Genomic DNA, 72,089 nt, shown 5'->3' on the forward strand with positions numbered 1-72,089 from the left:
GAGGGACAGAGTTCCAAACGAAGTGCTACAAAAGATGGCAGCAATTAAAGATCCAGCACTGCAAGCCACCAACACCAAATGGAAGTGGGGAGGCCATGTTGCACGACTTAGAGACGGAAGATGGACGCAGAAAGTCACACTATGGGATCCCTGCATTGGCAAGAGATCACCCGGAAGACCAAGACGAAGATGGGCCGACCTCTTCAGTGAACGAGTAGGAAGCCATTGGTCAAGCAGAGCAAGACATAGGGAAGACTGGAAAAACATAAGAAGACAAGTGAACAGCGACTAAAACCAGTGCGACAGAAACAAGCGAACAATACCAAACTGTGCAGAATGTGAAGCAAGTGAACAATTCCACTCTTACGCGGAGTAGCTCACCGCGTGAGACAAATAGAGTTCTCCCTCTATAGGAGGAGCCCTTTGCCCTTAACGGGACATTTTTAGGCTAATCATCATCATCAATCACCGAAATAGAAACCAGGTCAGTTTCCAGGAGAAACTACAGACATTACAAAGTCTGTTATATAGTTACCTGTAAATAGATAATAATCATTAAGATTTAGATATTAGACAAGGACCTTAGATTATTGTAACTTTAGTATGTATACATTCTATGCCGTTGGAACTCTTCAAGAGATTTGGCCGCGATGTAAGCAATGGGTAAGACTCTGGGCAGTGTGGAAGCCACGGTTGTGGCTTACTCTTTTAATTCATTTAGTAAAGTGAGTACAAATCAAGTTTATAAAACAAAAATGTTCTAGCCACTACTGTAAACATACAGTGTACGGTGTGGTCTTAGCCAATAATATAACATAAAATTTACAAAGACAGTTTACTAAATACAGTAAGTAACTTAATTCAAACCGATAAATAACACACAAGAGCAAAAAAAAGGGGGGGAGGAAAAACACATTTAATACATATTGATATCAAACAGAAGTCAGTGGTATTCAATAAAAACATGAATATAGTAGACAGAAATAAAAATGTAAAACATACACACATTTGTAAATATTATGTATCATAAATAATTTTATGAATTTCTTTTTTAAAAGGTTCAATTTCAAAATATTTCAAATTTGAAAAATTGTTTGTAATTTTATTATAAAGTCTTGGGCCGAAACTAGCACCATGTTTAATTGCTGCACTTGTATGACATTTAGGCTCAATTAATGGGAAATTAGACTTTTGTCTTCGAATATGATATTCATGTCGATTAGATTTATGTTTTATTTGATTTCTGTTGTAATTTTTTAGTAGGTTATTTTACGACGCTTTATCAACATCTTAGGTTATTTAGCGTCTGAATGAGATGAAGGCGATAATGCCGGTGAAATGGATCCGGGGTCCAGCACCGAAAGTTACTCAGCATTTGCTCATATTGGGTTGAGGGAAAACCCCGGAAGAAACCTCAACCAGGTAACTTGCCCCGACCGGGAATCGAACCCGGGTCACCTGGTTTCGCGACCAGACGCGCTAACCGTAACTCCACAGGTGTGGACCTCTGTTGTAGTAAGTTAGTAAACTATATTTATAAATTTCTTCAATAGTTAATACTTTAAATCTGTATAAAGTAAATTTGTTGGGTAATTCATTTTTCTTTTTTTGGTTAGACAAATTTTTATTAAATCTTCTGTGTAATAAAATTAATGGATTAAGTACAGATGATGCTACTCCACCCCAATTTATTATACCATACTGTCTTAATGACTTTAATAAAGCTAAAAATACTATTCCCAATGCCTCCTTAGTGATAAAATTTCTAAATATTATGAATTTATAATTGTCTTTCTTATACTTGTACACATAAAATCAATTTGTTTATCCCAACGTAAATGCTGATCTATAATATTTCCTAAATAAAAATTGAATATAGGTAGTTTTATTAGTATTTAAGGAAAGGAGATTAGAGCCAAGCCAATTTTTCACTACGTTAAATCCAGTACTAGCATTAAAATAAGTTTTATCCCAATTTTCCCCATTAAATATTAGTACAGTATCATCTCAAAAAGAAAATATATTACCACCATATTTCTTTAGATCAATTTTCAACAAAATATTAATATATATTATAAATAAGATTGGTCCTAATACTGTACCTTGTGGAATTCCAATATCGATCAATTTATAATTGCTATTATAATTGTCAATTTTGACTTTTTGATACCTATTTTCTAAATATGAACGAAAAAGTTTCAGCACAACTCCTCTAATACCAATGTTTTCTAATTTTGAAAGAAGGATATCATGATTAACTGTATCTAATGATTTTTTTCAGATCAAGAAATATTCCTAAACATTTATTTCCCATATCTAATTTTCTCATAATATTCCATGTTACAGCCAGAATAGCATAATTTGCCATTTAGATGTACTGAATCCAAATTGAAATTCGCTCAAAATGTTGTTTTTTTCTAGATAGTTTACTAACGTTTTTTTAAGATACATCTTTCTATTAGTTTAGCAAGAGATGGCAACAGGGACATAGGTCTATAATTGTTTAAATCAATCCGATCTCCTGACTTATATAAGGGAATTGCAATAGCAGTTTTCAGTTTTGTAGGAGAAACACCCTGAATGAAACACAAATTAATGATACATAAAAGTGGTTTTAATATATAAACTTTTAATCATATGTACCTAGGACATACAGTAGATATAATACGGTCACTGTCAAATTGGTATCCTTCGTCGTCTTAGCTGTTGATCTTACGTCATCTTACGAAACAGGTATTTTATGGCTAAACATATAACGAGATTAATGAAGTAACATAAACAGAACCACAACTCTGGAATGGTGTAGGCGACACGTTAACTCAGTTATTAAAAGAGTTAAAATAGTCATATATTTCATTACGCGGTAATTCAGGAGTAAAGGGCTAAACATACGTCTTATTCTCAGGGTTTCCGAGAAACCAGTATTTGAAAGTAACAAGCATGAGTCTCCCTTTTTTCCTCCGCATAATTGCTCATATTAATGCAGACACACATTCCAGCCCGCCAATGATCCAATACCCCAATAAAACATGTCCTTGGCGTTGGATAGGTTGTAGTGGCCACTTCTTGGCCACCGAAGTCACCCGACTATACACCATTAGATTGTTTGTGAGGTTGGCTTAAGAGCTTGTAATTTTTTTTCCTCTCCTCTTTGCAATTTAGCATTTTTTAATGTATTTTTACTTGTAATTTTATTTTCTTGCCTTATTCACTCCTATCTACATTTGTCTTTCTGTATATGTCTATTTTTATTCTGGTGGTGTGCTGGGAAGTCCTGATGGCCTTAATTCCACCAGGTTAAATGAATAGATGGACGGTCGGACGGACGGACGGATGGATGGAAGCGCAAAGTGGAAACGAAAGACCAATTGCTCTCCTGCATTTTGAATGCTTGTGTTCACATTAAGAAATGTCCAAACAAGTTCAAATTAGCAACACGGGATCTGATTAATCGAGCTGCAAAGTACATAGAGATTGACTGTGGCATTATTTAATATGTTATTTATATAAAAACGAACAATTAAACGAAACATACAAGTAAAAACTTCCTAATTTACTATTACCTGCACTTTTCTCGTTCCTCATGCTTTCGATTAGTCTTCTCCAAACCGTTGAGAATATGGCATATATTTTCGGTATATCTATAATGTATTCAATTTACGAGTAGAATCGTCTATATTGCCTACTATCTCCCTTTAGCGCATGACCCTTTCCTTATGAATAATTCTGTGTATGTTGAATACACACTTACAGTATTCATTTTGAGGAAGAATGGACCTTTCTCATAAACTTTGTTTCTCCTTTGTAATTTGTAATTTTTGAAATTAGAGAAATCGCAAGGTAGAGAATAAATAATGGCAGTACACATTGGTTTTGTTACATCAGAATGAGAAACTGGGTTGAGCGAATATACATTACTGCTATGTATGTTTATTTGTTTGCTTTCCTCCTATGTTCTACACAGCTATTCTACAGTGAAGTTCAAAGGTAATGGCTATTCTGTCCCTCTCTTGTTGTTTTAACCGCAATAAAACAACTCAGTCAATATGTATGAACTTTGCCGTACCTTTCATTCCCTCACATTTCAATTAACCTACATAGATTTTTGGTCATCCTGAAATCAATTAAAATACAACACAGTACTCTTCTCTTAATGGAATAATAAGCGTGATTGGTTTTAGAAGGGTATAAGCTTACATTAGATCTTTCAATTGCTTTTAACGAATAAGGAATTCAACGTTTAAAAGATTAGCTCTATCCCCGTCTTCAGGTAAAAAATGGGTGAGAAGGAATTTGATTTAGGGTCATTACAAACGAGTAAGTGTAAATTCCTCTAAATTTCCATAAAGAGAAGTAAATTCCCCTACAAGTCCACCGTTGTGGCTGAGGGGTTAGCGAATCTAACTCCGAACCTAGCGGGCACGGGTTCAATTCCCGGTCGGGACGAGCTGCCTGGGTGAGTTTTTTTTCGGTGTTTTTCCCCTCACTCCTATGAATGAATATCAGGTAACTTTATCAGGCTGTTGGAACCCCATTCATCTTCACCACTTCCTTTCCTCCCCTATCATCCTTTCGTTCATCGTCCCGTTACTTCTGGTTTTCAGATCGCTCTACAGATGGTCCTCCGAAGCTGCTGGTTCCATCAACCGGCCTCCGTGGATTTTATTCATGCGATGATAGATAGCTTCTGCAACGGAACCCGGGGCAGACTTTCTCGGGGGAGGACTTCTGCCTCGGACCGTTAAGGGAGCATTGGGGGGGTTGCCGAAACAGGAGAGGTACATGGACTCTGTTGTCTGTAGGGCCCGGTCGTTAAGGGGGTCAAGTGGTTAGGTCGGTGCGCGTAGAGGATCGGTGGGCACGCAACTCATCCCATATCGGGGGTGTACAATAGACCTCAGGTCGTAGTGCGTGGGATGTTCTCTCCCTCCTAACAATAAAAAAATTCCCATTCAACAACTCTAAACTCTCTACTTCTAATGGTAAATTCCCCTAATCGGGGTAAGGCTTTGACATAACGTTTATCAAAGTGGTACAGTTCAACCACGGGAACATGTTACTATATTTTGCTCAGCAACAATAACATCGCCAGGAATCATTCTACTTCAAAAAGGAAACGATCAAAAAAGACTGTAATAATGTTGGTAACGCTGCTAATCAATTCAGATGTACCGATACTGAAAGAGAAATAAAATTTTATGAAGAGAACAATTTCCTAGAAATTCCAATTTATACTTCGAACAGTCTTTAATGAGTGGTAAAGAAAATTAACGGAGTACCAAGAAAAAATTGTCCTGCATTTTTTAAAGTTTCAGGTCTTGAAAAGAATTTTATTTCGCGTAATGAGGGCCATAATCATGAACCATACAGCGTCGAGGAGAAGGGAAAACGAAAAGCAAATGACAATCGTCAAGAGAAGTAAAGCACAATACCACATGAAAGCCTTAAGGTGAATAGACTTCTAAATTGATAGTTACAGGCAATCTGTCCTCTTGGTAACGCTAAATGATTCTGGATTTAATGGGAATTTACATATCCCAAACATTTTACCTATATAGTCTTTAGGGGAATTTATCTTGACGAAATTTTAAACCTTTTTGAATTAGTGGAACTTACAAACAAATTATTCACTGGGATGAGAAAGGTATTCTATTCTTTGAGGTCGTTACGGACAACTAGTTAAGCAGAGTTAGCTGTTTGTAACAACCCTAAATAAAATCTCTTCTCACCCACATTTTTTCTTACCTGAAGACGAAGATAGAGCTAATCTTTTAAACGTTTGAATTACTTAGTCGATAAAAGCAATGGAAAAATCTAATTAAGCTTATACCCTTCTAAAATCAATCGCACTTAGTATTCCATTAAGAGAATAGTAGTGTGTTGCATTTTATACGTTATAAAATCGTTATTCGTTACCAGCAATAGAAAAACTCTAATCTATAGCCTATTTATTCTAAACAGTGCTTTATGCTTCCTCCCTCTTTCATGGTCATAGCTTACACCACGGCCCAGGTAATTAAAGTTCTTCAGCTCTTCCACTGATAGGTCATATCTGTCGTCGATTTGCAAAAGGGCTCATGTCCAAAACAACGAAGTGTTGGAAAATCGCAAGAACTATAACGAAGTTAACAAATTTAAATGTTCATATATTTTTTTTTCTAATTAGATCGTTAGGGATACATACATTCAGGATCCACGAACATTTTAACTTTTTAAGTCTGTTATGATTTTTTGCGATTTCCCTCTTTTGCAAATCGACGAAAGATATATATAGAAATTTTATATATATCACGGGAAACTCTCCACAGAAGTCCATAAGTTTACTTTCTTTAGTTGATATTCCTAGATTATATTCACTTAAGACTTGGCTCAGGTCATGAGCATTTTTTGTAGCTCATCTTCTGATCTTGCTATTAAAACCCGATCATCTGCATTTAATAGCTTAATAGAATATTTAAATATATGCCATGTTCCATTTTTATTCCTTCTGAGCTTCGAATCTTCCATTTACGAAGAGCATCGTCCAAATATATATTAAATAGTTTTGGGGACAAACTGCACCCCTGTCGTGAACCTTGATTTGTCATAATATTTCTGCCCATTCTCTCACCATTGTTTATAACTATTTTTGTACCATTATAAAAAGCTTTGATATTTTATATAATTTGTTTCGGATATCCTTGGATTTCCAATATTTGCCACATCTTTCTGTGTCGTATTTGGTCTGTGTGTTTATGAGGGTTTTCAAATTGTATTTTCTCCTTTTTTCAGTGGCTTTTTTCAGTATTAAAATTTCATCAGAGCATGAGCGGCCTTGTCTAAAGCCTTGTTGTTCATTTAATACCATATTTTAATAGCAGAGTTTCATTAATGGCTTTCAGTCTTTCAGTTCTCAATCTGACATATACTTTATAGTTCGTATTGAGGATATTAATTCCGCAATGTTACATGTAAAAATATAAAAATCCTGACAACAAAGGTAGTCCACATAAAGCATAATTAGAAATACACACAAAAAAAACAAAGCATTCTTTCGGATGTTCCACTACTATTGTCTTCTATGTATTTTTGATTCGCCATTTAACAATGCCGTATTATTCATGATAGCTAGTTCGTATTTCGGAAAGATGAATTCGACATAGAATTAACTGATACTCATCAACCATGTAATCTGCCGTAATACGATTCGAACTCACTTCTGAGCGTAGTTCTGGAACACGAGTCCATTTTGCAATCCTTAAACAACGTCGATGGTGTATTTACATCATAACTTTGCCTATAGTCCATCTCAAGTACCACATGTTTTCGATGGGATTTAAAACACGTGTCTTTTTCCGAGTTGGAATATTTATTACTACAGCAACTTACTGTCTATGCGGCTAACTTTAAGACCTTACTATGTGTTGATATTGGTATCATATTCCCATGGATCAAATATCAACTTACACATGATTTTCCACATATTGAATGACGTGTAATCTCCATACCCTTTTCCTTATTTCAAGAACACGCTCTCTTATTTTAGAATGCGTAAAAATAGTTGAATAGTCATTGCACATAGGGCGCAGAGTGGGTCAATGTGAGTCGAAGCCAGTTGTCGGCAAAGATTGCACCTTATAAAATACGGCACACAATACACAACGAAGAGAAAGGTAGGACAGGGGAGGAAACTCAAACTTGCTAACTTTGAGTGAACAAGTAATGTCTAAGGGAAAGGAGGTCATGTTTTGGAATGAAATGGAATTTACGGGAGGAGAGCACTATGGCCCAGCACTACGACCTGTTACGATCTATTGTGCTAACCATCAAGCTAGGCGCATTCCCAAACCCACACGGCTGACTCCACTAAGATTCGCTGCGTATCCAGGTTTCGAATAGGCAATCCCCTCGTCCATAAGCCAGCCCCCTTCGTGCATCGCCAGCCAGCGATCGAGGAATGCTATAGAATGATGATGTAGATGCCTAATATGGGGAAAAACGAGACAACCCCTAGAAAAACCCCAACTACGACCTTGTCTGCCACAAGTGTTACTGTGGATTTTTCAATGAAAAAGTCCAGATCTGATCGGGACTCGAACGCGGGCCGCCTGCGTGACAGGCTGAAGGGCTGACCACTCACCTTCCGTAAGGGTCAGATCATGCCTTACCTTTGCACCGTGCTTGTGTATTAAGCAATTGACTCACGAGTCAAGAAATGCCAACCACTAGTCAAAGTCTGTGGATTCATTCTGGGTCCGACCATCGAAATGTCAGCGAGCCAGCTTGCCCCAACAATAAAGAATGTGCCCTTAAGTACATCATTATACTGTCTTCGTCGTTAAATCATTGTTTTGCTTATTATTATTATTATCATCATCATCATTATTATTATTATTATTATTATTATTATTATTATTATTATTATTATTAGTGAAGCAGAAGTAACGTAATTACCCAATAAAAACCTGCACACTACTTAACGAGATTAGAACCTGAGTATCCGGCATGAAAATCTAAAATTCTAGCCGTTACCGAATGGAGTGTCCTGATAGTTTTGTTCACTGAGTATAATATTTTTCAGTTCATGAAAAAGTGAACAGATTTTCAATATTGTACTTATCAACTACATAAAGATCCATTTAAAATTTCAGAGCGCAAGAGTCCGATATTTGCAGCGGTACTCACGAATGTACAGGGACATCATTTTATTTTTACTTCAGTTTTTATTGTATCTGAGCTTTTTTATTGTACTTCATTCCCACCCCTTCTACTAATGCTGTTCAACTGCATATGCAGTCAAAGTCGCCTTACGGTCATAGTATAGCCTACAGTACTGATTTAGTGAGTATAGTACGTTTCAGAAATATGGTCGCATTTCCCAGTGAAGAAAGAGCTTGCAATATTGAATCATATTTTCGCACAGATACTGTGCGTCCCTTTGCTTACGTCACATTCCGGTTTCCTCCACCCGCTTCTGCTCGCCTCTCTGTAAAGGGTAATGTATGGGGTGTTTTAGCTCTTTTCTGAAAACATTATTTTCTGATAGGAATTGAACGTCTTCGTAATATTATACAACTGTTCAAAATAACTTAAATAAAAGGGCCTCGTTAAGTAATTAAATGTCACGTGATTTTCCTCCTTTCTACGGCCCTGCGACATAACCACTTGGACGGACAGTAAATAGCATGTCTGAGTAAATTTTTTTCGGATCGGGCAGAAGTGAAGATTGAATTTACTGCACTTAAAGTACTCTTTTATAGAGTAGATACAGAATTATTTCAAGATGAGTTACTAGTACGAAGGACGAAACTAGTAATTGGAATTAGGTACAATAGTCTATAGTGCGTATGCACAGAAGAACTGAAGCCCGTATCGAAATGAACGGCCACCATTTTCAGAAATGTGTTTAAATATCCATATTTTGATCATTTTTCAATTTGAATTCACTCTCTATATTGTACGCTAATGTACTGTACACAGTATAATATACACTACATAATGAATACGTCCGCATGGATGGCTCAGTTCGTGATTAAAAACACGTATTGTTAATACAGTACTGTATTTTGATTAAAGAAAAACCTAATGAAAATTATCAAACTCAAAATCGTGATATTTCCTGGTTTACGTAAGTGGATGAACTACTTTCCTTTCCTCCTGTACCTAGTAAATTGATTTGCTTGTATTTTACGCCAGTATCATCAAACTCCGGTCGTGGGAGGGGGTAGAAAACAGTGTTTCCGGTTCTTAACCGTTAATCCAAAGGTATAGCCAGGTTAATATAAGAAATGTCAGTAAAAATAAAATGATGTCCCGGTACTTTCAAAACGTTTTACGAAACTTTTATTTTACAATATTTTTCCATTAGAAAAAAAATTTCTGCTTACTAATGTGACGAACCATTGCGTTAGATCGACACACACTACTGTACTGTGCGGTCACGTGCTGCTCGGCAAGAAGGTACCTCAGCTTATGCCCGAGAAGGTGACCTAAGTGCCGATAACATCATTGGTCTGTGCTAGACCTACACTCAAATTATAAATGTATCTGTCTGTACTTCTAAGATTAGGTCATTTTATCTTTCGTCCATTCTCCCGTTGAGGATTAGGAACAAACATTAACTGGTTAGGTACAGCTTACAGCAGTACAATTTTTGGAAATATTCAACATTTTTTTCCTCCATTTCTGTACCTTGTACAGTAATGAAAATTGGTATGTATAAAACACTGTACTTCTGCTATATAAAAAAATATTTTTACGATTTAAAAAATATATTACATTTTTCTTTTAATTCAAAATGTTGGCAGTTCACTGTGCAGTGATGAAGCGTTTCCTTCATAACTCAAAAACTTGTTAACTTTTTCATGTTCTCTCTCTTTTATTTTATTGCTGAAACTCTTATTTACAATATAGTGATCTTTCAACTAAATTCTTTAATAAATAAAATACATTTTCTTATTTTGTGTAATAGAAAATAGTGATATGTGACCATTTTTTAAAAAGAATTTATTTTTTATCACACAATTTATCAAAGATAGAGAAGTGATCTTGGATCGTATTGTAGATATGATTTGCATAAATATACACAAAAAATTTCATTACAGAATGTTGGATAGTTTTTTAGTTATGTGGGAAACGCATAATCACTGCACAGTGAAGTGAATTTTGAAAAAAAAAATGTAAATAATTTTTTTAAATCTTAAAAATATTTTTTTCTTAGGCTATAGCAGAAGGACAAGATACAGTAATGGAGGATAAAAATGTTGGATATTTCCAAAATTTTACTGCTGTAAGCTGTACCTAACCTCTTAAATAACTGGACTCTTCGATGATATGGTAACTATGACTCAAGACCGCCATTTTTAAAACAACACAGCATACAGACACATAAAATATTATGGAAGAAAGTTAATTGTAACTTTTCGTCATTAAATTCCGGTATCATGTAGTTGTACACACTTGAATTATATAACCTTAACTGATACTGCAAACATGAGCGACTTCTGTACATAAAATTCTGTGAAATTCGCTTTCGAGTATGAAATGTACTGAGAGTGAAAGAACTACTTGGGTGCATTGCCTCTTGAAAACTCGTGTGCATATAAATGAGTTGAAGTGACACAGTCTTGGCAGTAAGACAAGAAATCCTCACGTTAACCCGAACTTGAGAGTACATAATTATACTGAAAAGAGTAGTTTGAAGAGTGCTGTTTACTTTCAGAACATGCGCCTTACATAAATCATAAACCTAATAAGAAGTCATTCTGCTACATACACATATATTTATAGACATGCACATATATATGGTATGTGTGATTCTTGTGTGACGAACAAAGAAACAATGGAATAGCATTGAACAGAACATGGTTCGTAGGTAGGTGTTTTTTTATTTATTTATTTTTTTAAGTTTCTTGAGTGTCCATCGATTATAAGACTTGAAATAAAACTTCCCGTACTCATCTTTTCTCCTGCGAATACTCAATCGACTCAAACTAACAGAGACTGTCTGAACATTCGAACTAGACAACGTTACTTAAGCGCGAATGGCTCATGTTTGTGTTTCATTGGTTATTTTACTACTCTTTATCAACTACTAAGGTTATCTAGCGTCTGAATGAGATGAAGGTGATAATGCTAGCGAAATGAGTCCGAAAGTTACCCAGCATTTGCTTTTAATGGGTTGAGGAAAAAAACCTGAAAAATCCTCGATCAGGTAACTTCTACCAACTAGGATTTGAACCCGGGCCCGCTCGTTTCACGGTCATGCATGATAACCGTTACTACACAATGCTCGACATCTTGTGTTGTTCCGGGCGGCTAAAAAGGCTCGACCTCCATGAACTAAGTTGCATGAAAAATGGTATAGTAGCAGTAGCAGTACTAGTATCAGTTTTAACAGTTGTATTTGGAACTGTATTGTTTATTGTTTATTGTTTATTGTTAATAAAATAACATTGACAGATATACAATCTTAGTTCTTCCCTGAAGGAGTAAAAAACTCGTGCTCAGGGAGATATCTAAACACAAAGATAAACACAAAGATAATTTTTTGACACAAACTAGGTCAAAAAAGAAAATTACAGGAATAAATTGAATTTAAAAATATAATTTCAATTTTCACAATTTAAGTCCTACAAATACATATACATATTAAATCAATATAGGCTATATTCTTTAAAAATTAAATTCCTAACGCTATTTTTGAAATTCCTGATACTAAAATTTTCCAAATTTGGGTATTTATCAATTATTTTATTGTATAACCTTGGGCCAAAGTAGGTACCATGGCTCAGAGCTGTGCTTGTGAAACACTTTGGTTCGTCTAGTCGTATAAAATCAGATCTTTTAGTTCCATATTTATGATGATACAATTTGAATTTATTACGGTGTTTATGTATGATGATTAATAAGGCAATATAATAAATCTGTTTAATTTTCAAAACATTAAAATCAGTAAACAAAAGCTCAGATCAGTAATCAATTGGTTTATTGAGGCATATTTTAATGATTCTTTTCTGAATAAGTGTTAGTGGAGTGAGATTTGAATTACAAAGCATTTCCCCACCCTAAAATTCCATACTGGAGAATGGATTGAAATAAAGCTAAATAAATGAGACGTAAAATATTAATTGGTAAATATGACCGAAGTATAACAAAGATATAAATTGTTATACGTAATCTATTGCATAAATATGTAATATATTTGTTCCATCGTAAGTGATGGTCGATCGTAATGCCTAAATACTTAACTTCTGAGGATTCGGTTAATATGGGACATTCACAATTTTGAGAAGAACAATCTGAATGATGAATTTTGAGCCTAAAGGAAGATTGAGGAGATTGAAGACTACTGGACCTTAGTGAAAATGGAACAACAGTTGTTTTGGATGTGTTTAAGGAAAGAGCGTTTGGATCAAACCACTCTTTAATTACCTGTAATCCATTATTCGCATTAATATAAGTGCCTTCCCAAGATTGTTCACCAAAAAGAATTACGGTTGTAACTTATTAGTAGTAGCATTAGTGTTTTGATTAGCAGCGCTTTAAACTGTGGGGTTTATTATGCATCGAAATTTAACAAAGACGAGAAATGGGCAAAGAATTTTGCGTGGCGCCGACTATCAGAGACAGGGTTCATTGGTGAATGAATATGGTAATATAAGAATTATAGTGGCAGTGCAAATAAAGATATAACATATAATCAAACATTATTATGTTTTCTTTAATATATTGCGAAATCTGTCGTCCTAGCTCTATCCGGTGTAGCAACAAGTATGTCATAGACATACAGATTATAGTTTTATAAAATTTCTAACGCATGCTTTTAAATCAGCCGTGGCGAAAATGCCTTCGTGCGCCGAGCCACTGTGTAAGCTGCAACGTGCATAGCACCTATGGAGGGAGGCGGACACCCGAAGGTGAAGTGAAGCAACTGTCTGACTTATTAATGGATTTTCAGTTTTCCTTATGTCAAGCACTTAAATATAATTTTAGACAATATAAGGTTACAAACTAATGTTTAGTACGTATAACGAAGAAAGAATTGAACAAGAAAATATAGGACACATTATCACAACCTAAAATTAATTATCTTCAGAATGTCTCTGCGACAGAGTTTCAAAATCAGGAATTATGTCACTTACTGCCAGTCGTAGTTGATCACGAAGGTGTTTGTCTATCAGTCGTGATCTAAATTTGGTTTTTTACTATTTTCATTGTTGAACATAATTTTTCACAAGCGTAAATTATAGCGAACATGGCTTCAATAGAGCAAGCGAAAGAACAAAGCTTCGGGTATTTATTTTTTGGCAGATTTGAAAAGTTAAACATTTGTCAAGTCCTTACATCTAGCTTTCATTTAACATCACATTCTAAATCTGTGAGTTTAAATTGAAGATCTAACAGCATTATTTGTACATCTGCTGAAAAAGGATCGACGTACAGAGATGATAATAATAATAATAATAATAATAACAACAACACTTAACCTTTTAATGTTTCATAAGTAACATGTAGTAACTTATAATGCCGTTTTATGTTTATACAACCGTTTTCCTAGTAACACTTGTAAACAAATCATACATTTAATATTATCATCATATTGTCAGCAAAAAAATGCGTCCTCCCTTCCTACTTGAAACTTTCGTTTTTATAGAGGTACATGGTTTCGAGAGAGACATTGCGACGATACACCACTCGTAGAGACAAATAAAAATGGAACGGAGTTTGACTCCAGTGGGTGAGAGTGTGGAGGTTGTAGGTAGGAAGCAAGGGAAATGCACTGCGAGCCACAATGTGCTCGTGAGTCGCATTTTCGCCACGGCTGTTTTAAATGAAATACTGTAAGTCAAAGCGTTTATAGTAGAATTTACAAAATTGGTACTATTTTTTAATGGTTCTTACTTGTAAATCTTTTCAGAAGAGTTTCACTAAATTAATTTCCAGACCACACGCAATAAACATTACGCGAGATGGTTGTTAACGTGATTTTTCTTCTTGCCAAACGCGCCGTTAAAGTTCCCTCTGTGCGATTTTACAACCTTGTTCATTACGTAGCCCTCACTCTCCATTAGTCTCGCAACAGATGAGTTGTGCGTTTAAATGAAAATGGGGAAACAAAACAATTTCTCGGCGCTGCATACTGATAGGACGTACGGTACATCCGCTGCTTCAAACGATTTATATTCCTAACTGCAGGGTTTCTTCGACACGCTCATGTTTTGTTTTCGGAATGAAACAGTTGCGAGACTCATGCATGCAGCCTTCCCAGTACAGAATTCAGCCCGCGTTTGCCGTGTATCGACGAAATGTGAGTAGAATTTTGTCTCTATAGTCGCTCCTCTAATGGAATCATTGACACACGCTCAAAGCATTTTTATGATCATCACTAGCGCCATTCTTTTGTTAAAATTGATGTATTGAACCGCTTGAATAGTGTTATTTAATTAATGCCCAAAAAGTTGTCTGATTAGTAATTGAAATGATCTACAATTAAAAGATAAATTGACATGTCTGCGTTAATTTCATGTATGATTGAAATCGTCAAAGATAAATTTCATTGAGTTACACGTTGTAGCATTGGCTGTTAATCGAATGCATTGTTCTGCTGCTAACGCTCTTCAAAACTGGATCAGGAGTTATTGTTCGCGGTTAATGAAGAGTGTTGCTTTATTAAAACGGTCCCTACATCATGACTCATATGACGCTTGTTTGTGTTTTATAAAATCCTTGTTTTTGCACCCTAATATAATACTGACGGGTAAATCCAACACTGGTTTTTGTTTAAACGCGTATTCGCATGAAACATCAATTTTCGGACCTTATAGTTCAAAAGAGCGGCCTAGCACCCAAGATACGTGGCGTTTTAGGGGATTGAGTTCTTCAATACAGTTTCTATCGCATCCCCTATACCAATAGGCAATTTACTGCATATACAAAAATCATTTTCATATGAATAAAGATGAGTAGAGAGGAAGTTATAGCCCCTTCTGTACTCCATAAAAAATGTGGATGCCTTTGGAAAGAAAATGTGCAATTACGTATGTTCAAAATCTGTTTGTAATGATACTCGCCGACGTCCACGAACGAGATACCAAATTGAAAATGGATATCAGTTAAGTCTGCATAATTTAACAAAAGCCAATAGCTTCAAAATCGATATTTATTTTGCCTATGAACAAGTAATTCCTTTAGATCAGTGGTGGGCAAAATGAACGCAACCCACAAGACAGGATTTAAATGGCAACTACATACTGTGGGAGGGGTTGCACTCTACAGTGCAGTGACAGATTTACAGACAGTTACGCCACTACACTCCCACCTACAATATGTAATTAGAATAGTCCATTCACGTGATATTTAATTAATCATTTTTCAAAGCAATTTCTTCGAAATAGGGGTTTATATCTGTGCATGCTATTTTCAGTTGCGCAAGGAGATGAGCATCGCTTAAGCGGGATCTATGGCTGGACTTTATAAATTTCATTTTAGAAAACAGCTGTTCGCACTGATAGGTTGATAAATGTATACCGTCATTTCCCATAACTATGGTCGACGATAAAACCATTAAAAGATCATTGTAGAAGTAACATACACCGTTCATAGATAGCTGCAGTGACTTGAATTCAAACTACAGTACAGCAAGAATATAGATAAACGAGGTACTACGTTATGGAGTACAAAATTTGAATAGTTGTATCGTGGACAATAGTTATGTTCCAGGACCATAGTTATGGGAAATGACGGTACTCATTATTTTTGAAGCAAACTCTCTAAGCAGTGGATATGTAGTACTGGACATCTTTTAAAACATTTTAGCCCCCAGTAGACCTTCACATTCTGCTTTCAAGAAGCCATCATTCTGCAAATCCAGCACCTCTAACTGCAATTCTGGGATAACATTTTCAATTTAAACATAAAAAGGAGTGGCAAAAATATTGAAATCTTTCTCCATCTTTTGAAAATCACTGAATCTGTGTTCTTTGAACTCGTATAATAGGTGATCTATTTTAAGAATGTACATATTTAAGTTCGCGTCCTGAATATTTGTAACTGATTCTAAACATGAGAAATGAAAGAACCGCCTTTCTTGTAAGTGTAATATCCTCTCGATTCATATGATTCTGCGAAAGACATTGTGTCACTAATGAAGCTCCGAAGTACAGCAATCCAGTATAATCCGCCACGTACACGCGCAGTATTTTCATGGAGTGGGGGAAGGTGAAAGTAGGGGGTAAGTTTGATGCTTCGCTGAGGTCTGACGTCACTGCGGCAATGCCGCAGGAATGCCCACCATTGCTTTAGATCTACGTGTGTGAAAATGTATTTTTTTCAACACATAGTTTGAGAATATTAGTAATTTAATTGAAAGAAGAAGGTGATATATTTTGTTGATTTCATGATTTAATTAGAAGTGACTGGACAAGTAAATTCTTTAAATTTTAATGAGGACAGAAACTCTCCTACTTCTAGTCAAGGCGGTCAAGTAACTGAATATACAGTCGGATAAGGTTCTGTGTCTCTGTATGTGGAAACGTGACATCAGCAGGTCTGAAGCACCATTAGCCGAGCGCCTAATCCTCAGCATTGCGTGGAATAGATCTGACTCAAGTTCCAATGAGTTCCAATGGAACTTGTGATGGACAGATTTTGCAGCAATGCCGTAAATTACTTTACCATCATTATCCAGGGCAGAAAGCGACGGGAAACCTTCGCGAGAATTCCAAATCTGACCACTCACGCAGCCGCAAAAGTACAGATACTCTCTCAAAAGTAATGTCGGATTTGTAGCAAAATTGTAGTTGGAGTGTATTGTGACAAGAAATGAATCTAATCTTCAAAGTAAAGGTCCTTAGATTCTATGGTCTCGAGACACCGAAGTTTGTTATCCCGTACCAGTTTCTAGTTTTTGATGCGGAGAATTCGGTGAAGTTTTGGAAATTTCTTCTGCGCAAGAAGTGGACCATGAATCGAAATAGATAGTAATCTCAAGGAGCAAGATCAGGACTGTATGCCGGATTTAATTCCTCCCAATTCCTGTTTTTTTTTTCTCATGGTCGTTTGAGTGATATTGGATCTCGTATTGTCCTGTTGCAAGAGAATTCTATAAGTTATCAATTAACTAATACCGGTTACCTCTCTCTCAAAACTTCATGAACACGTTCTAGCTGCTGAGAATAAAGACTCGCAACGACTGTACGTCCGTTTGAAACAAAATCATCTTAGTGAATCACACTTTCAAGGTACTATCAGACACTAATTACTTTGGGGCCGAACCGATTTTATTTAATGACAAGTTTGGCAGGCTGAAGGGGATCGAGCCACATATTTTGAGCTGCAAGGGTTGCGGTAATATGTGCCCATTTTACATCACATGTGACATTTCCCCTGATAAATCTATTGTTCATGGGATTAGCGACAAGCTGACAACAGATATCCGCTCTAAGTTAAGCCTATTCAATTGTCATTTCATGAAGTAGAGCTCTACAAATTCTGTATGATTTTCTAAGCGTATTAATATGATGATGTATTGTATCTTTTGAAGGACCAAGTTTCTCTGACACCTAAGAGTAGGCCTATTTATTTGTGGATTATCCCCCAAAACTCTGGTGTATTTTCAAAATTCCATAGATTTGATGTTCCAGGACGTTGTAAATTGAATGTCTCTTCTCCATTATTGAAACGCTGGAAGCTGGAATCACCATTGTGCTACATACTCACTAACGACACCTTCATCCTACATTTGACATATTCTTAGAGCCGCGACAGCAGCTTTATAATCTTGTTTCTAGTAGTGCTTTAGAGAACTCTAATCTCAAACGTTATCACTTCCAGCTTACATTCTTTCTATTAACAATTTATTAGCGTCACATAACTACTCAATATACATAATAATAACCATAATGTTCTCAACTGAAGAAAATCATTAAAATCTTTCTAAACATCGAACTTAAAAACCGACATTACTTATGAGACGAACTAATATGTAACTTATAGTAGTTCTGGCATCGACTCTGAAATTTCAGATATGACGCAGTGGGAGAAGAGGATATAGTTACGACTTATTGAAGTAGGAACAAGTATCTTCGATGGTTCTGTGCTGCGGTCTAGTTTTCAATCCCCTGAGTTGAGTGGAGTGATACTTGATGTGAACAAGATCACAAGTTACGGTAAGAGATTTTCTCGAAGCTCTCGAATTCTCTCCACTTCACATATTTCATTCCAACACAATCCTCCATTTCGCTTAAACTTTCCACAATTTTGTTTCACGCTATTCCATTTCATTAACAAACATGGTTTGTAGAGTCGCATGGGAGCTTATTGTAGGCCTATGTGACAATTTATGGAGAAGGGAATCCATAATATGTTTCTTATGTGCAGGGTGTAACTGGACCTCACGGACAAACTTTGAGGACTGATAGGTCATAAAGAGGATCATTTTTTGTCAAGGAACATGTATGCTTGATGGCACATCCTTCGTGAGTTATGCGTCCTTTTTAGAAACTCATTCCACATCGCGTAGGTTGTGTAAGTGTGCACCGTAAGTCCTCATCATCTCAGTTACATTGCTGCAGTTTGTTATTGATCTGTGTGGTGCATCTTCAATCCATTTTATAACGCAAGTGATTTGGGTGCTAAATGCTGGGAAGGTGTCAGATTCCCGCATTCAGAAAAGGATCTTACAATATAAGCCTATAGGGAGAAGAGAGAGAGGAAGACATATGAAGAGATGGATGGACCTGTTTCTTTGAGATGACTGAACAGATCGAAAGGCCTAATCCCTGAAGATGGTGGTGGTGGTGATGATGATGATGATAATGATGATGATGATGATGATATTAATTGAACTGGTTGTTTTTAGAACTACAATAATTGTTTATGAAAATTCAAGAACCAGTTCTGTGTGATTGTGCTTTTATCCCTAGGTTCATTGGACAAAATACATGGAGTGTCTCTCAAGGATAGGCTAAGTAATATTTGTGTCTGACGTCAATCGTCTGAATCGTGGTAAAAATATTCATTTAGACTCTTCGAAATTTGAGCTCTGGTCTCTGTGATAGAATGGCGAAGCTCAAGCACTTCGGCTAATGATGCGCCAGAATTGACTGTTGAGTTGTATGGATATGTGTGGAGGGCCGGCAAATGGAGGAAGCCATCCACTATTTGATTTCGCTGGTAGATTGAGCATAGATACTAATAGGAAACCTTAAGTTGAGATGGCTAACCAAGCCATTATTCGCTAGTAATTGAAGTACCTAGAGGCAATATTTCGCTTTGTAAAATCACACAACATCGTTGTATGCTTGGAGCTGACTAAGGAAGATATTTTATTTGCTTATTAGATGTAAGCAGGTGCCTGCAACGTATTCTTCGTTTAACTCGAGCTGTATTTTCTGCCGCAACCTCAACCGCACCCCAGTTTTCCTATCTCATATAATTGCATTCCTAGTCCCTCTACTGTTGGCTGGCTTTAAATTGGGAACCGCAATAAATTGCTTCTTGTTTGCTACCGCTGTGAATTATTACGTCACCTTGCCATGGAGCACAAGTGATGAGAATCCTGCCAGGATGTTTACCCTTTCCTTTGACTATCGTCGTATTCCCTGCCGCCCCCGCTCACCACCTTCAAGCAACCACAATTATATGAGTTACAATATCTTTGAGAAGGGGAAATTCTCCAAATTCGTAGTGATGAAAACAGGAAATAAAATCTTGAAGAAGAAAAGACTGATACTCGTTTAAAATGAAGTCTATTCTTTTGTAATTCAAACCATGTATCATCATCATACTCGTCATCATCATCATCATCATCATCATACCTCTCCAAGTATTAGAGATCATTGTTCTGTTACGGTCTCTAACCAACACTTCACGGGTATTTCCAGTCTCATACGGCCTATCTGAATGCACGAAAAAGTTAATTTACATTCGAAGAGAACCAATTATTCTAACTTCCATTTTTAATGCATGTAGTGTATTTTATTTGGTATACGGAACTGCACTTAGACGTGAATTCCATACCCTCTTGGGCTGATTTCCAGGTTGAGTCTCCTCCAAGGTTTAAACTATGGCAAATATCAGGTAATCACGTGCTGAAGTCTTGACTATCACCAATTACGACACTAAATAAACTAATATCTAATACAATGTTCTTAAATAAACGATTACAATTCTTCTTCTCGATGGGCAACAGCTTGTATCCTACCATTCTTCTCATAAACTTTGTTTCGATTCTTGTTAGTTGAGTAGTCTGTTATTCATAATCTAAGACACTTTTCACTGCAAAAAGTCAAAATTTGTTGAGGTAGAATTTAGTATACTTTTAATCTGGTGAGGATCTGCATTTGGAAGGGTTTGAAATCTTAATATAAATATATTACACCTCTCACTGTCATTTTTGGATTTGATGCAAGTAAATCTAAATAAAATATGTTTAATTTTTCAATTTTGATTACATAAAGATAGTTAAATTTTACTTCTAATTGCTTCTTGTCACTTACATTCGCATGATCAGACATCGGTTATCTATAGAGCGTTCGAAATTTAGGAAATACCATTGAGCATAAAGGTGTCTTCTTAGCGTACATCCATCCCATTCTCTGTTATACCTAAAACTAAAATAAGTTATTTACGTAATTTATAAAGTATATAACAAAAGCGAATCTATTCAATTTATTAGGTTATTGAAATTAAAAATACACCAATATATTGTGTAAGTCTATTTATTGTATAAGCAATATAAAGTTTAAATTTGAAGGTTTACTTCTGTTATGTTATATAATTATAAGATATGTAAATAACTTATTCAGTTCTGTTACAAAGACGGGGGATGCCCGCTAAGAAGACGCCTAAGCTATACCCAATTGTATTTTATACACTCCGAATGCTCTATAGGCAGTAAAAGTTACGATGCCATCGAAGTGTTATTCAGAAGAATTTCAGGCCACGTTTCCAAGCTTCCGAACTCTAATAATAAATTGTCACATAACCGCTCTCCGAACTAGTCAGAATTGGATTTTGCATTAAAAATCCGTAGTGAAAATTTTGGAACACAGGGTTCTACTATTTCTCACAATAATAGGCATCAGCATCATTGTGTCATGTAGTGTTAGAATGCCTGGAAAAAAAACCCAAAAGGACAAAGAATCACTAGTGTACGGTATAGGATATTTGGTTACCTCATAAATTATCTTTAAAGAAAAAGACACCATCGAATTAAAAATTTAATAAACTCTGGAAACAATAACAAGAGTAAGGAATATTACTAAGTACAAAATAATAATAATAATAATAATAATAATAATAATAATAATAATAATAATAATAATAATATAATAAGATAACTTATAACTAGAATAATTAACTAATTAATGCCACGAATTCAAGAATACTAAATGTGCTAAAAACAAAAGCTTAGTGCTGAAGGCCAAAGCACAAATATAACCTGACCTGGTGGCTGAGCAAATTTAATACAAAATCTAAATTAGGTCAATGAATTAATCATCGTCCGACAGGAGTTGAAGCTAATTACACAAAGTTCAAAACTCTGAACAGGAGCGATGCAAACGTAAGTCATGAAATGACGAAACTAAGAATCTCCATATACAAAGAATCACTGAGCTAGAGTGCCCTTTTAGAACAAATAATACAACCTTGTAGAAATATAAGCAGGTCCATCCATAAGGTCTCGGCACTATCTGTCAAACGGGCCACGTAACCCAAAGTGGTCCGGTTTCTGGAATCTTCTCCCGCGTTAAATAATGAACGATATCTGTATAGGAGCCCCGACCTGACTTTTCCTGATGACGGAGAAACGGCCCGCGCCGTAATGCAGTCCACAGGGTTACTGCTCCCCCAACTTACGGAGCTAAGCTGCTCCGTCTAAAGTTCCCTCCCACCACTCGGCGACTGACTTACGGAGCTAAGCTGCTCCGTCTGATACTCTCTCCACTCGGCGCCTGGCTTACGGAGCTAAGCTGCTCCGTCTGATGCTCACTCCCTCCACTCGGCGACTGACTTACGGAGCTAAGCTGCTCCGTCTGAAGCTCACTCCCTCCACTCGGCGCCTGCCTTACGGAGCTAAGCTGCTCCGTCTGATGCTCACTCCCTCCACTCGGCGACTGACTTACGGAGCTAAGCTGCTCCGTCTGAAGCTCACTCCTTCCACTCGGCGACTGACTTACGGAGCTAAGCTGCTCTGTCTGAAGCTCACTCCCTCCTCTCGGCGACTGACTTACGGAGCTAAGCTGCTCCGTCTGATACTCTCTCCACTCGGCGCCTGGCTTACGGAGCTAAGCTGCTCCGTCTGATGCTCACTCCCTTCACTCGGCGACTGACTTACGGAGCTAAGCTGCTCCGTCTGATGCTCACTCCCTCCACTCGGCGACTGACTTACGGAGCTAAGCTGCTCCGTCTGAAGCTCACTCCCTCCACTCGGCGCCTGGCTTACGGAGCTAAGCTGCTCCGTCTGATGCTCACTCCCTCCACTCGGCGACTGACTTACGGAGCTAAGCTGCTCCGTCTGAAGCTCACTCCCTCCACTCGGCGACTGTCTTACGGAGCTAAGCTGCTCCGTCTGAAGCTCACTCCCTCCATTCGGCGCCTGACTTACGGAGCTAAGCTGCTCCGTCTGAAGCTCACTCCCTCCACTCGGCGCCTGACTTACGGAGCTAAGCTGCTCCGTCTGATACTCACTCCCTCCACTCGGCGACTGACATACGGAGCTAAGCTGCTCCGTCTGAAGGTCACTCCCTCCACTCGGCGACTGACTTACTGAGCTAAGCTGCTCCGTCTGAAGCTCACTCCCTCCACTCGGCGCCTGACTTACGGAGCTAAGCTGCTCCGTCTGATGCTCACTCCCTCCACTCGGCGACTGACTTACGGAGCTAAGCTGCTTAGGATATTCGTAAAACAGTAGAGGTCATAATAGAGATGTGTAAAGTAGAATGTAATTTTGTAGCTTTATCGATGATTTCTTGTTGAGAAGTGGATATCATTTAGTGAGTCTTTAGTTAGCCAATTTAAGTTAGTTGTTCATATGATGTTTCCATGATAGACGACGATCTAAGTGCACTCCAAGATATTTTACAGCTTCATCCTTTGGTTTTCATGGTATCACGTTGGTTGAAAGATTTATGGACGGAGGATTAGCAGGACGACACGAAGTAAATATCATTGCTTCGCATTTGTTGTAGTTCAATGCAATGCGCCAATTTTCAAACCAAGGGCTTCCTGAAGGTTATTTGAGCCTATGTTAATCTTGTGATGGGTTGCGTAAATAGCTGTATCGTCTGCATACATAGCAATTTGTGCAGTAAAATAAAATTTAAGTTTAATTAAAACACACATTAGATTAATGGATATAGGATGAAGATTAATTTGCCTCTACATCTTACTACGTCCAATTTCGTAGTACAAAGTGCTTAATTGTTACACATATTTAAACACACGTAAGATTTTACTTCTTTAAAATGTGAATGGTAAAACTTTTTACTTTTCCCTACGTTGGCGTAATATAGTGTTGTTATCATATTTTCACATTACTTAAGAAGTTCACGGGTTGAAAACTGCTCAAGGCATGAATTTTTAGAAGACGAGAGACTTTTTACTTTGGCTTTCTCCAGAAGGAAAGTAAAGCCTAAATTTCCGTGTCTAATATCAACGGCAAGCAAAATAAACCCACCCTTAATAGAGAGGACTGCTGTCAAAGTTGCTGGCCAGCTGTTTATCATCCCACAAATTTCCCACCTTAGCGAACAGATTTTGCTGTGTACCAACGTCTCTATAGACACTGTAGACGTCAACAACTTATCGTGAGACAGGGTAAGTAAAATGTAGAAGCTGGCCAGGGATATCTGTGGCTCCATAAAGGATAGGCATTTGATAAAGATGTTTTTTTTTTAGTTATGTAATTTGTACATGAGGTGATATGTATGAATGAAAATAGCTTACAGAGGATTTCTGGAATCTTTTTATGGGAAATGGAGGCAATTTAACATAATGTTTTATTACCTTGCACAAGTATCTAACATACAATTAAACTTTGGATAATCTTACAAAGGACCCTTTCAAATCATTATATCGGAATCCCCGTGTATTATAGTGATGAAAATTAGTTGCCAATATGAGCATTAAGGCATAATAAGCAGGTTCCTAACTTCGAATCTGCATATTAATATCCTTTTCAATAGATTACTGGAACACACGTGCTTAACGCTGTTCTCTGCGATGCTTAAAGTTTTTAGGCTTGTAAGACTAGTCCAAAATAAATATTTTGACTTCGATATTTTATTCGCTTTGGGGCATTACTTTCAAGTGTGCAACGTACTACAACACTTAGTTTCTGATAGACACAGATCTAGTGAAATTGGGTCTTGTTTCGGTTCAACTTTACGAGAACTGGACCTTGGATGGATGCATGTAGGCTACAAAGGCTCTTTTGAACAATTGTGCACCCTATCTGCAATGATTGTTCTAAGACCGACGAGTAGCATGAGTATTATTCATGAATTCGATGCTGACAGACGGACTATCTTGCCTTAGCACTGACAGAGCCAGATCTCATCCCCAGACGAGTATCTGATAAGCCACAGGGTCTGGAGCCTCTAGTCTTTAAATCCTATATCAGCATCGGGGACCCGTTCGTGGAATGAAATAGGGGCACATGAGTGTCTTCAGAAGAACATCTTCAGCATATGATTTGTCCACTACAAATTCGAACACCTGGATCAAAGAGGCTTAAATTGGAACTAACAAGTTACTTACATTTATATTTTTTATTTTAATTTAAGGAGTAACTTAGTGTAATATTAATCATTCGTTATTAATCACTCGCTAGGTACGTGTTTATTTCGTTACGCAAAATATTTTCGTCGTGAAATTTTTTACCGCATACTCATAATGAACCGAAAAACTGTTAATAGTGCAAAAGTAAGTAACATGTCTATGATTTCTCCAGTTATTATATACTATAGAACTTTTTGTGATATTTCCATAGGCCTATTTGTTGAGAATTATTTTATCAACAGTAATCTCACAAGATGTTTTGATTTATCTAAAGAAAATCAAAAGTCGAGTGGGATTTAATTGAATATTATACGATTAGAAGAAAATATTTAAAGATTAAAGGAAATAAAGTACCCTAATACTTACTAAAATTCTATTTCACTAATGTTAGCTTCACCAAAACGTTTGAACGGAGCCGTCATTTTCAGTTTACTATCTACGCGGTAAACAAATGACATCGGAAGGCATGTTTTATAGTACCATACCGTAAAGAATTTACAGTTTGAAATGTTGGCAAACATAGTAACAAGTGTTAGGGAGGCGATAAAAACAGAAGAAAATGTATAAAGATTGGAATAAATAAAGTACTCTAACACAATAAAATAGGTATTACTTGTCTTACTAACATTCTATTTCATTAATGTTAACAATTAATAATAACAATAATAACATTAATGTTAGCTTCACCAAAACTTTTGAACGGATCCGCTATTTTCAGTTGACTATCTATGCGCGAAACAAATTATGATTGCAAAGCATATTTCATAGTACCGTAAAGAATTTACAGTTTGAAATGTTGGAAAACAAATAAACAAATGCTAGGGAAGTATTAAATCAAACAAATGCTAAAGAAGTGACAAAAACAAACAAATGCTAGAGAATTGATAACATTGTAGCGATAAACAGCCATGATTGGTTGGAACATATCCTTTCGTACCGTTTTATTGGTCAAAAGTAGTATGACTTAGTGAAGGTGTAATAGTCATATTAAAATGTCTGCACATTTATTACTCTTAATGACATCTTCAATAAAACTGATCGTGTTAGTATAAGCTGATTCGTAAATTGACAAATTGAACTTATTTATAAAACAAGTATGACTGCAGAGAGGAGGATAATGTCGTCTGTTACTTAAAGATTGAACTTTTAAGGTAGGTTTCCTTTAAAGCATGAAACTATTATGTTGAAAAGCTAAGAATTACGATATTTATTAAAAAAACTTGGACTGAACATTCTACCGTGTCAACATAGAAACACAGTCTAGTATATACAGTCACGAAGCTTGAGTTTATGAGGTTACTAGGATCAATAGACTGTGCAGGTACTATTTCGCATTGCCTGTAATGAGGCGATAGTAGCGATCCTAGTGGTTAGCAACTATCTATGGATGCATATTTACTACGGAATTAAGCTTCGTGACTGTATACAGTAGACTGTGATAGAAACATAATTGCAATCGAAGAATTTCGAGGCAAAAATTGTTCCGGCGCCAGGTATCGAACCCGGAACCTTTGGTTTAACGTACCAACGCTCTACCAACTGAGCTACCCGAGAACTCTACCAGACACCGATCCAATTTTTCCCTCTACATCCACAGACCTCAAAGTGGGCTGACAACCGTCAAGCAACCAACGTTGAGTGCACACTGTGTGACTTAAATTGTGGTTTTCTGTTAACGGACAGTGACGTGTATTATGCAAATCAAGTTTTCAGGTATAACTCCCTGTAAAGTTGATTTGAATAATTTCGAGGGAAAAATTGTTCCGGGGCCAGGCATCGAACCAGGGACCTTTGGTTTAACGTACCAACGCTCTACCAACTGAGCTACCCGGGAACTCTACCAGACATCGATCCAATTATTCAAATCAACTTTACAGGGAGTTATACTCTGAAAACTTGATTTGCATAATACACGTCACTCTTCGTTAACAGAAACCACAATTTAAGTCACACGGAGTTAGTGTGCACTCAACGTTGGTTGCTTGACGGTTATCAGCCCACGTTGAGGTCTGTGGATATAGAGGGGAAAAATTGGATCGGTGTCTGGTAGAGTTCCCGGGTAGCTCAGTTGGTAGAGCGTTGGTACGTTAAACCAAAGGTCCCGGGTTCGATACCTGGCCCCGGAACAATTTTTCCCTCGAAATTATTCAAATGAACTTTACAGGGAGTTATAGGCCTACCTGAAAACTTGATTTGCATAATTGTAACCGTTTGTCAAAGAAAGTCAGTGATGAACTGTGAAGAATCCTTAGAATTCTGAAGCGTTTCGCATGCTTCAGCTAGAGACAAGTAGGAAGGTTGTTAAAGTAATCGAATATTTTAACGCCGTCTTTGAAACTTAATTTGGCATCTTTTAGTTAGTAATGACTGGAATCCTGCGTTTGGTTACCTAAAGCCTTCAAGCTACCCGCAACAGGGTAGAAATGTATGAAATATAGTTTGACGCCATCGAACACTACTTAGTTCAGGTCTGCTGTTCAGTGAACATATGAAGACGAAACAAAAATATATGTGGTAGGAACTGAGTGCTCCAATAGAAAAATTTGATAGCGGGCACGTCATTGGGAAAGAATAAAATGTATTTTATCAGAGAGAAGGACAAATTTTTCATTTGAAACACTTCAAACGTATAGTCATTGATTGCAACGTGTGGAGACTCGTAAAACACGCACTTAGAGGGCCCAATTTGTTTGTGCTGATTTGGTACTTCTTCATTTGTTAATTCCAAACTTTAATTAGATCGAAAGTATCTACACGCGTTTTACTTCTTCTAAAACTCAGGAGTAGACAAAATCCGGGCGCCAGGTAGCCATGTCGACTAAAAATATAAAGTGGCTGCTGAATTGTTTACTGAATTCAAATTTTTTAAGACTTCGGTTTCTTTTACATCGCTACGACTAATACATAACGTTAACAAAAGCGATTTTAGAAAGAAATTTGAATGTAGTTTTTAAATTAATATCGTTACAATTTTGCGCATCTGAAGATATTGTCCAGGTATTTAATGTTGTTTAAGATATTTCGCTTAATGTATTTTTATCTTAGCTCGAATGGTTTTCTCGTTACTTGTGTGAGAAGAATGTGGTAGCTCCTGAAAATAAATGGCCTGGCTCCTGAATGCGTGTTTTTTTTTAATTTGTCTAGCTGCAGTTATCTTTTATTCCATTTTTAGTAGCTAATTTTACGACGCTGTATCAACATCTAAGGTTATTTAGCGTCTGAATGAGATGAAGGTGATAATGCCGGTGAAATGAGTCCAGGGTCCAGCACCAATAGTTACCCAGCATTTGCTCATATTGGGTTGAGGGAAAACCCCGGAAAAAACCTCAACTAAGCAACTAGCCCCGACCGGGATTCGCCTTCTGGCCACCTGGTTTGGAGCCAGAAGCTTTTATTCCATATAAGGTGTCTTTAAATAAATACTTTGTTATTATTGTTATTAAATCCAAGTGGTATTATGTACATGAGTACTATTCCTATTGTTCTCAGATTTACACACACAGGTACACGGATAAACAAAGTAAACACACAGTACCGGAGGGTGTGGGAGACTGCTGAACTTCAACGTGAACGGTTAACATGCTCTCCATAGGAAGCAAAGCTAGTATGATGGGTATACACCTGACTTGTATTCAAAGTAACTCAGCAATCTAGTAATAACACTTAAATTTTGTAGGTCCATTTTCGTTTATAATATTTAAATGTTTCAGCTATAACTTTTCGAAATGCGGTTTCAGTGTGATATGGAAGATTCTCTTGTTGGTCATCAATATATTTTTATAGTCGAGTGTTTTATAAAAATGCTTATAACAAATAAGACTACTGAATACGATTATACAGGGTCTCCGCTCAGCGAGTTACCCGGCGCTAGCACGGAAGCGGGATGAGGGAAATAATCAACACTCTCCGGGAAATTTCATGCGTGTTTGATGCTATAAGCACCTACCTTAGTTTTCGAAGTGTTGTCCCTCGGCACGAATACAAGCCTGACACCTTGAGAAGAAGTTGTTGGACACTCGCACATTCCTAATTTTATAAGGCTTTAATTTTAACAGTTTGGTTCCAATATGAGCTGCTGTTTTAGATATTCCACATTGTGCAGCAAGAAATCTTAAAGATTTTCTAGGGCTAGCCTCTAATCGAGCACCGATTTCGTCTAATTTCTCCTCCGTTAGAATACGGCGTTTTTTTTTCAGATTTCTTATTTAGTACAGACCCCGTTTCGCGAAATTTCTTAGCAATTTTGTAAATTGTACGTTTACTTGGAGGATGAACTCCTGGAAACTGTCTTACAAATTTGTGACGACACCTTCTCCAAGATGAATATTTCACAAATGCATTATTTATAAATACCCTTTGTGGGACTGTAAACGCCATGTAACGTCACATTATTCCTACCGGGAATCGAATCTGAATCCGCAGAAAAGATATCAATTGAGCCACAGCAGAAGACAGTGTCGAATTATAAAGCACGCGCACACGATATTTCACGTTACCCGAACTATATTGAAGACACCAATTATAAATTTACACTGCACTGAAAAAGCACGCAAACACGATATGTCACGTTAAGCGATCTGTAATGAAGAGACGGACTGACGTATGTCGAAGCGAGTGAGTCACCGCCTCAAGACGACAGATACTAGCGGTAAGGTACAGAGAGGTCACGCTGATAAGGCACGTTGTCTTCGCGGTGTAACATTTTAAGCGTACACTCTGTATTAGGAGATTGGAAGAAAATCATAAGACTCCTCCCAAAACGGTGATACTAGATTTAAAATTACTTTCATAGAAACAATTTAATCAGTTTGGTTTAGAGTGTGACAATGATAATGATGATTATTACTAAGGTTATGTTGGTTAGTTGTTACCTGCCAGTTTGCAATAATTTAATCCAGGTTTGTCAGAACTTCAACGTGTCTTTCCATATTAAGAAGCGAAAAGATGTGTTACTGTTGCATTTATTTTCTTCAGCCATTTGATAGATCAGCTACCCTTACTTTCAGACAGTCGCTCTCATGAATTTTGTATTCTTGTTACAAAAAGCGTTGCTTATAGTGGGACATCGACTGAAGGAGCCTGTGGCGAAAGTTTGTTGTGGGAATGCAGGTATGTGAATTACTCTGATCTCTTGCGGCTATGTAATTTGAGACGTGGCAAGATTATGAACCTCGTATAACAACTTGGTATTTATACAAAGATTACTGTAATTTGATACTAATAGAGGTTATAGTAATTCTATTCTCTCGCACATAGTTCTGTAATATTACAATTTGTTATTAGTTTTCCTTCTACTTGGCGTCATGTTAAATACATGAACAGTTACATTACCTACATAGCTATCGTATATTTTATCAGGATGAAACCGGCATCAAGCACTTCTTTCTATCCCTCAACACAGAACGTCTTTATACTCATCCTCCTACACTGTAGAAATACCTCGTCTCTGAAATTCATTATCTAATGACGTCAGGGACTGCCGGACTTTATCACAATTCAAAATTAAATTGGAAAATTTTGTTTTATTTAATGATTTTTAGGTATTGCTAAAAGTGTTCATTTGTGTTTTTAATCTAGATTAAAATTGCGTAAGTTAATTAGTTAGAATATAATTAATTACGATACTTAATCACCCATCTAAAATTTGTGTGACTGCAACCTGTGTATGTTTTTGTGTGGCTTTACTTTGTTTATAGTGTGATTTTTTTCTTTTTATTTCTATTATTGTATTTGTATTTCTGGTGATGTGGAAGAGAAGGCCTGATGGCCTTAACAACACCAGAATAAATAAATAAATAAATAAATAAGTAAATAAATATTTAAATAAGTAAATAACCAAATAAATAAGCAAATAAATAAATGTTAGGAAAATAATAAAATGTAAATACAGTAATTATAATTATAAGAAGTCAAGTATTATTAAAGTAAAAACTTTCGGCAGGAAAACTTGCACTCTTGGATAATGTTGTACCTTCATTGTTAACTTGAAGGAAATATAACTTGAAGAAATTGACTGTATAATTGATAAAATGCTGCTAGATAAATTAGATTATTATGGAATTAAAGGTGTTGTACACCAATGGTTTTACTCATATCTCATAGATAGGAAACAGAAAGTTGAAATCAATACAACTATGAAATCTGCCTCGGTATGGGGAACTATTAATAATGGAATTTCTCAAGGATCAATATTAGGTCCCCTACTTTTCTAGTGTTCATAAATGATCTTGCCCCCCTAATAAAAGATGTAGGTCATCCCATATTATTTGCAGATGACACAAGTATAGTAATTACAGCCAATAACTCCAACACATTCCAATCTTCAACAGAGGAAATTCTCTTCAAAATATGTGACTGGTTCTCAGTCAATAAATTAGTATTAAATTGTAACAAAATTAACAAAATTCAATTTAAATACTTCCAAATTCAACCTTGAAAATTTCTAGCGTAATAATTAAGAATAGATCCCTATTAGAAACAACAACAACATTTCTTGGCTTAAAAATCGGTAATGAGTTAAATTGGAAAAATCATATTAAAGAAATTATCCCCAAACTAAATTCAGCATGTTTTGCTATTAGATCTATACAAAAGATAGTAATTATCAATACCTTAAAAACAATATACTTTGCATACTTTCACTCGGTAATGAGTTTTGGAATAATATTCTCGGGAAATTCCACAGATAGTAACAGTATATTCCTATTACAAAAAAGAGTAATTAGAATAATAGTAGGTGCCAAATCTAGGGAATCTTGTAGGACTATTTTCAAAAAAACTACAAATAATGCCCATGGCTTGTCAGTATATCTTTTCATTAATGATCTTCCTCTAATGTAATCGTGAAAACATTGTAACTAATTCAACAGTTCATAGCATAAATACACGTCAGAAATGACTTTCATACTCCATCGGCAAGTCTATCATGCTATCAAAAAGGAATGCGTTATATGGCAGTAAAAATTTTTAATAGCCTCCCTATCGATTTAAAAAATGAAGCTCAAAACATAAGATTACTTAGGGCCAAATTAAAGAAGTACCTAATTTCTCACGCCTTCTATTCTGTGCGTGAACTCATCACATTCAATAACGCTTCATGAAATTGATACTAAGACTTTGTGTTGTAGACTACTAGTAGACTATATACTCTTCAGTATTTCATCTAGACTGTGACTATAAATTAAGACTTTATAATAGTATTAAGCTTTTTTACTTGTTCCATATTCTAGCAGCTGTGAAGCAATGTATGAATACCATGGAATGTTAATCAATTCAATACAATACAATACAATACAATACAATACAATACAATACAATACAATACATTACAATACAATAACATAACAATTTTCAAATATCAAGCTTCGACAATTCAGAAGTATTGAGAGAAAAGGAAGTTGTATAGATTTCAATTACTTTTTCGCAATAGAAATAACTGCAGTTTAATTCAAGTGATCTATTGGAAATGAAAATTAAATACTGTGAACAAGTTATATTACTCTGAAGTTTCGTAGTTCTAAATATTTTCAGGTGAGATGAACTGACTTTAAAGTGTAAGAAAGAGGAAAGTGTAAATGCTATCCTCTTGAATTGTAAGACGAATGTTATAAAAAAAAATTACGCATCTGTGGCTCAAGACCACTGGTTTTCCATTTAGGCTGGTTCGATGGTCGTGATGAAGTTTGTATTAGACAAAACAATTTCACTCTTTCATTACTCCAACACTCACCACCTTACTCTCATTTCACATATAATCCGCAATGCTTAAAAATAGGCTGGGATGTAGTCTTGAGGGCAGCGGAGGTTTTCGATACTGATATAGGAAGGATTTGAGGCCCCAGACTCTGGGGCGTATCAGGCTCTCGTCCTGGGATGGAACCTTGCCCTATCAGGGCTCACCTGTCAGCATCGGATTTACGAATTCCACACAGGACTCCTGTCGGACTTGAACAGCCGTCGAATATACAGTATATAGGTCACACAAAGGGTCAAAATGTGCCTAAGTGCAAGAGTGCGGAACAGGTCCAAACCCCGAAACGCCACGCAAAACCAAGCCATTGGAACAAAATCAGTTTCAACGCAAATGTTCAGTCATGTAAACGTATTCTTCGTAATAAAATTAATTACCTTCAAGTTTTCTGAATTTTAAGGTTTTAACTTGGCAAAGATAAAAAATAATTTAGCCTACAGGGTTGTTTCGATCTGTGATAATGAATTTGAATGACATCATGAGCGTCAGGAGGCACACGATAGCTGAACTGTGGCGCGAGGTGACAGACCAGTAGTGAGTGATCTCATATTCAGAGTGCACGGCGACTCTCAGCAGAAATTTCCAAGAAAATCGAGCCTTTTTGGGAGGGGTACATAACAACCATTTCCGATGCCAAGTACAGTTAAGTGAAAATAAAAGAAGCCTGCAATAAACGAGGTTTCGTTACTTCCAAGACAAGCATCTTCTATGTACTTACTCGTAATAAGATTGGTAAAGCTCGAATGGAATTAATTTGTATCATCTCGTTGGGTGCAGCGACTTTTGACGTGAGGTGGATTTGCTTGCTTTTTCCACTCTGGAATTAATCCCATCCGAGCTTTGCCAGTCTTATTAGGTACACACAAAATGCCTTTCTTGGAAATAACGAAACCTCATGATTTGCAGGCTCTTATGATTTTCACGTAACTGTACTTGGCATCGGAAAGAGTTGTTACGTACCCCTCCCAAAAAGGCTCGATTTTCTTGGGCATTGCTAATGTGATACACCGTGCACTCTGATTATGAAATCACTCACTACTGGTCTGTCACCTCTCACCGCAATTCAGCTATCGGTGTGATTCCTGACGCATATGACGTTATCAGAAATCGGAAACAAGCCCAAACAAGCCCCTATATTCCCAACATATTAGAGTACTCCAGGTATGCTCATTCTCTGACTCCCGATTACGTTCTGTAATCACAACCTTCGGATGTAAAGCGTGCTGTTCCTCGTTCGAAGCTCGACGGATGACTGCGGAAGGCAGTTCAAGTATTTAGTAAACGTACGAATAGTGCAGGACAATGACACAGTCAAAACCTTCTGTAAGTAAACGATTATTCCGTACAGTGTGGGAGAAAAAATATTTTTGCTGTGCGTTCGGTGAAAACGTAAAGTTTTTACTATGTTGTAAGGTACTGTCAGGAATACTACTGAGCAATGTAAAACGACATTATAGGCTCTGCCACCCATAATGTGCCGAAGTAACAGGGAAGCTGTTTTCTGTAATATGTATTCATATACCAACATTATTATTATTATTATTATTATTATTATTATTATTATTATTATTATTATTATTATTATTATTATTATTATTACTATTATTATTGTTGTGATGATTTTATTCCAGCAGAAACACGTTTTGATAAAATAATTTTTCAGGGGTGCAACGTGCACTACAGCTTCAAGAATTGAAAGCTCTTTATGAAAGGCCAAACATTGAAGGGAGTCGAACAATTCAGTCTTATATTTAGGAGCAAGTTATGTGGTATGTTGGGAATTAGCTAAGGTACTAAAATCCTTCACAGATGGTGAACTATAAAGGGATATATGGTGCCTGAATAAAATATAGTTAGTTATATCTCTGTAGCCCACTGGAACAGCTCAAATGTGAATTTACAGAACATGGATTAAGTGATTTTAGACGTATGGAGAGTGATATTATTCCTTTCAAGGTAAATTTAGTACAATCCTTGAGAGTGCAGCTCCAGGACGAGTTAATTGATTTACAAACTTAGAATTCAGAACTAGATACAGAGAATATGACTTGACAAGCACAGAATTATTAAGAAAATGAACAAGACGAAATATCCCAAGATGAGTTTATTCGCTGCCACTATGTTAACCTTCGCCTCGACATAATGTGCGCGAACAATTATTTTCGAGAATGAAGGTTGCTAAATCCAAACATAGTTCCCGATTAACGGATGAGCATCTTTTGAGCCAGCTGCACATTGCAGTAAATTCGTTGGAAATAGATTTCCGATTACTTGCAGAAAAGAATGAACATATTGAATAGACCGCAATATGTGGTGGAATATGAAAATAACATTATTTATGATATAATAATGTTATAACTATATTAAATATAATAAGTAATGTAATAACTGAATATTACAGTGTATACTTTTTCCTTTTTCAAATTCAGTTTATTATCCGTATTTGTAAGAGTGTAAGAATTATGTCACGGACGGTGCTGCAATGTAGTTGCGGAGCCCAGTCCGTACGCTGTGTGTGTTATGCAGTGCAGCATCATCCGTGTAATCGGTGCTTTTACAGTTTTGAGCATACCTGGAGTACACTATCTGACCCCAGTAAAATTTATTAGGTCATCTTTGCTTTGATTCAAATACTAGAATGAGTAGCTAAAATTAATTAATGCGTGTCAAAGTCCAATATAAATACGCCTACTACTACTGCACCTATCGTAATTGTTTTTACGGAGTACAATTGAAATTCCTTCTAAAACTACGAATTACTACTACATTACTGCGCCTACTTGCTGCCATCATTATTTTGATAAATTAGTTCTTATTGACATTGTTAACGTCACTGCTTACAAGTACTACCATTAACAATATATAGGCATAGATTTGATAAATAAGACTTTTATTTCTTGGTACCGCTCTTTTCCTCCACAAATTTATTGGGAGAAAAGTATATTCTGTGGATCTGCTGCCGAGAAACCTGTTTCTAATATGATACATAATCAAGAAATTGTTCTTGTCGAGATTAAAGTGATGATAATGATGATGATGATTGTGGTGATGGCAATGGTAATATGGATTTGTAAGAAGATCAAATGTTTGTAGTAATTTATGTTATAGTAACCGACTCGGTAACTCAGTTGGCAGAGCACTGTCTTAGGACGACAACCGGAGATCTAAGTTCAAATCTCGGTGACGGCAGAGTTGTAATTAGAGTGGACAGAATAATTGTTGTAAGAGCTTTTCTGAGTTCTCCCCCTGTTCCCTTGACATTCACCCATAAGAGGCACTGAAACTTCCAAGGTTCTAGTTTGCCTGACGGAGACATGACTACAATGTATATTTATGAGTAGCGTCCGAATTTTGTGTAATATCAAAATTATAAATACACAGAGTGTCCCAAATTGATGTATATACTATTTGAAATAATATTTCACAGCAAAGAAATGAGATAGAAATACGATTTCAGAAAGTGGTGGAAAGCATGGGAACATGTTCATTTGTTTATAAACAAACATGGCTGTGCAATTATCGTTCGATGAACGTAAGCGGATACTGAAATGTTACTGGAAAGTGGAGGAGGTTTTTGAGACTCAACGACGTTGTAGGATTGAATATGGAACACAACCATTAACAAGGTTAACAATCACAAGAATCCGAGACATATTTGAAGCCGACGACGGAACGGTGCAAGATGTGTTGAAAGAGCGGTGCGGAAGAAAAGTTCCACAGATAACGAGGGTGTTGATACAATCGTGCAGGCTGTTGCACAATCCCCAAAGAAGTCAGTGAGGCAATGTTCTCGTGAGATTAGTATCAGCAAATCCAGTGTTCAACGAATTTTGCGAACTCAAAAATGGAAGCCTTACTGTCCGAGACTTGTCCACATACTAAAGAGGATGACCTAGAGATGGATAGAGCGAAGAAGAAGTGCTGCGGAGTTCCCGCCTCAATCTCCGGATTTAACCCTTCCAGTCTTCTACCTATGGGGAGCCCTAAAGGACACAGTGTAGGCCTACGCCACAAAACCACAAACACTGGAGGAAATGAGAGTTCAGATTGAACATGCCTGTAATGATATTCCATTAGCAATAATCCAGTTGGTATGTCGTTCTTTTGTACATCGTTGTTGGGAGTGTACTGTGGCGGAAGGGGGCCATTTTGAACATGTACGGGCTTAAGGAATACAAAACCCAAAAATTGTATTTCTGTCTCATCTCGTTGCAGAGAAATAGTGTTTCAAAATGTGTATACATCAATTTGGGACACTGTATACATAAATATGTAGCTAAAGTGGTAAAATATGTAGATTAATATGGAATAAATAAAAAAAAATGTGTGGCTTAAAATTCAAGCTTAATTACATGTATTTTTGCACAATGATTAGAAAAGGGAGCTAAAAAATTACGGGTAGGCATGTGATTCAATCTCATTTAGTTATTGTTTGAAGGCATAATTAATAATTATTAAATATTTTTTATATTTTCTACGGTCATTGATTGTCTTCTGTCTGTTAGATTGTTCGTATAAATGGAAAACGAACTCTCAACTTCACACGAAGTAACTGGAGCGCATTTGAGTTGAGGAATGATATTCAGAATAATGTTCTCAGGGAATTGCACACACGCACCTTTAAGCATTTCGCATAGAGCAAAAAAAGTTGTGTATCCTGGGGTTTTTTCAATACATCATTAAATTTTCCTGAAACACACTCAACGATTACTCCCGACACAACACTCAGTTTGATTGCATCTTTCGCTATCGACATAGATTCATGGAGGGCCAGTCCAGATGTTTCCAGCTTTTTAATGGTGTTCGAAATCCAACTGAAGTGACTTGTAATGCACGCTATCAATGAAGCTACCTTTGAATCTTGAAAGGACCTCACAGACTCACGTACATACGATACAATTTCAGAAGAAAATGTTTTCGCCACCGACTTCACTGCCCCGAAATGTTGGTTAAAGAAGTTCACAGTTTCTATCCACGTTCCTCATCTAGTAATCATAGGCTGTGGAGGTAAAGACACATCCGGTAACACTTTGTAGTAGCACTGCATGCGATAGGGAGATTTGCGGAACACCTTTTTTTTGTTGATATTAAACCATTCACTTCAGGACTTTATCTCTTACGGTCTCAGCCATTCGGTGTAGTTCATGTGCCAAATACTTGAAGTGAACCATATTGGGGTAAAACACAGACAGAACACTCGCAGCTTTTACCATATAGGATGTAGCATCTGAGCAGGACAGCAGTATCTTTTCTTCGTTAATCTCTAATTCCTTAAGTCCTTTGTTGACGAATCGGGAAAGCGTACCATGATTTGTCTATTCCACTGGTTGCATTAAATGAAATAAGGCTTGGACGGGATCTCTACATCCAATTTACTTCCGACGAGATTTGCGATAAAACGACCCAAGGCATCGATTGTCTCGTCAACGGCAACTCATACATAGAAATCACCAAGTTCACCTGTAATCGTTTCCATTGTGTCAGTGTAGCAGGAATTTAAATATTTTTTTCGGAGTGTTGATTCACCCGTAGTCGCAGTATTTACGTAGGAATGCTTGAAACTTTGGCACTCCAAGTTTTATACTATGACATGTTTGCAGTAAAAATTGTCATGCACAAATCTTTATTAAATTCACTTGTAGAAGACGAAAAACGTTCCTGCACTACTTGTGTAAGAAGAACTTTTTTCGACGGAGCACGTTTTTTATTTCTCACTTGAAGTTCGGTTTTTAAATGCTGTTATAATTGAGGAGCTGAGAACAAAAATGGGACTTCTCATCAATTTTGGGGTTTCCGAGTTGAGAGTACTCCCATATTATATGAACGACCTTTCATCGTTTAATATATAAACAGATGTTGTCACTTACATAGTACATTGTAGAATTCTTGATTTAAGTTGGAAAACGGAATTTGTCAAGTGGTTAGTCCCCTTCTTCTAACAAAGTGTTTCATACACTTCGAGTTACACTGTTAAACAAAATGAACCGCATTCCAAGATTCTGGGAGTGAATTGTGAGACAGTGACTGAATTGGATAGTGTTTTACTGAGGTGCCAACTTGTTTATAAATCTCATTTTGTGCATGTTTATATAACAATAGTAATATAATACCAAAAAAGGTTACCGTATTTAATTTATTTACTATTTTTTATGAAATTCTGTTCTTTAAATCATGAGGGGGATATGTCCACAGTTTTTAAAACTATTTTCTATATGTTACATTTTATAAAAAAATAAATAACTCCTTGTGGAACAAGTAGAGCAGGTAAAGTGCAAAGCAACAATACCAGTGATATCAGTGCATCAATTGTGACTTTATGGAGAACCCAATGCATTTGTCGCACACTTTGCACAGCACGATTTTACCATCACTATTAAAGCCATCGTCAATTGATATGTAATATTTTAATTTGGACGCGACTGGCACCATAGCACTAGACTGTTGTCACCTGATGTCAGAAAAAGCTTCTCAAGAAAACTGAATGGATCCTTTTTTTTCTTTCAGAGCTACTGATTGGGATTTTTTGTGCGAAACACTCATACCCACAGGGTGATTTTCACTCTGTCCTTCACTTCGGTAGCAGTACAATGGGACAATGACCCACACTTCGCATTGGTATTTGTTTCTACGTTACCGTTACTTCTTAAGGAGTATACAAACTGTTAGCATGGCAGAGGGATGTTCATTTTTTGACATAATACATTATTATTTTCAATTAGTGAATTATATTTGTGCATTAGAGACGAAGGGATAAGCTTTATTAACAATTTTAAACGTATAACTTATGAGTTAAATAGAGGAAAAATAGGTGACAAAATGTGAATTCTTTCAAAATATGTAATATCCTTCAATATACGCAATATATATCTAAATATTTATTAATATTATGTACCAAAATATGTAAAAATATGTAATTTAAAATTTCGGAATAATGATCCCTTTGGTATGATTCGCAGACATGTTAGCTTTCCTTGTAGTTACATATTATATAAGAACATAATTACAAAAATCCAAGCACTGTTTATGAGGTACAGACCACTGCTGAAGGTCAGTATATAGATTTGTTGGTTGAAGAGAAATATGTAGTATGGCGTGTATTTCAGTTAGCTTGGCCCAGCAGTACATTGTCACACAGTTCATTCCATTACATGTGCACAAAAGACTATTTGATCTGAAGTGCTTGAGGGAATGTTCCATATTATCCGTTCTGATAAACTTCTGTATACCTCTACACTACTGTGACACATGCCACAATATCGCTTTAATGAGGTACAGATGGGATTAGAAAGATGACAAAATACTATCTAAGTTAATATTTTAGTATAAACCATTAAACTTACAGGTATAGGAAAACCGAGAAACAGATGGAACTATGTGCTATAATTTTAAAATAACGAAATTGTTCTATCGGTAACTTATAGGCTAAATGCTTTGACACGATTTAGTTCATAGTGTGATATTCTTCGTGGCTACAATATTTTGTCTGCGCGCATGTTATATTTAGTTTACCATACCTAACAGCGACCGAATACTAACATTACAACTAGGCAACGTTACTTAAGGGCGAATGGCTCGTCTTGTTCTGGGCGGCTAGCAGGCTGTGACGTCCATGCACTAAATCGCATGAATAGGGTATAATGATGATGATGATGATTATATAATATAATGTAATATAATATTGCAGCCAGGAAATCAAAAGGAGAATAGCAAGGGCAAAGAAAGCTTTTAATAGAAAAAGGAGCATCTTCTGCGGACTTCTGGAGAAAAAACTAAGGAAGAAACTAGTGAAGTGCTTTATGTGGAGTGTGGCATTGTATGCAGGCAGAAACATGGACATTATAACGAAATGAAGAGAAACGAATAGAAGTATTTGAAATATAGATATTGAAAAGAATGGAGCGTGTGAAGTGGACAGAGTGAATAAAAAATGAAGTTGCGTTGGAAAGAGTGGGTGAAGAAAGAATGATGCTGAAAATGCTCAGAAAGACAAAAAGGAATTGGTTGGGTCACTGGCTGAGAAGAAACTGCCTACTGAAGGATGCACTGGAAGGAATGGTGAACGGGAGAAGAATTCGGGGCAGAAGAAGATCTGAGATAATAGACGACATTAATATAAAATTATGTGGATCATATAAGGAGACTAAGAGGAAGACAGAAAATAGGAAAGATTGGATAATGCTGGGTTTACAGTGAAATACCTGCCAATTGGCAGAACAACTGCGTATGTATGTATGTATGTATGTATAATATAATATAATATATAATATAATATAATATAATATAATATAATATAATATAATATAATACAGGGACATCACTTTATTTTCACCAACATTTTTAACATTAACCTGGCTATAATCGGAAACACTGTTGCCCCCTTCCATTACAGGAGTTTGATGTTACTAGTGCAATATGTAAACAAATCATTTTACTAGGTATAGGAGGAGAGAAAAGTAGTGTATCCATTTATGTTGTAGGGAAATACGAAATTACGATTTTCAGTTTGATCATCACTTTTACGGAATTTATCAAAATACAATAGAGTAGTAACATTTTTTTTTTCAAAAACTCAACTTTTCAGGCGGCTATGTTCATTATGTAATGTCTACTTTACTTAGCATATTAATTATTGGTGTTGACATACGATATAGAGAGTGCACTTAAATTGAGGGGGACATAAGTAAAGGGCTGTAAGTGCACTTAAGTTACTTTTGAGAAAATGGGGTTTAAATATTTAAGCGTTCGTAAAATCGGTGAAATTTTTATTTAAATTTTAATGTGTGATGCGATTAAAATATCCCTTTGCCACTAAAATTTTAGATACTTTTGCTTACACTGGATGCACTTAACTCATGTTGTTACAAATGTCACTAGTATTCCTTTGCTTCTAGCCACCTCAATTCAAAAAAAGCTAATCTGAATTTTTAAACAAGTTGCTGAAAATGGTTGCCGTTCATTACAATGCAGGCTTCAATTCAGTACGCATATTATTAAAAACATTTTGAAGCATATTCTCTGAAATTGAATTTATCGTTTCTTGAATATAATTTTTTAGTACGATATTATTAATATAGGTTCTTTCTTCTATAGAAAACGCAATCATATTTATGAAACACACTATACACTGCAGTGTTTACTTCACTGCTTGAAGACTTCGAATGCAACAGCGGCCGTAAGTTTGTGTGTCTGACGGGAGCAAGGACATTAGTGAAGGGGTGGGAGTGAAATACAGTCAGAAATGCAGGTACAATAAAAATGCAAGTAAAAATAAAATGATGTCCCTGTATAATATAATATAATATAATATAATATAATATATCCGATTCCTAGTAGCAATAGCATTCTATCCATCCAGTCTAAAATTTGCAGCTGTCTTTCCTTCATGACAACATAAATGCCTTGACTCCAGGAAAATTTAGGTCTTCCCCTGCATCTTCTTCCTTCAGGTTTCCACTGCAATATACATTTTGGAAGTCGTTCTTCTTCCATCCGCTGAACGTTGCCGTACCATTCTAACTACTGTGTTTTGATGTAATCTAAAATTATATCTTGCAAATTTACCTTTTCTCGTATAATTGAATTTCTAATTTCTAATTTTAAATAATAATAATAATAATAATAATAATAATAATAATAATAATAATAATAATAATAATAATAATAATGGTAATGATTTGCTATTTTTATTTTAGTCGTTATCGATAATTTGCATATATTTATTTGAGTGCTTTCTCTCTCAAGCCCTTTCTGTCTTGTCTAATATGTATATCTGATAATAGCATTCTCTTTACTTACGCATCATATGGTCGTATTGGTCACATGGAGGTAGAGCTCCATATATTTATGACTTCGATACTTGAATTACGCTGTGTGATCGTTACAACGTTTGGACTACCTTTTATCATCAGGAAAGACTCGGTACTCAATTTAAGGGAAGTTTGTATAATATACTGTGTTTTCCATGTTAAATTCAAGAAATTTATGCACATTTTTTCTTAGGAACTACTTGAGTCAGAATGATGCTACTTTGCACATAACATGATTTGGCTATTCTTTTCTATTGTTGTTTTCTGCAGCCTGGTAATCTTAAAATACTATCTATATTTCTTAATTTTTCTCGAAGGAAAATATTTTAACATTTTTTTACAGAAAATATGTTTATTTTTTATTATTTTAGGATATGGAGCATGCAAAATCCAGGAATTATTTCGTTTCATGACATGAATTAATGTTCAGAATTTCAAGTTTATACCCATAGTAGTTTTTGAGGAAAAGGTGCATTTATATAGAAAAAATATAGCTATGAGAAAATGACACCTAATTGTAACCATGACACCTGGCGCATATTCTGGACCATTAGGATGTTTTTCGTCCTCTCTGGTCCTTTTAATACCTCTTTTATTTATTCTCTCTATTCTGCACGTCATCTCACAATCCACCTGGCATTTGTCAATATTTTGGCAACAAGGAAACCCCGCCTTCACCATGTTCGCTCCTGGTTCTATGCCTAACCTCTTTAAAACTTTAATCCTACCACTATGTCCTTAATTCAATGTTAATACAGCATCATGTACTTTAACTGACAATGTCTTTGTATCCACAAAAACAGTTTTTGACACTCTTCACCAAATAATATTAATAAAGGATTCATTTGCATTTTGGGTAGTCCCATGCAGACACTTACGAAGAAGGTCTGGATGGACCAAACAGAATGATATAATGGCGGAATAATGGCGGGAACAATGCAGGCAACACATTTTATTTCCCTACTTGTAGCATAATAACCCCAGGTCCCGCAAATTTCAGACTATGATTTACTTTTTTTTTATAGAAATTTCTGCGGGAAAAGCGGCGTGCGTCTAGAAGCTCTGGACATCTAAATGGCTTTAAAGGTCTTTTAGGACGTTTTGTCAGAAAATAAGCTTTACACAACCAAAATAGATAAAAAAAAACAGAAAATCGATCTTTTTGATCAAAAATACATACAACCTCCTCTTAACAGAGGATGTTGAGTGGAGACCGGAGCCGCTCTAGAAATTTTGGCAACGAGGAATAACCCGCCTCCACCTGGATTTTAACCAGGAACCTTGCAGCCCATAGCCAGTTGGTGTTGCAACTGTTCATCTATATAAATCTATATAAATATCTGTCTTATAGAAATAACATAGTTACGCTTCATAAATTAAGAAATGTACACATTCAAACCTTATAGGTATAATTATCTCATCGCAAATTAGGTTAGAAAAGTTATTATTCATGATACATTATACAGAAAATAAATAACATGTCTTAATAAACTTGATAAATAGGAAATGAAGCAAAATAAAAAGAAACACTTCATACAATTTTAAGTGATTAATGTGTGGCGGTACTAGTTCTTTGAATCGGGTAGACCTGGACACGAAAATCAATTAACGTTAATTAAACCTTTCCTGTCCGTAGCAGTTGATCTAAAACTTCTCGGAAGACGGGGAGCTAGAGTCTATTTGGACTGAATTGTAATTCCCTCTTTTACATCGAGATGTCTAGCCCCCGACCTCAACATCATGAACCCCGAGCGGACCCTACTTTGCAGTAAACTAATTGCAAAATGACATTCAGCTTACACCAATGAACCTGCCCTTGCATGTGAGTACGTAATTGAAACTCTCATAAGCGTTTGCAATACGAGAATTTACATCAAAATCGCTGTTCTACTTCAAACAAAATTGCTGCTGCTTTTTATAGTAGTATTACGGACATGTATACTTTATGGATTAATATTCACGATATACTCGTTTACTTAAAACATCCAGTGCTTGCCAGTATTTCTGTACGTTGAACATGTCTTTTTCCGGATCATGTGAAATGCAAGGCTCAACCACAGCATCGGCGAACTTCAAGATTAAACTATCTACCCAACGCACAGTTTAGTTTGATTTGAAAACAAGCTAGTTGGCAAAATACTTTCGAGAGATTAACTTTAGAGAGAAGTTAGGAAAATGTATTACAGAATTCATGCTTCATTCCCGTCTCTGCTGAGGCTCAAGTACTTGCATGGACAAGTAAATTTAATACTGCAAACCATTCTCTAATATTGCCACTGCTGGTAGCAGGGTTGGGTCAGTAGAAAACACGCCGTAGAAAAAAAGGTAATTAACGTGCATATCTCTACTGTAGAGTATGTAACGTACAATATTACTTACTATTAGGCTACATAATCTACATGTAGAAAATTAAACTGTACGTTACAGGAATGAATTTGAGATGCTTATAAGAACAGAATAGAGAATACTGTAAGCCTGTAATTTTTAGCAAGAACATAGAAGAGATAGAAACATACTGTTTGTATTTCAATTTACCATATAAAAATAAAACTTACAGTCTATATCCAGTCTTGAATATTTGCTACTGTCTTCATTCAAATTTTTCATCACGTGGATTGCCCTAAGTTTTAGTGTCTGGTACTTAAGTAGCACCTTTTGTGCGAGATCGTGCGTATTTGCTTGTTTTCCGCACAGAACCTATACCACATTCAGTATTCCCAACGTAACACACATAACAATTTCCCTCTTCTTACCACTTAAGCGCGACATTCATTTTACTGCTTTAGGCTTTTAACATATTATTTTTAGAGACGTTTAACATAGTAATAATTATAAATTGGAAACTTACCACTGCAATTTTACCCAAATTGCAATGTTAATTATGGTTTTTAAATATTTGCAAAAATTAAGTAAACTCTACAACTCCACTAAAGTTACTGCATTCGTGATGCAAGTAACATTAAGGAAGCCGTGAAAAAATCAACAAGATTCCAGATTACTGTTATTACTGCAATAAGTTATATAAATAATATTGTTCAAATATTAAAATGAAAAATAAATCATTACATAACCTTACCGTTTGTTTTAAGTTCGCATTTATAGACTGGGGGAAAAAAAGACAGACGTATATCACGGCCTGCTGGAATATAGTAAACACAGAAAACATTTTATAGCAACAATGTTGAAGAAAGATATTTTGGTTTTCCGAAGTTGCGGTCATTAAACAGAAACCAACATGGAGATTTCATTGCAACTAATTAGAAATTCGTCTTTCAGGTATGTAATAAACGATCTTCGCACAAAATAATGTACGATATACGAGCGGTATGTTTGTTTTCATGTTCTCGGAAATTAAAAAAGCTCAACTACGTTTCGCTTTTTCAATTTTTCCTCGACCATGAAAACGTTAACATACCGCTCTTGTAACGTATATTACTATTCTGACCTGTTTAATGTTCGTACTTTCTTGAGGAACAGTGGACATAAGATCAAAACCTTACTCTAATTGTGCAGAAGAAGCAGGAACATAGTTTAACAACTTCTCTGCAAGCTCGGTGAAGGTTGGATGCCTCTGATTAGCAAGGCCCCAGGAAGCAGATAGAGTATTAACACCTTAACGAACGTAGAAACTTCATTATATATTTCTCCTTTTCCAAGTTTTTCACTCTTATACGCCTTGCCTCCCGCTTCAGTTACCTATCATCGTATCACAATCTCTCCACACGCACGCAAAATAATCGCACACTAGCCATACCAAGATATAAGATATCATCGTATTCATCATAATACACAATCAAGCTATCCCGCTTGTGGAATACCCTACCCACTGACATCAGAGACTGTCGGAATTTAACAATGTTAAAAAACAAACTTATTAAACATTTTCTTACTGCGTAGACTGCAATGCAGTAAACTAAGTATTCTCACTAATTGCAAATTATTGCTTCGAAATTGTTACTGTTTTGTTCCGCTTTATATTTGCATAGTCAGTTACTTACTTCTATAATCTTTTCGCTGTAAGAAAAATCGTAATATAAACAATAGCACGTGACTGAAGTGAGGCTTCATTGGCCGCTGTTTGGCGCCATAGATTCTCAGTACGTGTTCCCGCCCACTGTTGTACATTCTGTTTCATGTTAAACATTTCCCATTACTCGTCGAGTAGGCCTAACCTCACTATTATACATTCGTTTGCTTAGGAAACATTTACTTTATAATTACTGTAATTAAAATTCACTTAACTTATTATATACTTTTTGACTATTTGTTTTTTTCCGCTTTTGAGAGGGTTTCCACTCTTATGTTTAATAACCAAAGACACTGAGAATGCAGAAGCTATACTTCAGTACCACGTGCTTACGTGAACAACCACGAGCTCGAGTGACGCCAGCTTGTTACAAGAACAGACTATCTCGGTATTACTTTTGGTATTCATCCGCGTTCATAGTACATAACAAAATATAAAAGTAGCTTTTATTTTATATAGCGTTTTACATATGAGTGAAGTTATATGTTTCATCGTATTTAACAACTAGAATTCAATTTTTATTTTCAAATAATACAAGATCATGGCTTCCAAGTGCGGAACTATATTTTCCTGAGTCGTGTGAGTTTTTCGATTGGGAGCCAATCACGGGTATGACAGCAACATGCTTATGTTTACATTAGGATTTTTCTTACAGCGAAAACAGTATAGATATTGAATCATTTTTCTTAATCACTAATATATTAGGTGTACAATATACTGTATTAGTACCTTTTGTGCCCATTGTGATCTTATCTTAATATTAGTGTACATATATACATAGTGTTCTGCCCAAGGGCAGGTCTTTCGCTGCAAACCCAGCATTCTCCAGTCTTTCCTACTTTCTGCCTTCCTCTTTGTCTCCTCATATGATCCATATATCTTAATACCGTCTATCATCTGATTTATTCTGCCACGAACTCTTCTCCCGTTCACCATTTCTTCCAGTGCATTCTTGAGAAGGCACTTTCTTCTCGACCAATGATCCAGCCAATTCCTTTTCCTCTTTCTGGTCAGTTTCAGCATCATTCTTTTATCATCCACTCTTTCCAACACAGCTTCGTTTCTTACTTGTCCATTTCATACGCTCCATCCCTCTCCATATCCACATTTCAAATGCTTCTAGTCGCTTCTCTTCACTTCTGCCCTATATAATACTACACTCCACATCAAGCACTTCACTAGTCTCTTCCTTAGTTCATTCTCCAGAGGACCGCAGAAAATGCTCCTTTTTCTTCTAAAAGCTTCCTTTGCCATTGTTATTCTTCTTTTGACTTCTTGGCAGTAGCTCATGTTACTGCATATAGTACACCCCAAGTATTTGAAGCTGTCCACTTGCTCTACTGCCTCATTTAGAATTCGCAAGTTTACCTTCTTTATTTTTCTTCCTATGATCATGGTCATGGTCTTGTTGGCATTTATCTTCATTCCATATTGCTTCATTTAGCATCAATAGCATATCCCTTCCCGCTACCGAAGGTAGGCACCTTAATATTGAAAGATACATTCTTCTTCTGTTGCTTCTATTCATCGATTAAGATTGGAATTGTCGTTACTTTGAAAACTTACTTATTTTAATTGTTTGGAGATATGGGTAATATCTTTTAAGTCTTGGAAATCTAATATATGGAACCTCCAGCTTTAATTTCCTTCTGAAGGAATCCATGCTAAAGATTTGAACCAAGTCTAACCCCGCGAACGTAGACACAATGTAAACATGTAGGCTAAGTAATAACTTAAACTAATCACAATAACGAATCGAATAGAGCAGTAACATTAAATCATTATTTTATTATACATATTTTCCGGAATTCTCTGCTTTGGTTTAAAGTGTAGTGACTTGTTTCTAGCTACTAGTAGCTACAAATACAGCGGTTTCTATTTTCTGTAGTGAACTGGAGACTTCTATCTCATAGATAGACGCTGACAAGGAAACGTTCAACACTGGAAGATTGGATAGGACCTTCAAATTTTGTACACTGAAAGGTTGTATTTGTAACAATTTTCTACGATAAAAAATTTCAAATTTGACCTATAAGACAGCTAAATACTACTTGGAATATTAGTAGTAGTTCGATAGTTCAGAAGCCCTGATCCTGTCGCTCGGAAGAAGGCAAGCTCTGTGTAATGTACCTGTGTCGCGAGGCTTGGTTTTTCTGAACCAACACAAGCGAGTTTCGAGGTGCGAGACCGCCTCGCACAAATCCGGACTGCACGAAAGATAGTGAGTGGTTTCTATAGCTGCGAAGCTAGGTCTGCGGGCCTTGCACCTGGCAACTCGCATACATTCTCATATACACGAGCAATTAGTAACCTGAATTAAATTATGTTAATCTATTAAAGAAAATCTCAAGTTACTATTGGAGAAATTATGGTTTATTTAACGACGCTCGCAACTGCAGAGGTTATATCAGCGTCGCTGGTGTGCCGGAATTTTGTCCCGCAGGAGTTATTTTATATGCCAGTAAATCTACTGACACGAGCCTGTCGCATTTAAGCACACTTAAATGCCATCGACCTGGGCCGGGATCGAACCCGCAACCTCGAGCACAGAAGGCCAGACTATTTGAAATACTGCTCACTTTGTAGTTATTTTTTCAAAGAGGGAGGTTTACAACGATACATAATCCCCAAAATAAAGGCGAGTTATCAATTTGCCTAGTTAGCAATTGAATAGAAATTTCACGTTGTACAATATTTAAAATAATTTTGAGGTTTGTAGGTAACTTCACATAGCTAAATGTATTGAAAATTACATTATATTTTTGAAAGCAAATGTTTATTTCATTTATGTGATAATTAAATTCATTTTCCGTTAAGTACAAGAGACATATGAAAAATATAACGCATAGTAATTGTTGGTTCATAGCATAATTGATTACTAAGCTCCGTATTCCAGCTACCTATAAACTGGAATAAAGTTGCCTGATTCGGAGTGTATGTGACGTCACAGCCCAGGTATAGGTACATTAGTATACAAAATAGTAACGCATCCTCTGCCCTCTTCCTCTAGAAAGTCAAAACAGGACGCAGTCATAGTGAGCAGTCTTATCGATCACTGCTCTTACTAGTCGCATTATTCAAATAACTACATCCTTATGGCTGATTGAAGGTTCATTGCAGAGGTAAAATGCCTAGGTAAGACGGTCAAGCGTGTAATATTGCAGGGCATAGTTGAGGATATCTGAACGAATATTTTCAATGTCAATATAGGCAACATTACATAAAATTGTGTAAAATAAAGCAAAAGTGACAAGAAATAGTGCACTGAAAGGCACCGCAATGCCAAAAGGCACAGAAAGTATCTTGAACGTAATAAAAAAAAAGAACCAGTACCATCAAAAATCTGAAAATTATGAAGATATTAATTCGATTTAGCATGGATTTGTGTAATCTACCATGTTGTCCAGTGCCAATATCCCTATTAATAAATTAAATAGTCTACATTTTAGAGAATTTCTAGAAAAGCAGGTCTACATAGAAAATTAGTGAGTTTTCAGTGATGAGCGACATGCAATACCCAAATGAAACACAAAAAAATATCAGAGAATAGGAATATCTTGTGCTATATCATGCACCAATAAAGTCATGTGCTATTGAAAGAATTTCTTGCAATATAAAACATCATAATTTCAAGTGACATTCGCATATGTTCAAGTTCCGTAACTTACAAATGCACGTTATTATTCATTGCAAAGATCACGCCGAAAATGAACATCACGGCTCAAGCATGTGTTTACTAGTACAGCTTCAGAATATCGGGAGTTGACTGTACTCCGCTGACACGCAGCGACGACCGGTTTACATCCTTATCCTTTGCATTACTTGTGTTCGGCGTACTATATACCCAATGAATCTTTAACTTCAGTCTTTAGGTAGCTGGAATACGGAGCCTATTGATTACTACAAGTTTATCATCTAATATTATTTCTCCTGAACTTTGTACCATTCTAGCTTATGTTCTTATGGATAATAGTTTAAATCACTAGTTCCGAACATAAAAAAATAAGTCCATTAAATATTACGGATTAAAAATGTACTATGTAGTGTGCAGCAACAACAGTTTATTTGCTGTGTGTGGTGCAATAAGAATGTGTGCTTTCATCACTTCATTAACAATTCAGAATTTTATTCTGTTTATGTTGTCAGACTGTAGTGTCTACAGACAACCAGAAGGGGTGGAAGGATGTGTATGTATGTATGTATGTATGTATGTATGTATGTATGTATGTATGTATGTATGTATGTATGTATTTATTTATTCACACTGCAATGGGTATATACCCGGTGGTAGTGGTAACTAATTACACTCAATAATGACAATAATAAACTTATTAATTAAAAATACAATTAATAATAATACTAATAATAATAATAATAATAATAACAACAACAACAACAACAACAACAGGGAATATACTAAATTAAATGAAACGATCACTTAAAATAACATTTGAAATATTCTAATTTGTATCTTAAAACTAAGATCGAACTAAAACCCACGAGTATATGTATGTTCATATCTGCACCAGTGCCTTTCAACATTACATTCATTTCGCTGTCAACTCACTCACTGCACTGGAACTACGACACATTTCACTGATTCTATCCTGATTTCACTAACACTTCAAAAACATTTCACTGTTCAAATTCTTTGCACTGCCACTATAAACTATAAAGCTTCACTGACAGGAACACGTTTCACTTACACAGCACACTTCACTGACACGACATACTTCTTCACTGATACAACACTTCAATAACAACATATCATTTACACCCTTTAAATACTGTGTATAATTACCGTCTATTAGTAAGGTCCTTAAGCCTATTTTTAAATGCATTTTTGGTTGTTGGTAAAGCCTTTAGTAAGTCTGCAGGTAAAGCATTCCAGTCCCTGATAGTACGATTGAGAAAAGAAAACTTTCCAGTGTCCGTCCTCTGCCTTCTTTCCCTCAATCTATATGAGTGGTCGTTCCTTGAAGAGTAATTTGGCGGCTGCAACCTATTATTTATTTCTCTCCAGGCAGGCTCACCTCTGTATGTTTTGAACAGTGCGCATAATCGAATTCGCTTTCTCCTGTCCGTGAGTGTGTCCCATTTTAATGGTGCATTTTTCCGACAACACTTAAGAGCCCGTTTTTGAATCTTTTCCAGTGTCTTAATATGTTCTAATCTGTAAGGATCCCAACATGCAGCACCATATTCCATTACTGGACGTACTAGTGATTTATATGCAATCTCTTTGGATTTATCAGAACCTTTTCTTAGTACCCTCATCACAAAGTGTAACGCTCTCCATGCCTTTCCCGCACCAGAGAAATAAAAAAGGAATAGGGACTGGTTCTTAGAGACGAATCTGTGTCGGTGGGCTTTGCATTGTATTTGTGTAGGACTACTTATTGTAAAATGTACTGTTACATGTTTAATTTGTGAGATAATTAAACATACCTTACCAATTTAAAATACTATGAGTTTGTTTAATTCCATGAAATCAGTTCATATTTTGTTCTTAATGATAGACCGTATTTAACTCTGCTGTTTACAAAGGTTGAGTTGCAGCCTTGTTTCTTCCTCATCTCTGCCAGACGCTGCTCCGCAAATACTACATTCACATACTGTAGATTCACAGCGATATTCGGAACATCGTTTTAAAGCCTTGGTTTTTCTGAACAGAAACATGCGACGTCCGAGGTGCGAGACCCGCCTCGCAAAAAATCCGAACTGCACGAGAGATAGTGAGTGGTTTCTATAACTGCGAGATGCGAGGTCTGCGTACCTCGCAGCCATAGAAACCACCCACTATCTCTCGTATACTAGTCCGGATTTGTGAGGGACAGGCCTCGCACCTCGGACGTCGCATGCGTCGGTTCAGAGAAACCAAGGCTTTATACATTGCATATTATTTCGCAACTTTTTTGGCACAAAATCTTATACTAATAAGATGTATTAGTGTGTAAAATTTGAAGGTCTTACGCAACCTTCCAGTGTTAACCGTTCCCTTGCGAATGCACGCCTATAATGTATTGTAATTGCCTTGAGTTGTAGACCTATTTATCGGTGACATTGCGTCATGATCACTTCATGATCGAGAAGTTCTGCTGCTTGAGAATGGAGGATGAAACCCACCAACGACTCAGGTCTTCAACATTGATGTTTCCCAAGGTGTCCCTGCAATTCAATTAGAAAAGATGATAAGTGTAGTAGTCGGTGTGCAATTACACTTTCTTAATCTTGTTTGTACGAAGACTAATCTTCTTGTACGGGAATAAAATCTGTGGTGTGAGACTGAAATCATCTCTACTCCACGAGGGGCGTTTGTTCCTGGTGAAGACTCGTTTGCTCCTACTGCGTCAGGGACGACTTGGAGGAATGGGTTGTCGCGAGGGGGTAGGCGAAGTCCTTTTATTTATAGTATGCGCCTCGTACGAGCTGCTGATATCCGAGATGGCGCTCTACTGTACTTTATGTTGATGCCGTTGCAGTTGTTAACGCTACACAATCTTCTCTCGTCTCGTGGGAGAACAAAGTAATTGAGTTTCTAATTAGGAAGTTTTGGTGGGGGGAGGTGGTGTGATGAGAGACTTACTTAGTTTAGAGTTGCAGAAGCAAAGACACATGCACGAGCGGAGTGCTGCTTATTGCACTTTTAGGAATAAGCATACGTCGGAACGGAATGCTCCACTAACATAATTTTATTCTGATGGGCAATTTAATTTAATGCATTTCTAATGTTACGTAGGTACGTGACGTATGTAAAAAAATAAACATGTGCGAAGTGACAGTGCACAACTCCATGCAGTTTCAGATGTGTAGCACAACTCCATCCTTTTATAATAGATATAAATTAGTTTCTTCCTCGAACAAGGGAATCAACCCAGGTTGTGGAGTTTTAATTTAATGAAAATGCATATTTAAGCTAAGAAACGTGGTAATACTCGTTCATTTCGCTTTTTCTCCGTTTACGAAATTTATTGACTTGAACTTATACCGCTTCTTGCGCGCACTCGGATCCTCACACGTCCGTGGTACCGTATCACAGCTCTCGCATTAATGCTGTAGTCAATTTGTTTTCTCTTAACTCACATTAATACAGTAGTAGTGCAATCCATGTCATATTTCATCTCATTCGTAAGTCGTCCAAATCCATAGCATGCAGCTGGAAGTCTGGGAACACGACTATACATACTGCGCTTTCAAGAACCGAAAGGGAAGCTTCGACCTAAAGTAAAACAACGTGTACACAAAGATAAGCCATTTAATGCCGTGACTGATGCAAACAGTTTCGATAAACTGACAAACAATCACGTGAAAATATGTTTAAGAGATCATGTATTTCTCTAGGATGTTAAGAAAGATTGCTGTAATGATCAGATAGATGACACTATATTTACCTTTGAAGGAGTAAATAATACTTTATATGGTAAGACAAGTAAAACCCCTCCAAAAATACAAGATTTGTGCAACCTTGGATGTGTATTTTTTTAGGCAACATAAAATTGTAATTCGAAGGATAGAAGAATATTTCATATACACAATTATCTGTGAAAACATTCCAGGCACATTTCATCATAGGGGCTTCATAATGACATTACATTCTGTTTTGTATCAACAGTTTCATTCATCTGTTCTCAGACATGCTAATATACGTGTGGCAGAGGTGTGAATATTTGTGACGGAGAAATATATGAGAAAGTTTGATAACATTCTTGCAACAATGTTGCATGTTGGAAACAATGTGTGTGTTAAAGGATAGTGTGAAAAACCAGCCTAGTACTGTATATAAAATGTTTGCACTGTTCAATGGCTCTTTGTTCCGACCACTTCATTTCACTATCATATTTAAGGTGAGTCACAAAGTTAATACATATTTTGAATTCAAATTGAATCTGTATTTCAGAAAGATCACTCCATTAATCAGAGTTAAGAGAAAAATAAAATAGACTAGAGTATTAATGCGGAAGCTATGACATGGTGTCGCGGAGCTATGAGGATCCGAGTGCGCGCAAGAAGCGGAATAAGTAGCATCGATTTTCAAGTCAAAATGTTTTTCGTAAACGAGGAAAAAGCGAAATGAACGACTGTCACCACTTTTCTTAACCCACGAAAATTAGCTTAAGTATTCATTTTCATGAAATTCAAGCACCACGACATGGGACGATTCCCTTGTAAGAAAGTCTTCATGAGGCTACATGATCGAATTGGAATCGTGCGAAATTAAAGAGTGGATGCTCTAGCCAAATTAGCATCCTACGACAAATGATACCTGTGAATATTCAACGTGTTCTGTTTCCTACGGTAAGAAGGAACTGAAGAATGAAATGATCCTGCAGTGGAATGACCAATGGACATCAAGTATCAACGGCTCTACCACTAAAGAACTCTGCTTTTCCACATTGTACGATACATTGATTAAATTCGCAGATATCAAAATTGTTTATACCCAGAAGCAACATAATTCTAAACAGTTGCATGTTCATGGGTGGGCAACTCGTGCTCTCAAAGTGTCAACACAATCTCAGTGCAGATAGAACGGACTCTGTACTAACTATACTGTCTGTGTGCGGTTCTTTCAAGACACAAGTTCGATCGCGTCTGCAGTAAGTGGCGGCTCGTTTTAAGTGAAAAACAATATAATTCCCAGATCATTTCCCTTTAGTTACGAGTAAAAAGAAAACATTTTTTATTAAGAAAAGAGGTAAAGCTTGTATTCTATTACACTTTCTTACGCTTGACATTTTTTGTTAAAAATAAACAGTTAAGGTTTTAGTAAAGAAATACTGTCTACATCTGCTTTAGAATAGCTAAAGGTAAAAATGAGATATCAACAAGGTGAGACTGATATCAAATATCATTAGCACGTTGTGCGTGCGAGTTACAGAATTGCACGACATATAATCGACTAGCTAAGAACATTTATGGATAAATTTGAAATGTGGTAGTATCATGTAGAACATAGACAACTTCACTTTCTTCGATTATAAACTATCTTGAAGAGTGATAAGAAAATCTTCTTATCAAATATAAGACCCTACTTCAAGACCTACAGCAGAATTCACTGCTAAGTTTGGAGAAACAGTGACAATTGACAAGGAATCGAAATTTTTCTGAAATATTTTTGGCTTACGCCGATAGAAAATCCTGAAAATTTATAGCTTGAATTAATAAATCTACAGAACAGCACGCCATTCAGATTCCAGCAAAATCAGGAATCGAACTGTTCGTAATGTTGCCTAAGTCAGAATTTCCAAATATACTCTTTGCTTACATATAAACTGTATGTACTTGAGGCAGAGTTTAATACAAGAAAGAAGTGTAAAAGCTCTCAAAGTAAAGAAAGAGCTCAGAAGTAAGCTTATTTCATCTGCCGTGACATGTAAAACATACTTCCTTGAATTTGTGTTTGTTTGCGAATACAGACTATTACCTTTCTGAGAACAGAGGAATACTCTTTAATGTATAAAGACTTGTAAATTCTAGCGTTCTACGTTTCAAATAAGACATATAATAAGAAATATTAACAAATAGTGTAATAATAAATAAGTGTTGCAGGTATATTTGTTGTATCTTGAAAAGGTTGTATTCAGTTTGTGTTTCCAGTACTAAACGAATTTACAAAGCTAGAAAATAATATAATTTTGTTATGTGTGCTTAGGTACAGTCTGTCTAAAATTACTATAATTATTGTACCATGCGTCATTCTGAAATTCAAATCATGGAATAGATATCACGATCACGTGCATGAGCCGCCAGAGCGCACCGTGTCTTTTGCAGCGAAACTACAAACAACTTGTAACTGCTGCGGCTGGCTCCGTCTGCCTTTCTTTCTTTCAACGTTTTTTTTTTAGCACTTTGGGAGCACGAGTTGCCCATCCATGTGCATGTTTATACGACGAACTCGCATATAAGCGATGTGGTACCTTGAATATGATACATTTTGTAACTTTAAAATTACAATGAAAGAACAATTTTAAGAAGAACTAGATAGCAGAAAAATCTAATCTACCAATCTTTATAACATATTAAAAATGACTTGGAAAAAATAATGTATATAACAATATATTCTGGAATAAAACAAAACAAGAGGGTGCGGATTGAAATCACTATATTACTTAATGAAAAATGAAAGAATCACAATTTCGGTTACAGCCAGATCATACAAAGAATATGTATGACCTCATGTAAAACTAATAAAACATATGTAACGATTATTGCCAAAATTTAGGCTATATGCACCAGAGGAGAGAGGGAAGAAACGAAGAAATTGAACATTTTTACTGAAGGATTTAAAGAACTAAATATAATCAATAAAATATTAATATATTAAGTTAAGCCTCCCTAAGTTCGCCACCTTAAGCAAATTTATTTATAAATTGATGATGAATTCATATTTAGAAAGTATAAAAATCACGTTGCAATATTGATACTAAAGAGCATCCTGAATAAAATTATCGTGAAGAATAAGATACTTCTCATACAAAAACAGAAGATATAGGGAGGTGCAACTGGCGAAGTTAGGACGCATAATGTTCCCTAAAGCCTTGGTTTTTCTGAACTGACGCATGCGACATGCGAGGTGCGAGGCCCGCCTCGCACAAATCTAGACTACACGAGAGATAGTGAGTGGTTTTTATAACTGCGAGGTCTGCGCATTTCGCAGTTATAGAAACCACACACTATCTCTCGTGTAGTCCGTATTTGTGAGAGGCGGGCCTCGCACTTCGCACGTCGCATGCGTCGGTTCAAAAAAGCCAAGGCTTTAGTTCGCCATTTGTGTGCCTGTTGTAAATTCAAATAATATTTCAATATCATCGGAGTACAGATGTAATATATTTTAATACAGAAAAAGTAGTCACAGTAGGAATTAAACAAAGTTTTATCATTAATAAATTATGACAGGATTAATAATTTAAGTATTCCTTTACCTGTAAATATCTAAAATATCACTCATTTAAATACTAAAGTTAAAATATAATCCGTTATTTAAACTGCAAACTGTTTAAACGATCCAATAGAACCAGCAACGAATGATCCTAAATTGGCCATGGAAGAAACTGCAGTGGCGAACAGAACTTAAGAACAGTTCCAACATATTTAACAATAATTGTCATAAAGTAGGACGTCACTATAGTAAATGTAATTCTAAAAATACGGACAGAAAATACACAAAATAGACTTTAAAATGATATATAACACTTTGAAAATGTGTTATTGCGTTGGATGAAACGAATACTTACGGAGAAAATGTTATACCGATAACCACAGTTAACACAATATGGCGACTACATCATAGCAATAGATACTGGTAATGCACCTAGTGTATTCAACGAAGTTTTATTTTATTTGGTTATTTTACGACGCTGTATCAACATCTAGGTTATTTAGCGTCTGAATGATATGAAGGTGATAATGCCGGTGAAATGAGTCCGGGGTCCAGCACCGAAAGTTACCCAGCATTTGCTCGTATTGGGTTGAGGGAAAACCCCGGAAAAAACCTCAACCAGGTAACTTGCCCCGACCGGGATTCGAACCCGGGCCACCTGGTTTCGCGGCCAGACGCGCTGACCGATTAACGAAGTTCTAATACATCATGCATTAAGTTACTGTTGCAAACTTTTGGCCAAATATCGTATCTTAACTATGTTAAATTGTTATATTAAAATCAAGATTCTATTCAATCAATCACTTATCAGTTATCAATGACAGAAAATTCTGTTACATTGAAAAGTACAATTGGTAAAAGTTATCACGAATATTTTCGACCTGCCTAGAGGTCATCTTCAGGTGATATTTTTATCATACAATATTTAAAAACTAGGTGAGTTTTAAATACATTTGAACACTTATAACCATGTTTGCTTGGCATAAATTGGTGTAAATTGGTGGGTAACATACATTAAATGACATATAGATTAAATCTTCCGTAGATCATTTTGCGATACGAACATTAAAGCACATGCAATGTGTTTAGAACATAAATTCAATTGAATTCGTTTAAAAAAAATTGTTCAATGTTTTATGACTAAAACTGTTCAGTATGATGTTGGAAGACTATGGATTATTCTCGACCTGTATAGCGAAATCTTCAGTTGTAATTCAGCGAACATTATTTAAAACTAGATGAATGTTTAAAATACATTTAGCATTATAATAACCTTGTATTTAAAACTCACCTAGATTTTAAATATTGTATGCTAAAAATATCACCTGAAGATGACCTCTAGGCAGGTCGAAAATATTCGTGATAACTTTTACCAATTGTACTTTTCGATGTAACAGAATTTTCTGTCATTGATAACTGATAAGAGACTGACTGAATAAAATCTTGATTTTAATATAATCTCATAAAACGTATCTGACATTCAACATTACCTTTAAAAATATGTTAAATTGTACCATGAAAGAGTAGTGGAACAGAGAAAAATTCTCTTCGGCACCGGGATTTGAACCCGGGTTGTCAGCTCTACGTGCTGATGCTTTATCCACTAAGCCACACCGGATTCCCATCCCGGTGTCGGATCGAATCGTCTCAGTTTAATCTGCGTGGAAACATATGTACTTCGGTACATTAAATAATATATGTGATATGCGTAAATCACTTTGTGATTAAGACGGCGCTTATTCCGTCGGATCCCGGCCAATCAGTCACTCATAACGAGTGCACCTCCGCACATATGTGAACATTGGCCTACCTTCATAGATATCTATGACGTAGTGCAAAGGGCACGCCACCAGAGGGAATCCAAGAGATGGAACTTAAACTGAGACGATTCGATCCGACGCCGGGGTGGTATCCGGTGTGGCTTAGTGGATAAAGCATCAGCACGTAGAGCTGACAACCCGGGTTCAAATCCCGGTGCCGGAGAGAATTTTTCTCCGTTCCACTACTCTTTCAACGTACAATGACGCAGAATATCTTCATGGAAACATATGTACTTCGGTACATTAAATATATTAAATTGTGTAAAGTCATTGACAAACAACAAGACGCTTCTGATGTATAACATGATTTGGACAGACTATATAGATGGAGTATTGACAATTTTCTTCTATTAAATGACAATAAATGTTGATATATGGCATATTATAGAAATAAGATAATTACTAAAAAATTAATGGTGTGAAATTACTTAGTGTATAATTATTTAAAGATTTGGGTTTTTATTTTACACATAACTTACGTTTCAAAATTAACTTAAATCATGTGGTAAATGATGCATATAAAAATTAGGATTTATAAACAGAAATACAAAAGAATTAAAAAATTATAAATAAAATTAATACCCTACATAAAAATCTAGTTGGATGTAAACTTGAGTATTATTCGTCTATAAATTGGTCACTTCAGTTTCAGTCTCATCACATGCAAATAGAAAGGGTACAAAAAATATTTTTACGTTACCTATATCTTAAAAAACATCACGTGTCGTCTTATAAAAAGCAAGTTTCATAACATTAGTTACTTTTTAAATTTAATTATAAAACTTTAAAATCTAGATCATTGATAAATAGCCAATTTACTCTATAAGACTGTTAATGGTATACTGAATAACTGTGACTTTCTTAAATTCCTTCACTTCAATTTAAGAAGAACAGAAATACGACATAGCCAACCTCTTGTTATTTCAATTCCTAGAACTGTTCTCTTCAAAAACTCTCCATTTTTTGTTATGTGTAATATTTAAAACTCTCTGTCTTTAAACTGTGATTCTCAATTAGATTTCAGTTTATCAATTGAAAAATACCATACAATTTTAAAAAGACCTATATTTACTTAGTTGTTTAAATTATGATTGTAATGTTTTCCCTCTATTTTTGAAATAACTCTGCTTTATTGTATTGACATTTGGCACTAATAGTAAATTCAATATTATATTCTAGCATCTATTATCTACCCTTCTTTCTTTCGTTTGTGTTGTATGTTTTGTTTTTTCCACTATTATGTACAGGGACATCATTTTATTTTTACTAACATTTATAATATTATCCTGGCTACACCTTTGCATCAACGATTAAGAACCGGAAACACCGTTTGCTACCTCCTTCCACGACTGGAGTTCGATGATACTGGCGTAATATACAAACATATCACTTTATTAGGTATAGGAGGGAAGAAAAGTAGTTCATCCATTTACGTAAACTAGGAAATATCGCGATTTTGAGTTTGATAATTTTCATTAGGTTTTTGTTTAATCAAAATACAGTACAGTATTAACAATGAGTGTTTTTAATCACGAACTGAGCTTTCCATGTGGACGTATTCATTATGCAGTGTATATTATACTGTCTACAACACATTAGCATACACAATAGAGAATGAAGTTAAATTGAAAAATAATCATAATGTGGATATTTAAACAGATTTTTGAAAAATGGTGACCGTTCATTTCGGTACAGGCTTCAGTTCTAATGTGCATATTATCGCACTATAGACTATTGTATGTAATTCCAATTACCAGGTTCGTACTTCGTATCAGTAACTCATGTTGAAATAATTTTGTACCTACTCTATAAAACAGATCTTACGTACTGTAAATTCAATCTTCACTTCTGCCCGATCCGAAAAGATAAAATTACTCAGACATGCTATCTACTCTCCGTCCAAGTGATTACGTCGCAGCGTCGTAGAAAGGAAGGCAATCACGTGACAGTTAATTAATTAACGAGGCCTTTTTATTTAAGTTATTTTAAACAATTGTATGGGTATAATATTACGTAGACGTCCATTCCTAACAGAAATTAATGTTCCCAGAAAAGAGCTAAGACATCCCAGCCACTAGCATTTACAGAGAGGTGAATAGAAGCAGGTGGGGGAAACCGGCAAATGGAAAATGATGCAATATTGAAAGCTCTTTTTTCACTGGAAAACGCGAACATATTTTTGGGACGTACTGTTTATTATGACCGTAAGGCTAGTATGACTGTATATGCGGTCTTGGATCTGTGTGGAGGACGGTTGAACTTCATTAGTAGAAGGGGTGGGAGTGAAGTACATTCAAAAACTCAGGTACAATAAAAATTGAAGTAAAAATAAAATGATGTCCCTGTATGTTGTATATAAATTGCATTAATGTAAGCCACCTATATTTGGAAGCTTACTTCTGTTGATGGCGTAAAAAATAAATAAAATAGATAAATATACAAATAAATAAGCAAATAAATAAATAAACTTTTATTCTTCAAATGAGGTGGCGATAATATTAGCGAAGTGGTATGAAGATCTAGATCAAGATCTATTACGCTGACCCTCTCAAGCTGTTCGCATTTCCAAACCGACATCGGTTGATTACACTAAGTTTCACTGTGTACCCAGGTTTCGAGCAGGTTACTTCAATTCTCCCTAGTCCAGCCCCCTTCCCGCTTCTCCATCCTGCGTTTGGGGAATAACATGGAATTATGATGAAATGGAGAAATATTAACGGAATGATGTGGAGGCCTAATATGGGAAAATGGGAGAACCTCGAGAAGAACCCCCAACAACCTTGTCCGTCACAAATGTTACTATGGACTTTTCGATGAAGAGTCCAAGGCCTGACCGGGACTCGAACCCGGACCGCCTGCGTGAAGGTCTGACCACTCAGCCACTGCAGGAGAGAACTAGTCTGACCACAGATCTACGTACAGTCCTCGTCACCGTTTTTGACGTGTGAAATAAGTAATGGGAACGATAACTGCGAGTGTTTTACATTTGCATCAGTCAGTTTGACAACTGTGTTTGGCAAATGGCTGATGTGACGTGTATAGTAAGTGGTACCATTCTCAGTTGCACATAATCACACCGAAAATCAAAGCATCATGCAATAAAATTTCTGACAACTCATTGCTAGATCAGTTAATGATAAATTGTAGAGCGTTCTTACATCGGTTTAAATAAAACCAACAGTATGGTAAACACAAAGTTGGACAAGGAAATATAACATGCTTTAAGAGTATAAATGTGATGGCTTTTCGTTTTCCAAACGCTTTAGACTTTCACAAAAAAATGATGCACTACTGTTCATAGATTTTACTTTTTGTTGTAGGCCTATATGTTTCTAGTTTCTGTTACATATTTCGGTCTCTAATAATTATTTATCTAAGTTTTGAAACATTCTATGAATGTATGTGAAACATCGTCCTGTTATATGTCCTATACATAGTACCAGATAATGAAACATGAACCATACATGTAAGAGCCATACAGAATCGATAAAATTGGGGTAGAAAAAATCACTTTACATGGACCAGAGCATAGAACGGCAGCATGTTTTTAGCAGAAAATATTTGTGCTCTGGTGTCAGACAGTAATTTCAAACACTGACAACGTTCCCTAATAAAAATAATGGCAGAGAGAAAGAGATAGTGAGGGGGAGGGAAATCAGGAAAGAGACAACTAACACACGTTCGTTAGCGTGTAAACTATAGCTGTCGTTTCAGTACGTGAATACCGAGGGATATGATAGCTCATTCAGTAAAGTGACGGCTTTTTCACCCAGGAAAGCAAAACTCGATTCCCGATGATGTTATACTTATAAAGAGTCCTTAAGGTATGTGAACGCTTGGAAAAATCATCATAAAATGTTAATATTTTAACTGGATTTGCACAAAAAAATCACTATAATTTGATTTAATTTTTACATCGTTATAATGCATAATTTAAGAATATACTGGGATATAAGACATAACTTTAGGAGCACTGCTAAGTACATTGGAATCTTACTAATTAGGACTAATTGGGAGAAAATTCAGTCCGAATCAGTGAAAGTTCGAAATATAGAGGATTTACTAGAACAGGATTATTTCGATAATAATTAAAAAATAATTATATTGTAAAGTTGATCAATTACTAACTTAGTGTTTAATCGTTATTTTACAAAGACGTAGAATAGAAAATACTGATTAAAAAGAGAATCAATTTGCAGTTATCTAGCCCAAGAAGTGGGCTACATACTGTAACTACCTCTTACAAACTTATGGAACAGAAAACACTAATTAAAATAAAATAATCAACTTGAAGTTCTTTAATCCAAATCAATTACTGCACAGAAAGTACTGGGAATTTTCAGACTGTGATTTGAAGAAAGACTTAAATGTTTTCTCCGTTTGTTTGCCCTGGTGTTTTTTATGTACATCATGATACACATCTTTTAAGACAAGATAAAATTTGTGATAGTTCGGTTACAGTCCACAAATTCAATTAATGAATCTAAATGAATCTTATATTCGATAATTTGAATTTATCATCACATTTTTCAATCATTCCATTCATTTCAACATTAATCAAGCAACGGTATTATAAGAGTCTGAATAAGAATTTTTTCAAAGAAAAGGAGAGAAGATGTTTTATATGGTTGAGGAAGTGGAAAATCGAGATCACTTTTTTGTAATATTTGTAATCTATTGTTCCAACATAAGTTTTCGTCAGAATAGATAGCCTACCTAAATTTTAGCAGTACAGCTGTAAGATATAGAAATACTGTTTATGACAACTGATGGTGCATGTTGTACTTTGAAAGAAGATAATAGTCTCTTGCGCCCTAGAAGGCGGTGTAACTGCAATGTCACTTACAGACAAGAGACTAATAATAATACTCACTTACTTACAAATGGCTTTTAAGGAACCCGAAGGTTCATTGCCGCCCTCACATAAGCCCGCCAGCGGTCCCTATCCTGTGCAAGATTAAGCCAGTCTCTATCATCATATCCCACCTCCCTCAAATCCATTTTAATATTATCCTCCCATCTACGTCTCGGCCTCCCTAAAGGTCTTTTTCCCTCCGGTCTCCCAACTAACACTCTATATGCATTTCTGGATTCGCCCATACGTGCTACATGCCCTGCCCATCTCAAACGTCTGGATTTCAAGTTCCTAATTATGTCAGGTGAAGAATACAATGCGTGCAGTTCTGTGTTGTGTAACTTTCTCCATTCTCCTGTAACTTCATCCCGCTTAGCCCCAAATATTTTCCTAAGCACCTTATTCTCAAACACCCTTAACCTATGTTCCTCTCTCAGAGTGAGAGTCCAAGTTTCACAGCCATATAGAAGAACCGGTAATATAACTGTTTTATAAATTCTAACTTTCAGATTTTTGGACAGCAGACTGGATGATAAGAGCTTCTCAACCGAATAATAACACGCATTTCGACTAATAATAATAATAATAATAATAATAATAATAATAATAATAATAATAATAATAATAATAATTGAGGTTCTGGCTGATATGTACATCTATTATCAGGCAGTACATGTCACTTGACGATATGTGTCAGAGGAAGAACAATTGTTTGTATGCATCTGAAGTCTGATTAGTGTAATGTGTAGCTAATCGGCTATGTATCCAATGGAGGGGGACAGGAACTGACCGCCCTACCCCATTATCTCCTGACCTAGTTGTCTCATAAGTGGGTCTTGTTGGCATCACTTGTGAAGTTCAAACCTGTCTTCGGAAAGTTGACAAAATAATAATAATAATAATAATAATAATAATAATAATAATAATAATAATAATAATAATAGTCGTCCACACCTGTGGAGTAACGGTCAGCGCGTCTGGCCGCGAAACCAGGTGGCCCGGGTTCGAATTCCGGTCGGGGCAAGTTACCTGGTTGAGGTTTTTTCCGGGGTTTTCCCTCAACCCAATACGAGCAAATGCTGGGTAACTTTCGGTGCTGGACCCCGGACTCATTTCACCGGCATTATCACCTTCATATCATTCAGACGCTAAATAACCTAGATGTTGATACAGCGTCGTAAAATAACCAAATGAAAAATATAATAATAATAATAATAATAATAATAATAATAATAATAATACATTTACCCAACAGTAAAGACTATTAGACTTTTCATTGTCACTTTATTCATAATCTTATTGAGTTTCCAAAAGCAGTGAAAAATGTGTGTGAATAATAGATCTAACTTCGAATGTTTTATTTCACGTCTTCAAGTCAGGCGCAAAATTCTAAGTTGTTTTGCTTGAAACATTAAGACTCCCCTTCTTAATTTTCAAGCTATGTCGACTCTGAACAACTAATGATACCTCACAATTCCGTAAGCTGAAAAACTACGCGAAGCAATACAAGCATAAAACTGAATTTGAAGCATTCATTGTGATTCGTAATCTGTCTGCAAGGCACCAAATAATTTATTAAACGGTGTAGCATAGGTGAAGTATAGACATGATAATAATAATCCGTGGCGCTACAGCCCGTGAAGGGCCTAGACCGAACAGCCGGCTGCTGGCCTCACGCCCACATGCAGAAGCAGAGGTGAACGATCATCCAACCAGAATGGAGGTATGGTGTGGTTAGCACGATGATCCCCCCCCCAGCCGTTACAGCTGGTATTCACAACCGGATTTCGCTACCTATCGTAGCTCCCCAAGTGCATCACGATGCTGGGTTGGCACCGGTCCCATAGTATAGACATAATACTAGTTGGAAAAATAATCTCACTGTGTTCCGAGACGAATAGATAAAAGAGAAATGTTTTCAAAATCTGACAGATACAAGCAGAGATTCTTTGTGTGTTTATGTTTGAGTATTTGTTTGTTTGTCTGTTTCCATTTGTTTGTTTATTCATTTATCTGTCTATCTCTCTCTCTTTCTATTCACTTGTCTATTTGTATGTTTGTTTGTCTGAATTCTCATTTCCACATCCACTTGTCCCATTTAGAGATTTCCCTTTATATCTACTACTGGATGTTCGCGGCCACTGCTCCCATTTCTTTTCCAATTTTGTATTACGAATTATGCCTCCCGTTGCTCTCAAGTTTGACCACTATCTTACGTTGTGCAACCATAGCAATTGCTTGTGATCAAGTGACCTTTTACTCTTCATTGTTCTTTCCTTCTATAGATGTTATAGTCTTATATACGCATGAAAAAGAAGCTGTCTACATTCTTTTAGTCACCAGCTGAAATTCCCGTTCTTTATTCACGCTTCGCGAAATATTTTCATCAGTAACTCGGTCAAAGGAAGGTATTTAAGTAAGCGACGGTACGTTCACATTTCCGTCACTTCTTGGAAGACACATTCATAGCAGACGCATGAGAAAATCTAAGCTAACTTCATACTTTTAGTTACCAACTGTAATTCCTGTTCTTTGTTCATGCTGCATGGAATATCTTTATTAGCAATTCGGTCAACCCAAAAAATTATAAGTAAGCGAAGGTAAGTTTATATTTCAGTCACTACAAAGAAGACACGTTCATACTAAACTTTTGTGCGAGATCGTGGGTATTTGCTTGCTTTCCGCACAAAAATATGCGGTAAGTGTGAAATACCACATTCAGTATTCCCAACGTAACACACATAACAATTTCCCTCTTCTTACCGCTTAAGCGCCATATTCATTTTACTGCTTTAGGCTTTTAACATATTATTTTTAGAGGCGTTTAACATAGTAATAATTATAAATTGGAAACATACCACTGCAATTTCACCTAAATTGCACTGTTAATTATTGTTTTTAAATATTTGCAAAAATTAAGTAAACTCTACAACACCACAAAAGTTACTGCATTTGTAATGCATGTAACATTAAGGAAGCCGTGAAAAAATCAACAAGATTCCAGATGCGGATGTTATTACTGCAATATGTTATATAAATAATATTATTAAAATATTAAAATAAAAAATAAATCATACATAACCTTACCGTTTGTTTTAAGTTCGCATTTATAGACTGGGGGGGGGGAAAGACAGACATATATCACGGCCTGCTGGAATATAGTAAACACAGCAAACATTTTATAGCAACAATTTGAAGATAGATATTTTTGTTTTTAAAAGTTGCCGTCATTGAACAGAAACCAAGATGGAGATTTCATTGCAACTAATTAGAAATCCGTCTTTCAGGTATGTAATAAACGATCTTCGCACAAAATAATGTACGATACACGAGCGATATGATTGTTTTCATGTTCTCGGAAATTAAAATAGCTCAACTACGTTTCGTTTTTTCAATCTTTTCCTCGAACATGAAAACATCAACATACCGCTCTTGTAACGCATATTACTATTTTATGCTATGCTATTTTATTAGACACGTAAAATATTTAGCAGAGATGATTATAATATTTATTTCAGAATAATAATAATCCGTGGCGCTACAGCCCGTGAAGGCCCACATGCCGAAGCAGAGATGGACGATCATCCAACCAGAATGGAGGTATCGTGTGGTTAGCACGATGATCCACCCAGCCGTTATAGCTGGCATTCGCAACCGGATTTCGCTACCTATCGTAGCTCCCCAAGTGCATCACGATGCTGAGTGGGCACCGGTCCCATACACTGGTCGAAATTTCATGAGAAAATTTCTTCCTCCATGAGTATTCGAACCAGCGCGTATTCCGTAACGCGAGTCCTACGCAGATGTCTTAGACCACGACGCCACGGCGCGGGACTTTGTCAGAATACCTTTGTCAATATTTTCTGAGAAATATTGAATTATTCAGATAAGACATTTAGGTTATAATCGAAATAAGGGCTAATTTGTCATGACTGTAGTATTGAATCAAAAATTGTAACATAGCTACATTTTAAGCTAAAATATGAGGTTCCATCAGTAAGTTCTCTCCCTTGTCTTCTTAAAATATGCTCATAGAACTCAGAATGTCTCTGTATATCAAGTGACACATCACTTCAACACATATGCAGGCATTCTCTGCTTCATTAAAGAAAGCATTTTTTACACTTCCTGAAAGTGTATGAATTAAAAATTAAGATTATAACGAATAGTAATTAAATGAAGGTATAAAGAACGGCACAGTATGATATTTTCCTCCTCATACAATGGCTACAGAAAATAATTTAATTAATTTTAATGATCTTCCTTTCTCATACATAGTGTTTCAAAATATGATTACGATTTTAATTTATCTTTCTTTCAGACCATACACTGACTAATTCATTTCGATAAATGTTCAACAGACAATTAAACGCCTATGAAGAACTTTGCGCTCGTATATGGGCCACAGAGAAGAAATATATTACATTAATTTGTGCATGTTACAGATGAGGTCATTACGAAAAATGTTGTTTAAATAATGTTTGTAATACGATCTTTTGAGAAGATTAACTTCGTACGTAGATGAAATTATTGGGGATCATCAGTGCGGTTTTCGGCGTAATAGATCGACTATTGATCAGATTTTTTTGTATTCGACAGATAATGGAGAAAAAATGGGAGTATAAGGGTACAGTACATCAGTTATTCATAGATTTCAAAAAGGCATATGACTCGGTTAAGGGGCAAGTATTAAATGATATTCTTATTGAATTTGGTATTCCCAAGAAACTAGTTCGATTAATTAAAATGTGTCTCAGTGAAACATACAGCAGAGTCCGTATAGGTCAGTTTCTATCTGATGCTTTTCCAATTCACTGCGGGCTAAAGCAGGGAGATACACTATCACCTTTGCTTTTTAACTTCGCTCTAGAATATGCCATTAGGAAAGTTCAGGATAACAGGCAGGGTTTGGAATTGAACGGGTTACATCAGCTTCTTGTCTATGCAGATGACGTGAATATGGTAGGAGAAAATACACAAACGATTAGGGAAAACACGGAAATTTTACTTGAAGCAAGTAAAGAGATAGGTTTGGAAGTAAATCCCGAAAAGACAAAGTATATGATTATGTCTCGTAACCAGAATATTGTACGAAATGGAAATATAAAAATTGGAGATTTATCCTTCGAAGATGTGGAAAAATTCAAATATCTTGGAGCAACAGTAACAAATATAAATGACACTCGGGAGGAAATTAAACGCAGAATAAATATGGGAAATGCGTGTTATTATTCGGTTGAGAAGCTCTTATCATCCAGTCTGCTGTCCAAAAATCTGAAAGTTAGAATTTATAAAACAGTTCTTTTACCTGTTCTTCTGTATGGTTGTGAAACTTGGACTCTCACTCTACTTTTTCTCACGGGGTGAGCTAGTCCCAATGGGCCTTACTCAACGTTGAGTCACTTCACTTCTCTTCACTTCACTGTTTTGTGTCCTACTGTTACTTATTCTAAATCTAAAATTATGTCTTTCTACTTTTCTCTGTCTCTAGCAATACGCGTCCACTGAGGTCCTATCAAGTCAACATAGTCCTGTGCCCATCTCCTTCTTGGTCTTCCCCTTCCTCTTCTTCCCCTCCTTGGGTCCCAGACTGTAGTGGCGTATGCCCATCTGTCGGCGGGTAGTTTGGCTACATGTCCTCCCCATTTCCATTTTAGTCTTCTCGCTGTCTTGCAGGCCATTTCGATACCGCTTTTTAATCTCAGTTCTTCATTTCTTACTAATAATAATAATAATAATAATAATAATAATAATAATAATAATAATAATAATAATAATAATGTCCGCTGAGTTAGCTCTGTGGTAGCGTGTCTGAATTCAGACTAGCCGACCCGGGTTCGATCCCCGGTGGGGTCAGGAATTTTCATGTAAAATTTGTACCTCCGGACTAGAAGAGATGGTGGTGCAAAACTTCTAGGGCTGTATTCATAGAAATTTTTAGCGCAGGCTTCCGGTGGATGATCAGCGTTTTTCGTATTCATAAACCAGTGTTAGCGATAGGATATGATTTGAATTATGTACAAGTAACCAGTGGATAGCCGGGGCTAGTTTAGCACGCCCGTAGCGCGTGCTGCGAAATGTCTATGAATAGCACCCTTTACCACTAACTGTGCACCAATATGCCTGGATTAAATCCAAAATGTCTCCGCAGTGCATACGAAGAGAAGGCATGTCACTGTTGATAGTGATTCTTCCGTCCGACGGGGACTTCAAGCCTGTCGGCCCCCTTGGTACTATTCGACAGGAGTAGGCTACGTGCCGGCACCGGGTTTCCTTTTCTCTCTTCCTCATCTTCATCATCGTCATCGCCATCATCACTCATTCCATACACTTTACTTACACGAACGCTTACACATACACTCACCCTACATAACTCTCAACAGATACACATCATGTACAGCGTGGCCCACCGAAGTATGTGCAACTAGAAAATGGATCACAGTTCTGCCATATGTTCGCTATATGCGGAATCCAAAACACGTGAAGTGAAGTGGGTAGGCATTGGGATACATAAATAATTGTATCACATAAGCCCGCCATCGCTCCATATCCTGTGCAAGATTAATCCAGTCTCTATCATCATAACCACCTCCCTCAAATCCATTTTAATATTATCCTCTATCTACGTCTAGGCCTCCTCAAAGGTCTTTTTCACCTCCGGCCTCCCAACTAACACTCTATATGCATTTATGGATTCACCCGTACGTGTCACATGCCTTGCCCATCTCAAACATCTGGATTTAATGTTCCTAAAAATTATGTTAGGTGAAGAATACAATGCGTGCAGTTCTGCGTTTTGTAACTTTCTCCATTCTCCTGCAATTACATCCCTCTTAGCCCCAAATATTTTCCTAAGAACCTCAAAGTGAGAGTCCAAGTTTCACAACCATACCGAACTACCGGTAATAGAACTGTTTTATAAATTCTAACTTTTAGGTTTTTGACAGCAGACTAGATGACAAAAGCTTCTCAACCGAATAATAACACGCATTTCCCATATTTACTTGCGTTTAATTTCTTCCAGAGTGTCATTTATATTTGTTACTGTTACTCCAAGATATTTGAATTTTTCCATTTCTTCGAAGGATAAATTTCCAATTTTTATGTTTCCATTTCGTACAATATTCTGGTCACGAAACATAAGCATATACTTTGTCTATTCGCGATTTACTTCCAAACCCATCGCTTTACTTGCTTCAAGTAAGATCTAGAAATGTACCATATTTTAATCTTTCCTTGGAGCTTTTGCAAACTTCTGGGAATAATGCTATAATTTATCATTTAAAGTGACAGATTATAGCCTATTTGGTTCAAAATTTCCTAAGATTTGCCTGCAGTTTCACAGTTTCGAAGCAGTCGTAATGTATTGCACCCACTGCATTCAGGAAACGTGACCAAACTTTCTTGGGGGAGAACCGGACTAACACTTGCACCAGTTGTAGCAAGTTTGAACAATCTGCCCTGTTTGTATGATAAGGAACAGAGCGCATTTGTGGAAAATAAACGGGATCTCATTACTATTCCAAAAAAAAAAGTGCATGAAGTTTAATGAAAACTTCAAAAGAGATTAGGTGACTTTCGCTGTGCTGAAACGCATGCAACAATATGTTTTGTATTATAAAGTAATTAATTAATTTTCGTAATTTTATTAATATTTCGTGTCGGCGTGGGTGACACAGTCGGTAGGGT

The sequence above is a fragment of the Periplaneta americana genome, chromosome 9 (genome assembly GCF_040183065.1).
Source record: "Periplaneta americana isolate PAMFEO1 chromosome 9, P.americana_PAMFEO1_priV1, whole genome shotgun sequence".
Classification (NCBI taxonomy): Eukaryota; Metazoa; Arthropoda; class Insecta; order Blattodea; family Blattidae; genus Periplaneta; species Periplaneta americana.